General features: G+C 41.0%; 2 pseudogenes; both read left to right on the plus strand.

The window, feature by feature from the left end:
- The first annotated feature begins 23378 nt into the window (after positions 1–23378).
- LOC133101994 (small ribosomal subunit protein uS5-like) lies at positions 23379–25224 on the plus strand (annotated as a pseudogene).
- A 21986-nt stretch (positions 25225–47210) lies between these two features.
- On the plus strand, positions 47211–47330 carry LOC133102714 (U6 spliceosomal RNA; annotated as a pseudogene).
- Positions 47331–51285: the final 3955 nt, after the last annotated feature.

The raw sequence follows: 51285 nt of genomic DNA on the forward strand, positions 1-51285 counted from the left end.
TCTGGGAGGACATGCAAATTAAAGTAAGCACACATTTTATTTTACAGACTTTTTGGCCAGATGACTCTGATACTTAGAGAATAGCTCCTTATTCAAGAACGTTGGGCTTTCCCTGGTGGCGCAGTGGTTAAGAATCCGCCTGCCAATGCAGGGGACACGGGTTCGGGCCCTGGTCCAGGAAGATCCCACATGCCACAGAGCAACTAAGCCCGTGCGCCACAACTACTGAGTCCGCATGCTACAACTACTGAAGCCTGGGTGCCTAGAGCCCGTGCTCCGCAAAAAGAGAAGCCACCGCAGTGAGAAGCCCGTGCACCGCAACGAAGAGAGTAGCCCCCGCTTGCTGCAACTAGAGAAAGCCCGCGCGCAGCAACGAAGACCCAACGCAGCCAAAAATAAATAAATAAAATAAATAAATTTATATAAAAAAAGAAACTTAAAAGCTTAAAAAAAAAAGAATGTTAAAACCACTAAAAAATAATATATGTATATCCTTTCTTGATCATTCCTGATATTTCTTGGTAAGAGCACTCTCTTATATCCTAAGACGTTGCTGGAGTGTTTTGTTGGCGACAGCCTTCAGGAAAAATTGATCTGCTCGGAGCTTGGTGCCAGTGAGGCTGCTATTTTTTCCCTTTGGCACTTCTAACCGTACTTTACTACCTCAGGAAATCCAGAAGGACTAAGCATCTCACACCCACCTTCTTAGATCCTTCCACTTAAATTTTTAGGCTCTCAGGACCACAAATTCAGATTCCTGTTAGGCTGGAAGAGGAGGTCTCTTCAGCTTTGTTCTCTTGAAAAATTCCTTCAGAGCTTCTCATATACTAGCTCAGGACTTTTAGCTACAGAAATTAATATACAGACGGTGAGGATAACAGTCATGATGATTGCAATGACCAGGTCCATATTCCTTTGAAAGCACTAGTTTCTCTCGTTCACTTAAAAGAAAACACACATTCAGTAGAAAATGCACTTCACATCTTGAATTTTGATCTTTTCCTGGACCGGTGATGTGAGGTACCATCCTCTCTCGAGATGCTGGGCAGAGGCAGTGCATCTCAGCTCCCAGCCAGCCACGCGATCACCAGGGTAAACAACTGAAACACTTACAACCATCCTGTGCCCATACAGCCATCCTGTTTTTCACTTTCAGTACAGTTTTCAATAGATTACATGATATATTCAATGCCGTGTCATAAAATAGACTTTGCGTTAGATGATTTGCCCAACTGTAGGCTAACGTAAGTGTTCTGAGCACATTTAAGGTAGGCTAGGCTAAGCTATGATGTTTGCTAGGTTAGGTGTATTAAATGTATTTTTGACTCACGATATTTTCTTTTTTTTCTTTTTTTAAAACTTTTTTGGCCGTGCGGCCTGCGGGATCTTAGTTCCCTAACAAGGGATCGAACCCTGGCCCTAAGGGATCGAACCTGGGCCCTACAGGATGGAACTCGCGTGGAGTTCTAACCACTGGACTGCCAGGGAATTCCCTCAACTTAGGATATTTTCAACTTATGATGGGTTTATCCGGACATAACCCCATAAGTTGAGGGAGCTCTGTATACAATTTCAATAGTCATTGCCTTCAATTTTCTTATAGTCTACCTGAGGAAAACACAGGAGAATAACAACAATACAAGTGAATAAGTGTAGAGAAATAAATGAATGGGTAAAAAAGAAAGCTGTGGGAATTCCTACTAGAAAAAAGTTGCTACAGGCTGGGGGAAAGTAAGAGTTAATCTATGGATTTAGAGATAAGTTAACTGTTGACAGATAAGGGTGGGCATATCGGCATGTGTGTGGCGTAGTGTGTACAAAGGCATGGGATGGTCATGAGGCAGGAATAAAGTGAGAACTGGGGAGAGAGGCTTGCAAAAATAGGTTCGGAGCAGACTGTCGAAAGCATTGGACTTTGGACTCAGGATATAGAACTTTAGTTTCTAGAAAATGGAGAGTCATGATTAAAAAACTTTTTTTCTTTTAATATGGAGAGTGTCATAAACCTCGTGGCATTATAGTGACACCAGTCTGCCAGCCAACTGCTAGGTTCTTTGGAGAGGGAGGGACCTGGAAGTGAGGATGCTTTCACGGTAGGCCAGTAGCATGTGTGGAGAGTGGAGGCAGCTAAAGAGGCTGCGATGAGAAAAGGGGGTGCAAATCTGGAGCTGCTAAATCAGTGATAATGATAATGGTCAACATCCTTTAGCTCATACAGTGTGCCAAGCACTGTTATAAGCATTATATAAATGATGCTTAAATCATTTAATTCTCACAACAATCTTTGAGGTAGGTATTGTTATTACCTGTGTTTCAAAGACTGAAAAACAGAAATGAGGGTAACTTGCCCCAGGTCTTACAGCTAGTAAGATTTGGAGTGCTCTCCAGTGACTGCCATGGGATGGAAATGGAGGTCAGCAGAATCCAGACTGTCTGATGAGCCTCTCTACTGGCTGCAGAGGGGACGCTGAGCTTATTTGGGGTGAAATATCCCTTTGGGAAGCTGGGACGTGGACTTCCTTCATCCTCAAGTGTCAGTGCTGCCCTGTGGGACCCAGGGACTAAAGGGGCAGGGCCAGCAAGGTAAATCATAACCCGGACACCTTCTCTGAGACTGATTTCTTTAACTAGGACGTCCTGAAATCTCAGTTAAATGTGCTTATAGAAAAGGAAGAGCATGTGCTTTGGTGCAGAGATGCGTCTGAGCCAGGAACTGCCATTTCCTAGCTGTGTATCCTTGTGCGAGTTACTTAACCTTGCTGAGGCTTCATTGCCATACTTGCAAAGTGGAGATGATAATAATTCCTTCCTCATCGTGTTGTTTTGAGTATTAAAGGGAACGAGGAGGTAAATTGCTCAGCACCTGGCATGTAATAAAAGCTTATTAAGTGTCAGCTATTTTTTTTATTGCCCAGCACCATCAGCTATTTTATTATTGCCCAACTACATTTTGTTAAACATGTATTAGGTAAAGCAGTACAATAAAAGGAAACTGAACATTGGAAAAATGTTAGTATAGCTACAAAAGAAAATGCTAGAGCCAGTCAAGACACACTTGATTCCCATCTTCCCTTTGTCAAAGGACCTTTCGGCACAGGCTCTATAGATAATGAAAAGCTCATTATTCTTTCCTCTTCTGGTTTGCAACCCTTCCTTTAAGGAGTCTGACAAAGGGGGAAAGTGCAAGTTGCCTTATCTAAAGCAGTGCAATAATCGGTTGTTTGAATGGCATTTTGTATTTGATTTTCCCAAGGGGATAGTCGCTGGAGCCACACAGACTGTCTGGGCCCCAAGGGCAGTCCCTGGCCTTCTCTGTAGGAATGTGTTTAACGTGTACTCCTAAGATGCACACCTCCACACAGTGTACACATGCAAAATGTAGCTGCAGAAGAGGTCTCTGTGTAACTAGAAAAACTGATTAAAAAAAAAAACAAAATAAACCTCTGTGCATTAGTGTAAGCTACCAATCTCACCCTCAGCCAAAGGAGATTGCACATTATCGATCTCTGAAAACTTGCTTCAGTAGCGTCTTTCCTAGCTGGCTGGTTTTGTTTTGTGTTGTTTTGTTTTCAGTTGCAGAGATGCTTTCTTTCTTTCTAAAGATGGCCACTTCCTTTCCTTCGGTGTTTGTGCGTCTTTATGCGTCAATACAAGAGAGAATATATTTTAAATGTTTTGTTCATATGTCTGAAAACCAGTCAGTGGTTGCCTGCTTTTTATTTACTTGCTCCCTACAGTTCCAAGACGATTGTGTGGACTTGGAGCGCCACCCAGTGGCAATGTGTAGCCAAAACCTTAAAAAAAAAATAAAAGAATTTGGAGCTGGAAGAAAATATCAGAAGCCATTGATTAGTTTTCTTTGAAATGAACTAGAGGAATGGGTGTTTCAAAAGCAGGAATATGACCAGGTCATTGCAATCACTATGACTGTTATCCTGACCTTTTCTTTCTTCTTGCTTTTGTTCCTTTGGTTATTTCATGCCATTTTAACATATCACTGCTGCCATGTGTTTGAAAAATTTTTTGTGTGTGTGATGGTTTGTAGTACCTCTTCCTGAAACAGAGCAGGACCCTATGGGGCCTTCCCAGGACAGATCCCACCCCCCATCATGTCCTCTGCCTGCCTTTTGCCTGTAGAAAAACTGTAGTCAAGGAATAAACTTAATCAGAGAAATGAGAAAATGCGGAAGCAAAGGAAAGCAGTCAAACAGGACAAAGTAATAATAGTGTAGTCATTAAGCAAAGTCAAGGACATTTAGTTCCTCCTCAAGGGCTATAGAGAACATTCTGAGCCATGTCCTTTGAGCTGTTTTGTAGATACTGAAACCCACACCAGGTGGAGGAAGTTAACTACATGATGGCCTGACTGTAGCCATGACATAAGCTGTGACAATTTCGAGAACTGGCCTCAAAGAAATGGGAACAAACTGATCCTGGAACTGAAGACTAACTGTAGTCAAAATAATCAAGATGATGCTGATCACACCACCACATGACCAATTTTAAGAGACTGTCAGAGCTGACTGTGCTGTTCTGCATGTAGCCCCCTCCTTTTACCTATGCACCCCTGAAACTCCCGTGTAAAAGCTCTTGTCCACTGATCAACAGGAGAGAGTTTGCTTTTGGACATGAGTCCACCTTCTCCTCTGGTTGCCAACCTTCTGAATAAAGCAAATTTTCCTTTCTGCCAACACTTGCCTCTCCAGTGTTGGCTTCTGAGTGGCAAGCAGCCGGACCTGAGTTCAGGAACATTCCCTGAGGCTGTTATGGAAATAGAGATTTTAGTAGTTTAAAAATTGCATTGAGATCAATTAAATCCACATCTGCACATTCCCACCACCACTTCCTGAGGGCCTTTGAGATGGTAATGAGACTCTAATGAGGAGAGAACTAGCTGCCTTTCCTGCCTACTGCAGCTGGGGCCTGCCATGTCATTCTTCTCCGCTGCTTTTTGTCAAGTCACCTGAATTCCCATTGGTGATAGGGCTCTCATGCACTGTTAGCTCATATCAAACTCAAAGCCACTTGGGTCATTTAGACACGGCTCACTGCTCATGGACTATCAACTCCAAATGTCAGGAAGATCAAGCCTGGACCTTTCTTTAAGTCACATCAAATTTCCTCTTGTTGGTTTTGGTCCCAGTGTTGTTGGGGTCCACTGAAGTGTTTTAGTCATCTGGTCTAGTTTTGTGCCATGTAGTCATTTCATCTATGTCTCAAGCTATTGATAAACATGGTGAATAGGACAGGGCCAACAAAGGCCATGGCAGCACTCCAGGATCCTTCATCAACATTTTGGGGGTTGGTTTCAGGAATTTAGCTGGCTATCGTGAAATTAAGAAAATAATCATAACTACACCATTTTGGACCATCTTTTATATCTAGGCCTTGAGCTAGGCCATTGACGTGTGTTGTTTTGAAGTTTCATGACGTTTCTGCAAAGTAGGCATTATTATCCTCATTTTTTAAGATATCAAACAGAAGAATGAAGGGATTAAGCAATATGCCTGAGGTCATACCCAACTTGGAAGCGATTGAGTTGGATTTGAACATACACCTGAGTGACTTCAAGCTCTACACTCTTTTCACTATACAGCTGGCCTCAATGTCTCATCTCCTGAAGGCATGGATCTCTAAAAGGTGACCCGTGATCAAAAGAAGCAGAGAAACAGAATTGCAAGTCCATGAAATTTAGTTCAAAACAATTGGTAGTGGTGGCACAGTTAATTCATTATTAAGAGAAGTTGGGACTGCATATTCGTAATTGTTCCTGGGAATATGACTAAGTCACACTGTAATGAGAATGTCAGTCTAGCTCTTGTCAATAGGATACATGGAGTAAGTACCAACTACTCATTAGTGAGTTAAATAATTTCAAATTCATAAAACAAGTATGCCTCTCATACAGGATGAAGACTAGCAATGACAGTGCATCCTTGACTCCTCCTGACACTAATGGGGATGCTTTTAATGCTCTGCTCTTATTTTAATTTAAATTTTTAAATTTTTTTTTTTTTTTATTCTTTGGCCAAAACCACACAGCATGTGGGATCGAACCCACGCCCCCTGCATTGGAAAGGCGGAGTCTCAACCACTGGACTGCCAGGGAAGTCCCTCTACTCTTACTTGTGATGCTTCATGCAGGTTTCTGTTTGATAGCTTTCACTGAGATGAAGAAGTTTCTTTCTACATCTAGCTTGCTGAAAGGACTTTTTAAAAAGCAAATATTTTTTACATATCTAATGAAAGAGTCATATTAAACATTAAATTGTAAAATATATCATACATTTGGGAAAAGTCTATAAAACATATATGTGCCGTCCAAAGAACAATATTAAAATAAATACCCTTGCATGAACCCATTTGTCAGGTAAAGAAATACAGTGTTGTCAGTCCCTTAGAAGCCCACTGAGATTCCTCTTCCTTCTCCCCAGAGGTAAATATTATCCTTACACTTGTGTTAATGGTTGCTTTTCTTTACGGTTTCACCATCCATGTACATATCATTAAGAATATTTCATTTAATTTTACTTGAACTTGATAAATAGAAATACTGTATTCCATTTTTCCTCTGACTTCTTTTTGGTCCAACATGGTTTGTGAGATGCATCCTTGTGGATGCCCTGTAGCTGCAGTCCACTCATGGCTGAAGAGTGTTCCACTGTATGCCTGCGACACTGTGTATTCATCCACCCTCCTGTTGATGGACATCTGAGTTGTTTCCATTTTGGGGTTATTATAAATACTGCGCTACAAATATTCTTGTACTTATCTCTTAGAACACATACGCCGTCTCTTCTCCATGGAGGCCGTGGAAGTGCTCTGCTCAGAAGTCCTTCAAGAGAATTTGCCTGGACGAGTGTGGCTGATTGACAGTCCCCATGATTACACCTTTGGGTCAACCACACCAGGCCATGCCTCCTCCACCCAGTGGCCCCAGTCAATGACTGAGTGCAGTGTAGGAATCATAACTGTCCCACAAAGAAATGCTCTGAGGAAGAATTTCAGCTCAGGGCCTTACCATCAGCCTGGCTGAGATTTCTCAGAATTGCATTGCAGTCCAAGGCTCTTCCTATCCAATCTTCCCCACCTCTGCCACCCTGCCCCCAATTAGAACCTTGGCGAGTAAGTTAAGAGATATCACGGGAAAGGCAGAGGGAAGCATCTGGAACTGCTCCCCTGCCTCACTCCGGCCACTAGTCAAGATAGTAAGACAAAAATCATATTGAATCCCAGGGTCTGGAACCATCGGTATAGAAAGGATCCAGGGATGGTGGTCCCTATGTCCATTTGATTTGCGGTGTTTTTACACGTGTGCAAGCCAAAAACAGACGACAGCGGCGTTAGGGATGGCCTTGAAAAATTTTCCAAATGGGCACTTCTTTCCTTTTGCATCTTAGATCTTTCATCTGAGGTAGTTTTCCTTCTCAGTAAAGTACAAACTTTAGAATTTTCTTTAATGAGCATCTGTTGGTGGCAGTTTCTCAGTTTTTGTTTGTCTGAAATGTCTTATTTTGCCCTAATTCTTAGAAGTTTTTCCTTTCTTCTCCCTCTCCCCTCCCTCCCTCCCTCCCTTCTTTCCTTCTTTCCCTCCTTCCTTTTATTCTTGGATTGGATATTCTAGGTTACTTCTCAGTTTTGATCTACATATTTCACTGATTCTTAGCTTCCACGGTTGTGTTGAGAAGTCAGTTTTTAAAATTCTAGCTCCTTAGGTTGCTTTTAAGATCTGTAATTTCAGTGTGGTACATCCATGTGTAGTTTTTATTTATTTTTTAAATTCTTGGGATTTGCTGGTTTCTTAAATTTGTGGATTGCTGTATTCCATCAGTTCTGAAATCTTCTTAGCGATTAATCTCTTCAAATATTACTTGTGCTCCATATGTTTTTCCTTTTGACAACTTGGGGGAATAAATCAGCATAGACAACCAGTGTTCAGATTTGAGAGAACTGACTTCTCTAAGAAATATTTTTATTTTGATGGAAATATGAATAAATTGTTAAATGTATCTCTCAGTTTTTAAATACAAGACGTGGACCACCATGTAACCATTACTTGCAGTGGGGAGCAGGAGCTGGCTTTTAAAGACTTAGGAGAGCTGAAGTCTGTTAAATATTCAGAAATTTTGCAAGCTGATTGTTAAACTAGTAGTAGCTTGAAATCAGCCATTTACACTAGGATTCAGCAAATGCTAAAAATGAAAGTTTATTGTTTTGGGTTGGTTTGGGTTTTTAAAAAATTTTTTAAAAATTTATTCTAGAAAAACAAATATTTTTTATTTCTAGCTTATTTATTTATTTAAAAAATTAATTAGTTAATTAATTTTTGGCTGAGTTGGGTCTTTGTTGCTGCGCACGGGCTTTCTCTAGTTGCGGCGAGAGGGGTCTACTCTTCATTGTGGTGTGCGAGCTTCTCATTGCAGTGGCTTCTCTTGTTGTGGAGCACGGGCTCTAGGCGTGTGGGCTTCAGTAGTTGAGGCATGCAGGCTCAGTAGTTGTGGCTCGCGGGCTCTAGAGCACAGGCTCAGTAGTCGTGGCGCACGGGCTTAGTTGCTCCGCATCATGTGGGATCTTCCCAGACCAGGGCTCGAACCCGCGTCCCCTGCATTGGCAGGTGGATTCTTAACCACTGCGCCACCAGGGAAGCCCTCTAGCTTCTTTGAATTCCACACAAATGTATTCTTTTGCCAAAGAGGATGATTTTCCACATCAAAGGCTAAGACTCTGTGTGTGTGTCTGTATACATAGTATGTATCCCTTATCTTGTGACTGACTGGATGCTTCTTTGTTTTTTGAGAACCAGTTTACCAGCACCCCACTGGCTATCATGCTTTTAGTACATCCTCCACACTGAATGATCTTTCTTTAAGGATCAATCTGTTGGGTTGTTTCTCTTCCATGACTCTCCTTTACCCCTAGGTGGGGCTCTACATTTTTTAGCCTGACGTGGCAGCACCAGGAGTGGCTTTTGGCAGGGCCTTACCTCTTCTAGAATCTCTGTCAGTCTTTCTTCATTATTTGAGTCTGAAAATTGATATTTTCTCATTGATACACAAAGCCACTCTACTCCCCTTATAACCAGATGGCCAGATGGTTTTTCCTGACTCAAGTCCCTCCCTCCTCCCTTCCCACCTTCCACAGATATAATACATTGTATTCCTCCAATTCTGAACTTTTTACGTCACACAAACTTTTTATGCTGTCATACAGCATGCTACATAATTTGCTGGACTCAGTATAAAATGAAAATGTGGGACGCTTATTTTCAAAAAGCAGAAAAAAAAATAAAGCATTTCTCTTTCTCCCAGTCTCTCTCTCCAGTTGTTATAGTAGCTGTTTTTTTTTTTAATTTGCTACTTAATGTCATTCTAAGTAAAGAAAAATTAAAAATTTAAATCATCATGGATGTTATTGTTCATCTTTATATTGTGCGATGTCAGTTTTTAAATATGAGAGCATTTATTTTGTGTGCTGAATCACTGAAATTACACAATTTGTATTTCAGAGCTTGTACATCCATATGTATTTGTTTCTCTTCAGTACAGTGGAAAACATTTCACAAAACTAACTCAACTGTTTCTCTTTCACTTTTTGATACACTCACATTCTACCAACAATTACTCATCAGTAAGGAACGACTGAAACAAAAAAGAACTAAGAGTTATTCTTTTTTTCCCCCCCTTTCTTTCTAAGTTATCATTTCCAGTGTAAGTGGTTGACTAACACAGAGTAGCAACAATAAGAAAATATATCATAGGGGTCTCTGGTCATGCTGTTTCTCAGAACACTATCGCCTCCTTTCTGTGTTTGAAGTAAGTTCTGGTTGGAATAGAAAATGAAGTGTCTTGGGGCTGTCAGAGCATGTTGATCTCACTCAATCAAAGATGCAATGTGCTTATTTTGTACTTCTTTTGCATCTCCCTGAACTTTCACATATGGTGGATCAGCTGGAATTCTGTGTGTCAGATGAATGCTATAGGCAAAGAGAGCAGCTAGGGGTGGTGGCGGTATGGGTTGTGAGTATCTCCTCTGCTCACACACGTGCTCCACTGTCCTATTGGACTTCACTTACAAAAACACAGGTACAAAGATAAAATCATTTGGAATTTCAAGACAATGAGAGCAGAATATTATACAAGTCTGGTGTGTGTGTGGGGTAGCTTCTGAGCATAGGGACCTGTGGACAGGTCGCATGCCCACAAAGCTGGCCCTGGGCTATTATTTAACTCTGGACCTTTGCACATACGATTCTCGATGCTTGGAATATTCTCCCTCAAGCCTCCACTTTCCCTGCTAACTCCTACTTATCCCTCAGGCCCTGGTGTAGACCCCAGTTTCTCTGGAAAGCTTCTCGTGAGCTTCCTCTACTAGGTTCTGTGCCCTTCCTCTGTGACGCTATAGCATTCTTTGCCTTTATCATTCTATTGCAATCAACTGTATTGTATTAAAATGCTATGTGTCCTCATTTAGATGAAACCTTCCTGATGAAGGAACTTTGTCTCATTCATGGCTGTGTCTCAAACAACTAGCCCACCTCCTAACACATACTAGATGCTGAATGACTATTCTTGAGTATATAAATGAATAAATTAAGGAATTCTTCTTTGTCCTAATTTAATGATGTCATAGGGGCTATTGAGATGTGCAAGTTTTCTGCCTTTAGAGTAAATGTTTTCAGACAACTGTGCTTCTGATTTTTATGCTTCTCCTCACGATATCAATCTGCTGACTGCTATTCTTGTGGAATTTAGTGTGTCAGCCTTTCTCCTGCTTCTAACCTGTTGAGGGCTTAAGAATGTAGATCTTACACTTGCTAGAGTCCTGCATGAGAGTAAGTGGATCCAGAAAAGAGCAGGGGTCTCTTCTCTGAGAAGGTGCATAAGCTATAGCAGACGATCGATGATATATGGATATTGGCTGCTCAGTCACTTTTTTGTTTATTTCCTAGTTCTTAGCTATGTGTGGAGTATGTGATGTATTACTCTGTCCTGAATTGCTGTTTTCAGTTCCGCTGTTCATGTTCAGCCCAGCCTGGAAAAGTGTCACTACAGGTTGAACCTGTCATTCCCTCTGCTGTAGGACACTAACTTCCACAAGGAACAGCAGACAACAGTTTGACATCATGGGGAGAAACATACAAATCGGAAGCCCGCTGTCTGAAAACAGTAAGGTGCTCTGTCAATAGCCAGGGCATTCAACTCAGCCTGCCGCGTTCTGACACTTACAGTCACCTAGTCACGTGCTTGCTGTAATCCCAGAGAGGCCTGGCAAATATGAGCCCGCTGGCCTGTGAACCATATACAAGTTACGTTTTACTGAGATAAACCCAAAAGATACACTTCACGCAAACGACACCAGTGGACATCAGGGACAGTCAGTGAGTCTTTTTAGTCAGGGTTAATATCAAAAACATTTCATGATAGAAAAGGCACAGGCACCAGCCCGTTGGGGCGTCTTCTAGATGTGCTGTGCCAGCTGTGAATTCTTCCGTTTTTAGGTTTTGAGGTGATGGGAGGGGGATCAGATGAAAGGGCTAGGGCAACGGCTACTTATGAAAAGACGTTATCAGCTCTGCTTTTAGTTACCTCAGTGAGAAAACTACCAGATTCACAGCAGCAAGGATTGTACAGGGTATGCACAAGGGATGGGCGAGAAGGGCAGGGCCAGGGGTCTTGCTGGCCATCCCAGAATCGTGCCTACCCCACCGCTAGACTTGTTTTGAGGATGTGCTGAGTCATGAGTATAAAGTACTTGGCACAGTGCCTGAAACAAATGTTATCTATTGTTATTTTATTAAGCTACTAATTTCTTTGAGCCTTAATTGTCTCATCTGTGAAATGGAGATAAAAATAAGAGATATTATAAGAATTAAATGTAATAATGTAGGTGAATGTACTTTTTAAAGAGTAAAGAGTTTGGAAATTTTGTAAAGAGTTTGCATAATTGTAAAGAGTTATGCAAATTTAATTATATTAATCTTCATGCAGGGAGGAGGATGAGTGGAGGGGGAGACACAAGGCCTTCAAGGACTTTTAGGGGAACTGATATTTCTAGACAATATGAGTTTAACTTGCACTGAGTGGGTCCAGGTTAGGCAGAAGGGATGGGGGGAAGGGTTAGAAATGCCTCAGCTCACCTTCGAACCTACTGGGTGCCAAGTACTAAATTTCAAAAGAGTGATTCTGGTACCCGGAGTCAAAGGGATGAGAATTAAAATTTATTCAGGGATGACTCAGTGCCAGGTATTGTGTTAATAATAATCATAACAATTATTATAGTAATAATAATAGTATCAAAAAATAAAGATAACTTATATTGAGTGCTTTGTCTGTAGCAGATATTTCATATATATCACGCATTATAATTTTCTCAAAATCCCTCTGGAGAAACAGAAAACCTCACTTTGTTGTAGAGGAAACTAAGACTAAGATGGTTGTAGAATCTAGGTCTGTTTTCCTTTTCATTTGTTTCTGTATTTAGTGCTTCTTATCCTCAGCACACAGCCAGACAGCAAACCCAACCTCAAAAGTTCAGGAAGCTTTTGTTTTTTGTTTTTGTTTAGTAAAATCTAGAAGTTGCAAACAAGCCAATTCACCCTGAATTCAGTCACATTGCTAGTAAATATCTCTTTCTCTACACAATGTTTCCATTTAACTTCAATAGGACAGCAGCTTCCTGCAAGTGCTTCCTCACCACTAAAAACTTGATACGTTTATTTATTTACTGGCATTAATAGGAGTCAAAAATTAAAAAAAAAACCTAATAGGAATCACCAAAGATAGTCATACATTGAGACACAAGCAATAAGCAATACAAATTTCAACTCTCCTCAGTCAAAGAGGATCAGCTTAGAAGTACTGGCAACGTGAATTTCATTTAGACAGACTGCTAGCTATGATAGCAAGAAAAGAATAGCACTGGCATGAGCAATCATGCCCAGCAAGGCCTGAATGCTGCCTGCCACTTTCTTGTGCTCCCTGAAAATTTTAGATAAGATAGATCTGGACAATTATTTTTTTTTTCAATGGCGGGTCTTTGGTAAACAGTTTGGAATTATGAACAGGCTGTATTCATTAATTTCCACTCAGTCTCATTTTAGGGAAATGCTTTTTGTTTATTTTTATTTATAAAAATAGTTCTTTTTAGGATAATACATTTTGAATGAAGTGGATGAATTAGATGCCATCCAGTATGTATGCATGCTCTCTTTTCTAAAAGTGACCTGAGTGTCTCAGACTCAATTTCTTTGTGATAGTATCTCAGTGGTGATGACAGATTGATGTTTTTCAGCCTCATTCCCTTTTTAGCTTATGGTCACCATCAGCATGCTTGTGCAAGATACTCGGCTGGCAATGCGGTCCATGTGATGACAAAAGGTCAGAGATGTAGAAAAGTATAGCTGGAAAACATTTTAGATATTATCTGTTCAGGGTTTCTCAAACTGTATTAAAGCACAGGCCTCCTTTAGAGGCAAAATTCTTTGGGCTTTCAGTGTTGACTTAAACTGTATTATGGTAATAGTTAAATACATTTATAAAACCAAGGCAAGGACTAATTATCAATTTAGTATGACATGCTATTTTGCTAAAACGAAATTTATAACACTGAATTTAATAAAAAATACAATAAATGTTTGGGTTTTATATATCAGCTGTAGATTGGATTCTTTTGATCTTCAACATAGTGGATCATCATTGGGGGTCCTTGTTATTATTGATATTGATTTTGCCTTTTAGAAAATGAATTCAGGAAATTCCCTGATCCAGTGGTTAGGACTCGCGCTTTCACTGCTGGGGGCCTGGGTTCAATCCCTGGTCAGGGAACTAAGATCCTGCAAGCCACAAGGCACGGCCGAAAAAAAAAAAAAAAAGAATTCATATGAAAGCACCAATCTATTGAATAGACCTGTAAATTTATGGTATATTCCAATATCGGAGATTTAGAAAGTTTCTTTCTACCAAAAAACTTCTCTGAGTTTTGGTTGCTGCATTTATCCTAACGGTTGATACATGTAAGCAATATGTTTGTTAGCAAAGTGCGTTTGACTCTGACTGCCACGATATTATTTATTTCTTTTTTGTTGTTGTTTCTTTGTTTTGTTTTTAGTTCAGTGTGTTCAATCTGCTTTGTGATACTTGAACTCTAGCACCTCTAGTCTCTATTCAGACCACTCTAAACCCTTCATTTCCCAGTGCCACTGGGGTACCATGTAACTTACCTTGGTATAAGTTGAATCATTTACTATTACTTTTATATCTATTTTATTCTCATTAGCCTGTGGCAAGGAACACATCATTCTGCTTTACTACATTGTTTTTATAATATTAAATCAATTTCAATTTAATAAGTAAATTAAGGAAATAAAGTCTTATTTTATAAAAATGTCTTTAAATTGTAAAGGAGAAAAATATTTTTATCTACCACTGGTAAACAAAAGCAAATGTAGTCATTTTTATGTTAGAATATGCCAACAGAACGGTGGTCACACTTGTTATCCAACATATGCATTAGATAAATATCATGATTACAGGTGATCGTTGGGCATCACAGGATGGTAAGGGCAAACACAAATGCAAGTTAAATTATAGGGCAGTCTTGGTAATGAGGTAGTTATCCAGATAACTCAGAATATACTTTTTAAAAACGATCATCACTAAAACTGAAAGACAATGTTAACTTTTTCATAGTGAAACGGAGCAGGACCCTATGGCCCTTCCCCCTACCCCACCATGTCCTCCGCCTGCCTTTTGTCTGCAGAAAAATTTTAGCCAAAGAATATGTTTAATCAGAGAAGTGAGAAAATGCAGAAGCAAAGGAAAGCAGTCAAACAGGACAAAATAATAATACTTCAGTCATTACGCAAAGTCAAGGATCTTTGGTTCCTCCTCAAGGACTATAGAGAATATTCTGAGCTGTGTCCTTTGAGCTGTCTTGTAGATACTGAAACCCCACCAGGTGGAAGAACTATTGATACATGATGACCAGCCTGTAGCCGTGACATAAGCTGCCACAATTCTGAGAACTGGCCTTAAAGAAATGGGAAAGGACCCTGGAATTGAAGATTAACTGTACTTAAAACAAGATGATGCCATCAGACCACCACATGATCAATTTCAAGATGACTGTCAGAGATGACTGTCAGAGCCGACTGTGCTGTTTCTGCATGTAGCCCCTCCCTCCGCCGATAAAGGCTCTTGCCCACTGATTGTCAGTGGGGGGAAGTCAGCCTTTGGACAGGAGTCAAAGAAAGTCAGCCTTTGGACAGCCCTCCCCCCTCCCCGCACAGCCCCGGTTGCCAGCATCCAAAATAAAGCAAACTTTCCTTTCCACCAACTTACTTCTTTACTGGCTTTAGAGCAGCGAGCATCCGGACCTCCACTTTCAGTAACAACAGAACTTGTGTATTCCCTTGAGAATACATCTGTAAATTCCAGTTTGAGAAACACTGACTCAGTCCAGCCTATATGCTGTAATTCTGGAACAATGTCTGTTTCTATATGGAATGAGGAATATTAGCCTTGGCTTGGTGTGTTAAACTTATCATTATTATCATTAGTTGTTTGAGAGACATTTTTAACAACACCTATCTGATACATTAGCTGAAAAACTGAGTAGAATAACATATCAATAGTTTAACCTGTTATTTTTAATGTCAATTTTCTTCTAAGATTCAAAGACATCCAGTGCCTGGATAACAGTAGCCTATATTTTTAGTTACTTGATTCACAGAAAATCAAAGCAAATGATTCACAGTTTTATAAATGATATCTGTTTTTTCATCCTCATTTATCATATTTCTTCATTTCCTTAAGGATAAAGGCACCACCTTGACTGTATTCCTCACCTTAGTCATTAGAATATTCTCTCCTCATACACACTTTACTATGTGAGTTTCAAGCTAATGTTTTGCATGTGAAATTTCATTCTGATGTGTTTTTTTCTAAGTGGGTGAGAATGTTTACCCTGAATTTTAATTATTATTTATTTATTTATTTATTTTTGGCTGTGTTGGGTCTTCGTTTCTGTGCGAGGGCTTTCTCCAGTTGCGGCAAGTGGGGGCCACTCTTCATCGCGGTGCGCGGGCTTCTCACTATCGTGGCCTCTCTTGTTGCGGAGCACAGCTCCAGACGTGCAGGCTCAGTAGTTGTGGCTCACGGGCCTAGTTGCTCCGCGGCATGTGGGATCTTCCCAGACCAGGGCTCGAACCCGTGTCCCCTGCATCGGCAGGCAGATTCTCAACCACTGTGCCACCAGGGAAGCCCTACCCTGAATTTTAGAAGTGTTTAAATCTGTAATCAAGGAACTGTATGTGAGGCAAGATTGGTGAAGCTTTGAGAATCTAACTTAATTCTCCTTTTTGCAAAAGGAGTCGTGCAAGTCCTTCACAATGGCTTGAGGCATGAGATGCTTCAAGAGAATTCACAATTGTTTCTTTTTCATTTTTTTAACATCTTTATTGGAGTGTAATTGCTTTACAACGGTGTGTTAGTTTCTGCTGTATAACAAAGTGAATCAGCTACATGCATACGTATACCCCATATCCCCTCCCTCCTGTGTCTCCCTCCCACCCTCCTTATCCCAGCCTTCTAGGTGGTCGCAGAGCACAGAGCTGATCTCCCTGTGCTATGTGGCTGCTTCCCACTAGCTATCTGTTTTACATTTGGTAGTGTATATATGTAAATGTTACTCTATCACTTCATCCCAGCTTACCCTTCCCCCTCCCCTTGTCCTCAACTCCATTCTCTACGTCTGTGTCTTTATTCCTGTCCTGCCCCTAGGTTCTTCAGAACCATTGATTTTTTTTTTAGATTCCATATATATGTGTTCACATATGGTATTTGTTTTTCTCTTTCTGACTTACTTCACTCTGTATGATAGACTCTAGGTCCATCCACCTCACTACAAATCACTCAATTTCGTTTCTTTTTATGGCTGAGTAATATTCCATTGTATAAATGTGCCACATCTTCTTTATCCATTCACCTGTTGATGGACACATAGGTTGCTTCCATGTCCTGGCTATTGTAAATAGTGCTGAAATGAACATTGTAGTGCATGTCTCTTTTTGAATTATAGTTTTCTCAGGGTATATGCCCAGTAATGGGATTCCTGGGTCACATGGTAGTTCTATTTTTAGTTTTTTAAGGAAGCTCCATAGTGTTCTCCATAGTGGCTGTATCAATTTACATTCCCACCAACAGTGCAAGAGGGTTCCCTTTTCTCCACACTCTCTCCAGCATTTATTGTTTGTAGATTTTTTGATTATGGCCATTCTGACCGGTGTGAGGTGATACCTCATTGCAGTTTTGATTTGCATTTCTCTAATGATTAGTCATGTTGAGCATATTTTCATGTGTTTGTTGGCAATCTGTAAATCTTCTTTGGAGAAATGTCTATTTAGGTCTTCTACCCATTTTTGGATTGGGTTGTTTGTTTTTTTGATTTTGAGCTGCATGAGTGGCTTGTATATTTTGGAGATTAATCCTCTGTCAGTTGCTTCGTTTGCAAATATTTTCTCCCGTTGGTTGTCTTTTCATCTTGTTTATGGTTTCCTTTGCTGTGCAAAAGCTTTTAAGTTTCATTAGGTCCCATTTGTTTATTTTATTTTATTATTTTTTTAACGTTATCTGCTGCAGTTTCTTTTTTTTTTTTTTTAAAGATTGATTGATTGATTGCTATGTTGGGTCTTCGTTTCTGTGCTAGGGCTTTCTCTAGTTGCGGCAAGCAGGGGTCACTCTTCATCGCGGTGCGCGGGCCTCTCACTATCGTGGCCTCTCTTGTTGCGGAGCACAGGCTCCAGACGCGCAGGCTCAGTAGTTGTGGCTCACGGGCCTAGTTGCTCTGCGGCACGTGGGATCTTCCCAGATGAGGGCTCGAACCCATGTCCCCTGCATTAGCAGGCAGATTCTCAACCACTGCACCACCAGGGAAGCCCCTTTATTTTTGTTTTTATTTCCATTCCTCTAGGAGGTGGGTCAGAAAGGATCTTGCGTGATTTATGTCATAGAGTGTTCTGCCTATGTTTTCCTCTAAGAGTTTGATAGTGTCTGGCTTTACATTTAGGTCTTTAATCCATTTTGAGCTTATTTTTGTGTATGGTGTTAGGGAGTGTTCTAATTTCCTTCTTTTACATGTAGCTGTCCAGTTTTCCCAGCACCACTTATTGAAGAGGCTGTCTTTTCTCCATTGTATATTCTTGCCTCCTTTATCAAAGATAAGGTGACCATAGGTGCATGGGTTTATCTCTGGGCTTTCTATCCTATTCCACTGATCTGTTTTTGTGCCAGTACCATACTGTCTTGATTAATGTAGCTTTGTAGTATAGTCTGAAGTCAGGGAGCCTTATTCCTCCAGCTACGTTTTTCTTTCTCAAGATTGCTTTGGCTATTCGGGGTCTTTTGTGTTTCCATACAAATTGTGAAATTTTTTGTTCTAGTTCTGTGGAAAATGCCATTGGTAGTTTGATAGGGATTACACTGAATCTGTAGATTGCTTTGGGTAGTATAGACATTTTCACAATGTTGATTCTTCCAATCCAAGAACATGGTATATCTCTCCATCTGTTTGTATAATCTTTAATTTCTTTCATCAATGTCTTACAGTTTTCTGCATACAGGTCTTCTGTCTCCTTTGGTAGGTTTTATGCCTAGGTATTTTACACTTTTTGTTGCAGTGGTAAATGGGAGTGTTTCCTTAATTTCTCTTTCAGATTTTTCATCATTAGTGCATAGGAATGCCAGAGATTTCTGTGCATTAATTTTGTATTCTGCTACTCTACCAAATTCATTGATTAGCTCTAGTAGTTCTCTGGTAACATCTTTAGGATTCACTATGTATAGTATCATGTCATCTGCAAACACTGACAGTTTTACTTCTTCTTTTCCGACTTGGATGCCTTTTATTTCTTTTTCTTCTCTGATTGCTGTGGCTAAAACTTCCAAAACTAGGTTGAATAACAGTGGTGAGAGTGGGCAACCTTGTCTTGTTCCTGATCTTAGAAGAAATGGTTTCAGTTTTTCACTGTTGAGAATGATATTGGCTGTGGGTTTGTCATATGTGGTCTTTATTACGTTGAGGTAGGTTCCCTCTATGCCTACTTTCTGGAGAGTTTTTATCATAAATGGGTGTTGAATTCTGTCAAAAGCTTTTTCTGCATCTACTGAGATTATCATACAGTTTTTTTTTTTTAATAAATTTATTTATTTTATTTATCTATTCTTGGCTGCTTTGGGTCTTCATTGCTGCACGTGGGCTCTCTCCAGTTGTGGTGAGCGGGGGCCACTCCCTGCCGTGGTGCACGGGCTTCTCACTGCGGTGGCCTCTCCCGTTGCAGAGCACGGACTCCAGGCACGCGGGCTCAGCAGTTGTGGCTCGCGGGCTCCAGAGCACAGGCTCAGCCGCCGTGGCGCACAGGCCCAGTTGCTCCACGGCATGTGGGATCCTCCCGGACCAGGGCTCGAACCCGAGTCCCCTGCATTGGCAGGCGGACTCCCAACCACTGCGCCACCAGGGAAGCCCCTATCATACGGTTTTTAACCTTCAATTTGTTAATATGGTGTATCACATTGATTGATTTGCGTATACTGAAAAATCCTTGCATTCCTGGGATAAACCCCATTTGATCATGGTGTAGGATCCTTTTAATGTGCTGTTGGATTCTGTTTGCTAGCATTTTGTTGAGGGTTTTTGCTTCTATGTTCATCAGAGATATTGGGCTGCAGTTTTCTTTTTTTGTGACATCTTTGTCTGGTTTTGGTATCAGCGTGATGGTGGCCTTGTAGAATGTGTTTGGGAGTGTTCCTCCCTCTGCTATATTTTGGAAGAGTTTGAGAAGGATAGGTGTTAGCTCTTCTCTAAATGTTTGATAGACTTCGCCTGTGAAGCCATCTGGTCCTGGGCTTTTGTTTGTTGGAAGATTTCTAATCACAGTTTCAATTTCAGTGCTTGTGATAGGTCTGCTCATATTTTCTATTTCTTCCTGGTTCAGTCTTGGAAGGTTATACCTTTTTAAGAATTTGTCCATTTCTTCCAGGTTGTCCATTTTATTGGCATAGAGTTGCTTGTAGTAGTCTCTTAGGATGCTTTGTATTTCTGCAGTGTCTGTTGTAACTTCTCCTCTTTCATTTCTAATTTTATTGATTTGAGTCCTCTCCCACTTTTTCTTGATGAGTCTGGCTAAAGGTTTATCAATTTTGTTTATCCTCTGAAAGAACCAGCTTTTAGTTTTATTGATCTTTGGTATTGTTTTCTTCATTCCTTTTTCATTTATTTCTGATCTGATCTTTATGATTTCTTTCCTTTTGCTACCTTGGGATTTTTTTGTTCTTCTTTCTCTAATAGCTTTAGGTGTAAGGTTAGGTTGTTTATTTGAGATGTTTCTTGTTTCTTGAGGTAGGATTGTATTGCTATAAACTTTCCTCTTACAACTGCTTTTGCTGCATCCCATAGGCTTTGGGTCATCGTGTTTTCATTGTTATTTACTTCTAGGTATTTATGAGTTCCTCTTTGATTTCTTCAGTGATCTCTTGGTTATTCAGTAGCGTATTGTTTAGCCTCCATGTGTTTGTATTTTTTACAGTTTTTTTCCTGTAATTGATACCTAGTCTCATAGTGTTGCGCTCAGAAAAGATACTTGATATGATTTCAATTTTCTTAAATTTACCAAGGTTTGATTTGTGACCCAAGATATGGTCTATCCTGGAGAATTTTCCAAGAGCACTTGAGAAGAAAGTGTATTCTGTTGTTTTTGGATGGAATGTCCTATAAATATCAATTAAGTCCGTCTTGTTTAATGTGTCATTTAAAGCCTGTGTTCCCTTATTTATTTTCATTTTGGATGATCTGTCCATTGGTGAAAGTGGGGTGTTAAAGTCCTCTACTATTATTCTGTCACTGTCGATTTCCCCTTTTATGGCTGTTAGCATTTGCCTTATGTATTGAGGTGCTCCTTTGTTGGGTGTATAAATATTTACAATTGTTATATCTTCTTCTTGGATTGATCCTTTGATCATTATGTAGTTTCCTTCTTTGTCCCTTGTAATAGTCTTTATTTTAAAGTCTACTTTGTCTGATATGAGAATTGCTACTCCAGCTTTCTTTTGATTTCCATTTGCATGTAATATCTTTTTCCATCCCCTCACTTTCACTCTGTATGTGTCCCTAGGTCTGAAGTGGATGTCTTGGAGACAGCATATATACAGTTCTTGTTTTTGTATCCATTCAGCCAGTCTATGTCTTTTGGTTGGAGCATTTAATCCATTTACATTTAAGGTAATTATCAATATGTATGTTCCTATTACCATATTCTTAATTGTCTTGGGCTTGTTTTTGTAGGTCTTTTCCTTCTCTTGTGTTTCCTGCCTAGAGAAGTTCCTTTAGCATTTGTTGTAAAGCTGGTTTGGTGGTCAATTCTCTTAGCTTTTGTTTATCTGGAAAGGTTTTAATTTCTCCATCGAATCTGAATGAGATCCTTGCTGGGTAGAGTAATCTTGGTTGTAGGTTTTTCTCTTTCATCACTTTAAATATGTCCTGCCACTCCCTTCTGACTTGCAGAGTTTCTGCTGAAAAATCAGCTGTTAACCTTATGGGGATTCCCTTGTATGTTATTTCTTGCTTTTCCCTTGCTGCTTTTAATATTTTTTCTTTGTATTTAATTGTTGATAGTTTGATTAATATGTGTCTTGGCATGTTTCAGTTTGGGTTTATCCTGTATGGTACTCTCTGTGCTTCTTGGACTTGACTATTTTCTTTCCCATGTTAGGGAAGTTTGCAACTATAATCTCTTCAAATATTTTCTCAGTCGCTTTCTTTTTCTCTTCTTCTTCTGGGACCCCTATAATTCGAATGTTGGTGCATTTAATGTTGTCCCAGAGGTCTCTGAAACTGTCCTCAATTCTCTTATTCCTTTTTCTTTATTCTGCTCCCTGGCAGTTATTTCCACCATTTTATCTTCAAGCTCACTTATTTGTTCTTCTGCCTCAGTTATTCTGGTATTGACTCCTTCTAGAGTGTTTTTAATTACAATAATTGTGTTGTTCATCACTGTTTGTTTGCTCCTTAGTTCTTCTAGATCCTTGTTAAATGTTTCCTGTATTTTCTCCGCTCTGTTTCCAAGATTTGGGATCATCTTTACTATCATTACTCTGAGTTCTTTTTCAGGGAGGTTGCCTATTTCATCTTCATTTATTTGGTCTTGTAGGTTTTTACCTTGCTCCTTCGTCTGTAACACATTTTTTGTCGTTTCATTGTTTTGTTTTTTTTTTTGATGGGTGGTTCTGTATTCCTGTCTTGCTGGTTGTTTGGCATGAGATGTCCAGCACTGGTGTTTGCAGGCAGTCGGATAGAGCCAGGTCTTGGTGCTGAGATGAGGACCTCCAGGAGGCCTCACTCCAATTAATATTCCCTGGGGTCTGAGGTTCTCTTTTAGTCCAGCGGTTTGGACTTGGAGCTCCCACCACAGGAGCTTGGGCTGACCTCTGGCCTGGGAACCAAGATCCCGCAAGCTTTGTGGAGCAGTGAAAAAAAAAAAGAAAGAAAGAAAAAAAGGAGCAGTACAATATCAAAGAATAAAAAACAAAATAAAATTAGAAAGACAAAAAATAGGGGCTTCCCTGGTGGCGCACTGGTTGAGAATCTGCCTGCTAATGCAGGGGACACGGGTTCGAGCCCTGGTCTGGGAAGATCCCACATGCCACGGAGCAACTAGGCCCGTGAGCCACAACTACAGAACCTGCGCGTCTGGAGCCTGTGCTCCGCAACAAGAGAGGCCGCAATAGTGAGAGGCCCGTGCACCGCGATGAAGAGTGGCCCCCGCTTGCCGCAACTAGAGAAAGCCCTCACACAGAAACGAAGACCCAACACAGCCAAAAATAAATAAATAAATTAATTAATTAAAAAAAAAGAAAAATAAAAAATATATTAGGAAAAATAAAACTATAATTGAAAGAACTACAACAAAGTAAAATAAAACCACAACAGAAAAAAGAAAAGAAAAAAAAAGGGCGGGGGGGGGAACAAGCCAAAAGGACAGAACAAGAACAAAGTACAAAGAATAAAATAAAATTAGAAAAATAAAAGATTTATTAGGAAAAATAAAAATATAAAAGAATCAACAACAATGAATAAACAAGGCAAAACAGAACCCCAATCTAAAAGAGGAAAAAAGAAAAAAATAGGCTTGGCTATGGGGGAGGAGTTTAGGCGGGGGGTGGAACTTAGGCAGGGGCAGGGTTTAGGGTGGGGCGGGACCTAGGCAGGTGGGGGGGTGACGTTTGAGCATGGGGCGGGGCCTAGGCAGGGCGATGTTCAAGCATGGGCAGGGCCTCTGCTTAGGACCTGCATAGAAGGGGCGAGGCAGCACTCGAAAGGAGGGCCTCTGGAGTGTGGAGTTCTGGAGTTTGGAGGTAACGCCCTGAGTGAGGGTGTGTGGGTGATGTTTAGGCCCAGCGCATTGGAGGGGGTCTCCAAGTGTAGGGGTGTGGCCCTGGGTGGGAGTGCAGGGGCGGGCCTTGGGCTCTGTGCAGCAGGAGGGAGGCTCGGAGGGCAGAGGATTAGGCCCGGGAGCCCAACAGGCTCCCCCATGCCTAAGTGGACAGGGAAAGCACTGGCCTCATTCCTTTCCATTCCTTCACGCTCCTCCCCACCGTGTCCCCCAGGGTCTCCCCCATCGCCGCTGGATCCCTAACCATGGGTGGGTCCCGCTGGGTGTAGGAACTCCTCCCCTCCCTCAGGCATCCCTCAGGGGTGCCGGTCCCGGAGGTCCGGCCTTTACTTTTGCTCCCCCTTCCCTCCCTCCCCACTCCCTCAGGACCTGCGTGGCTGGAGGGTGCCTCAGTGGGCAGAGGATCAGGCCTGGGATCTCAGCTGGTTCCCGGGGGCCCAAGTGAGCAGGGGAAACCTGGCCACGCTCCCTTTTGATCCTCTGCCCTCCCAATGGTCCCTCAATTTCCCCCTTCGGGCGTGGGATCCCTTCCCCTCCCCCAGCCGTCCCTCAGGGGCGCCAGTCCCGTCCCACCCCCACTTCTCCTCCCCCCTCACTCCCCTCATGCCCCACGCCCTACCCAGTCACTGGGGGTTCCTCCCGTCCCCTTAGGTGTCTGTGGTCCCCCACCGGTGCCTGGTAGGTGCCCTCGTTGTGAGGAGATGTGAATTCCATGTCCTGCTAGTCCGCCATCTTGACTCCACCCCCACAGTTGTTTCTTTATTGACCAAGTCCACTGAAGTGGAACTATGAATATTATCTCTTACAATATTTTCTTCTGCCTCTTTTTCTTTAATGTTTGATCTCCATCTAATATGCAATTCTCACATGAAGACACTTTTTACCAAAACCTTTTCTGTAAAAACACCAAATGGCAGATGACGCCAGTGCTGTGGGAGGGCCCAGAGGCCCCGGGGGCCCTGGAATGGGAGGCCGCGGTGGCTTCCACTGAGGCTTTGGCAGCGGTGTCTGGGGCCAGGGCCAGGGTTGTGGTCGGGGCCGAGGCCATGGAGCTCACGGAGGCAAGGCCAAGGCCAAGGAGTGGCTCCCTGTCACCAAGCTAGGCCGCCTGGTCAAGGACATGAAGATCAAATCCCTGGAGGAGATCTATCTCTTCTCTCTGCCCATCAAGGGATCTGAGATCATTGACATTTTCTTGGGGGCATCCCTCAAGGATGAGATTTTGAAGATCATGTCTGTGCAAAAGCAGACACGTGCTGGCCAGCGGACCAGGTTCAAGGCATTTGTCACCATCAGGGATTACAACGGACATGTTGGTTTGGCTGTCAAGTGTTCTAAGGAGGTAGCCATTGCTATCTGTGGGGCCATCATTCTGGCCAAGCTCTCCATCGTCCCTGTGCGGCAAGTATACTGGGGGAACAAGATCGGCAAGCCCCATACCGTCCCTTGCAAGGTGACTGGCCACTGGCTCTATGCTGGTGTGCCTCATCCCTGCCCCCAGGGGCACTGGAATCATCTCAGTCCCTGTGCCCAAGAAGCTACTCACAATGGCTGGAATTGACAACTGCTACACCTCTGCCAGGGGCTGCACTGACACCCTGGGCAACTTCGCCAAGACCACTTTTGGTGCCATTTCCAAGACCTAGAGTTATCTCACTCCTGATCTCTGGAAAGAGACGGTGTTCACCAAGTCTCTGTATCAGGAATTCATCGACCATCTTGTAAAGACCCACACCAGAGTTTCCGTGCAGGGGACCCAGACTCCAGCTATAACCACCACATAGTTTTCTATGAGAAAAATAAAGTGAATGAAGCCAGTTAAAAAAAAAAAATGGATTGCATTGTTTCCCTGGGCTAGTATTTCTCCTGCTACTGATCTTTTAAATATATAGATCAATTTTGAAAACCAAACTTTAAAGGACAGTTGGTTCTTTGATTAAATGGCATATAGTAGAGCCATCTGTTATAGGTGACATTTTTTTTCCCCTTCGCTGCCTAAGTAGGAACTTTCAAATATTATTTAAGTGGGGTTAGGACTCTGGACTAGAATTATTGTTATTTCACTTTACCATTTAGCACAGCCATCAACTGAGATCTTGTAGGTACTGTTGTAAAAGAATACTTTTTTCATTTAAGGAGACCATTGGTGGTCTTGACTCCTGTCATTCTGTTAGTATGTTGACTCAATGAGGGTATCCCTTGCTAGTTAGTGTTAGAATGAGAAATGCATACCTACTTATTCAACAAACACCTACTGAGAACCACAAAGTGTTCAATATGAGATGAAGATGCCTTTTATCTCTTGCTAATTGACAATGAAAAAAATTGAGATAAAGAAATAAAATGATCTCTTGCTAATTGACAATGAAAAAATAGATGTAAACAAATAAAATTATAGTTAACAATCCAAGTGTAAATATAATGCCAATTTTAATAAATTTATCACTTCCTTTTTTAGATGCTATCCAAAAGTTTGTGCTATTTAAATTTTTAAACCTTCTTTTACGTCATCCACGTGACAAAAGCTTCTCTTCTTCTTTTTTTTTTTTTTTAACTTTCGGTTTATTTATTTATTTATTTATCTATTCATTCATTTATGGCTGTGTTGGGTCTTGGTCTCTGTGCGAGGGCTTTCCCCATTTGCGGCAAGTGGGGGCCACTCTTCATCGCGGTGCGAGGGCCTCTCACCATCGCGGCCTCTCTTGTTGCGGAGCACAGGCTCCAGACGCGCAGGCTCAGCAATTGTGGCTCACGGGCATAGTTGCTCCGCGGCATGTGGGATCTTCCCAGACCAAGGCTCGAACCCGTGTCCCCTGCATTGGCAGGCAGACTCTCAACCACTGCGCCACCAGGGAAGCCCAGCTTCTCTTCTTGAGGTCAGCAATGACCTCCACATGTTGCTTACTTCACTGGGCAGTTCTATTGATAAACCTTCATCTTGTCTCATCAGCAGCATTTGGCAGAGTTGATTATCCCCTATTCTAGAAATACTTTCTTCATTTGGCTTACAAGATACCACATTCTCCTGGTTTTCTTCCTACCTCACTAGCCATTTTTTCTCAGTTTTCTTTTGCTGGCTCCTCCTATCTTCATTTTTTCACTTTGGTAAAATCCTTGGGTTTCTTCTTTTCATTATCTCTTCATTGATAATGTTATCCAGGTACATACTTTTAAATACCAATCATACATTAACGCCTCCTAAATGTAGATCTCCAGTCTGGCTCTCTCTCCTGAATACCAATCTGGTGCATCCAACTCTATCTCAGCTACTTGGAAGTCTAATAGCCATGTCAAAAATCAAACTCCTGGGCTTCCCTGGTGGCGCAGTGGTTGAGAATCTGCCTGCCAATGCAGGGGACACGGGTTCGAGCCCTGGTCTGGGAAGATCCCACATGCCGCGGAGCAACTAGGCCCATGAGCCACAACTACTGAGCCTGTGTGTCTGGAGCCTGTGCTCCGCAACAAGAGAGGCCGCGATAGTGAGAGGCCCGCGCACTGCGATGAAGAGTGGCCCCCACTTGCCACAACTAGAGAAAGCCCTCGTACAGAAACGAAGACCCAACACAGCAATAAATAAATAAAAATTAAAAAAAAGAAAGAAAGAATCACAGATTCATGCAGAAAATCTTCCTTTAAAAAAAAAAAAAAATCAAACTCCTGATTCACTACCTCTACTCCCCACCCCACCTGGTTCCTCTGGTGGTATTCTGTCTCAGTTAATGCAATTCCATCTTTCCAGTTGCTCAGGCAAAAATCCTTAGAGTTATCCTTGACCTCTTTCTTTCTCATACACCCCACATCTAATCCCTCAGCAACTCCTATTGGCTCTACTATCTTAAAAATATAACCTTTTTTGACCACTTGTCACCACTAGTCCCCTGGTCCATAAGACTATTATTTCTTGCTTAGATTATTCCTATAGTTTCCTAACTCATCTTGTTCTATTCCACTTTACTCTTAACAAAGCAGTCAGACTGATCATTCTGTTGATGCATTAACTCAGAACATGGTGCTCTTTTTAAGAACTGTCCAAGGGTTTATTCCATTTCTCTGAGAGTGAAAGTTGAAGTCTTTTTTTTCAAATGGGTTTTCTTTTTTTTTAAATTTATTTTATTGAAGTATAGTTGATTTACAATGTTGTGTTCATTTCTACTGTACAGCAAAGTGATTCAGTTATATATATATATATATTCTTTTTTTAAATTGGAGTATAGTTTCTTTACACTGCTGTGTCAGTTTCTGCTGTACAGCAAAGTGAATCAGCCATATGTATACATATATTCCCTCTTTTTTGGATTTCCTTCCCATTTAGGTCACCACAGATCACTGAGTAGAGTTCCCTGTGCTATACAGTAGGTTCTCATTAGTTATCCATTTTATACATAGTAGTGTATATATGTCAATCCCAATCCCCCAATTCATCTCATCCTCCCACCCCTTCCCCCTTGGTATCCATACGTTTGTTCTCTATGTCTGTGTCTCTATTTCTGCTTTGCAAATAAGATCATCTACACCATTTTTCTAGATTCCACATATATACATTCTTTTTATATTCTTTTCCATTATGATTTATCACAGTATATTGAATATATTTCCCTGTGCTATATAGTAGGACCTTATTGTTTAGCCATCCTATATATAATAGTTTGCATCTGCTAATCTGAAACTCCCAATTCATCCTCCCCCAGCCCCCTCTCCCTTGGCAACCACAAATATGTTCTCTATGTCTGTGAGTCTGTTTCTGTTTCGTAGATAAGTTCATTTGTGTCATATTTTAGATTCCACATATAAGTGATATCATATGGTATTTGTTTTTTTCTGTCTGACTTACTTCACTTAATATGGTAGTCTCTAGGTCCATCCATGTTGCTGCAAATGGCAATACTTCATTCTTCTTTATGGTTGAGTAACACTGCTCAGCCATAAACAAGTTGAAGTCTTTGTAATAGGCAGCAAGGCCCTATGTGACCTAACTCCTGTAATCTCTAAGACCTCATCTCCTAATATTCTGACTGCCCCACCCCTCTATTCCATCTCCATCACTCTCGTCTCTCTGTTGTTCCTGAATAGGTTGGGCATGATCCCTCCTCAGTGCATTCTTATTTGTTCCTCTGCCTGGATTGGTTTTCTTCAGACATCCACGTGGCTCTCTCTCTCACATCTTTCAAGTTTTTTCTCCAGTGCCACATTCTCCTTCAGGCCTTCCCTGATGACACTATTTAACATTTTAATGCACTCTCTGCTCAGTGCTGTGACCTTCCATCCTACATTCATGCTCTGGTTTTCTCCATAGCATTTATCACCTATTAAAAGTGTTAAATACTATGCTGTATAGTATATAACTTACTCATTTATTTTGTCTAGTATCTGTCTCCCCATACATAAGTTCTGACAGCAGAGCTTTGTGGGTTTTTTGGCTTGATATACCCCTAGTGCCTCAAACTGTGCATAGCATAGGTTCTCAGTAAATGTTTAGTTGAATGTATGAATGAATACGGCAAGGTAAGTGCTAATAATAGTCTAAAAATAAAAATTTTTTTTTTTTTAGAAAAATTAAAACATATTCCAAGGTGTCATCTAGGGTTGAGGATGAACTGAAGGAGGAAGCAAAAGTATTTTAAAGGTCTCATCTTATTGGCAGAAGTCAGGGATCAGGGAGTTAAATAACGTTGGAAAAAATGGAAATGAATACCTTTTTATTGGCTTGAAAAACAATATCAGAAAATATCAATTCTCACAAAATTAATAAATGCATTTGATGCAATCCTAAATAGAATTCCAAAGGAATTTTATGGTAAGAGAGAATTGGAAAATTGAATAAAATGATTTAAACATTTTAATGAAAGAATAAATGCTCCAAATCAAAAAAATACATATTTTGGAAAAAAAAGAGAGACTAGTAAGGGAGGACTTGACCTAATAGATATCAAATGCTATTGATCTAGAGAAACACAAATAGACTCATGGGACAGAATAGAGCAGAACAGAATCTAAAAATATATATCTCGGCAGAGTCAAGATGGTGGTGTGGGAAGATGTGGAGTTAGCGTCTCCCCACAACTAGGGCACCTGCCTGCCACTGGTGGGGGACTCTGATGCCCAAGGAGACGGGAGGAACCCCAAAGTGAACCAGTAGGATGTAGGGGGACTGAGCGGGGAGGAGAAGTGGAGGCCAGACAGGATTGGTGCTCCTGAGGCCGGGGAGATCAGGAGAGGCAGGCAGGAGGGACCATCCAGGAGGAGCAGGAGAGGAGTGGAGGGTGATTGTCCTGCCCACTCAGGCACAGGGAGCCTGCTGAGCTCCCAGGCTGGTCCTCTGTCCACCAAGGCCCACCCCTCCCCGCCGGCCGCATTGGTCCTGGGGGCATAGGAAGGAGGTCAGGGAGATGAGGAAAGGCAGGTGGGAGGGGCTCTCCCAGACCACAGACTGTAGGAGCAGGAGAGGAGAGGAGGGTGTTTGCCCTGCCCACTCAAGCCCTGGAAGCCTGCTGGGCTCCCAGGTGAGGTCCCCTGCCCTCTGAGACCAGGGGTGGGGGTCACGCCTGGGCCCGTTATGTTCCTTGAGCCTAAGCCCCACCTCCCACAGCCCCCAGGGCCTTTTCCAGCCCTGTGGGTCCTGAGCATTGGTCCTGCCCACTGCCCAAACCTCGCCCTTGCTTAGGTCCTGCCCTCCACAGCCATGGCCTCCCCCACCCCTGTTTTTTCTTTTTCCTCCTCCTTTTTTTTACTATTGTGGTACTGATGTACCTTACAGTTGTTGATTCATCTATATTTTTATTTTTACATTCTTTCTAACATACCTGCTAGTTTCCTAGTCTAATTTTATTTTTTACTTTGCTTTGTTCTTTTTTTTTTTTTTTTTGCCACCCTACATGGCTTGCAGGATCTGGGTTCGTGAGCCCGGGGTCAGGCTGAAGGTCCTGCGGTGGGAGCTCTGAGTCCAAACCACTGGACTAACAGAGAACCTCAGACCCCAGGGAATATTCATCAGAGTGAAGTCTCATGGAGATCCTCATCTCAGCACCAAGACCCAGCTCTACCCAATAGCCTACAGACTCCAGTGCTGGAAGCCTCAAGCCAAACAACCAGTAAAACAGGAACACAATCCCACTCATAAAAAAAAAAAAAATGAAATGGCAAGAATATATGTTACAGATGAAGGAGCAAGGTAAAAACCTAAAAGACCAAATAAATGAAGAGGAAATAGGCAATCTACCTGAAAGACAATTCAGAGTAATGATAATAAAGATGATCCAGAATCTCGGAAATAGAATGGAAGCACAGATTCAGAAAATACAAGAAATGTTTAACAAAGATCTAGAAGAACTAAAGAACAAACAAACAGAGAGGAACAACACAATAACTGAAATGAAAAATACACCAGAAGGAATCAATAACAGAATAACTGAGGCAGAAGAACGAATAAGTGAGCTGGAAGACAATATGGTAGAAATAACTGCCAAGGAGCAGAATAAAGAAAAAAGAATGAAGAGAATTGAAGACAATCTCAGAGACCTCTGGGACAACACTAAACGCACCAACATTTGAATCACAGGGGTCCCAGAAGAAGCAGAGAAAAAGAAAGGGTCTGAGAAAATATTTGAAGAGATTATAGTGGAAAACTTCCCTAACATGGGAAAGGAAATAGTCACCCAAGTCCAGGAAGCACAGAGAGTCCCATACAGGATAAACCCTAGGAAAAACACACAAAGACACATATTAATCAAACTAACAAAAATTAAATTCAAAGAAAAAATATTAAAAGCAGCCAGGGAAAAACAAAAAATAACATACAAAGGAATCCCCATAAGGTTATCAGGTGATTTTTCAGTGGAAACTCTGCAGGCCAAAAGGGAGTGGCAGGACATATTTAAAGTGATGAAAGAGAAAAACCTACAACCAAGATTACTCTACCCAGCAAGGATCTCATTCAGATTCGATGGAGAAGTCAAAAGCTTTTCAGACAAGCAAAAGCTAAGAGAATTCAGCACCACCAAACCAGCTTTACAAATGCTAAAGAAACTTCTCTAAGCGGGAAACACAAGAGAAGAAAAAGACCCACAAAAACAAAATCAAAACAATTAAAAAAATGGTAATAGGAACATACATATCGATAATAACCTTGACTGTAAATGGATTAAATGTCACAACCAAAAGACACAGACTAGCTGAATGGATACAAAAACAAGACCCATATATATGCTGTCTACAAGAGACCCACTTCAGACCTAGAGACACATACAGACTGAAAGTGAAGGGATGGAAAAAGATATTCCATGAAAATGGAAATCAAAAGAAAGCTGGAGTAGCAATACTCATATCAGATAAAATAGACGTTAAAATAAAGACTGCTACAAGAGATAAGGAGGGACACTACATAATGATCAAAAGGTCAACCCAAGAAGAAGATATAACAATTATAAATGTTTATGCACCCAACATAGGAGCACCTCAATACATAAGGCAAATGCTAACAGCCATAAAAGGGGAAATCAACAGTAACACAATCATAGTAGGGGACTTTAACACCCCACTTTCACCAATGGACAGATCATCGAAACAGAAAATAAATAAGAAAACACAAGCTTTAAATGACACAATAGATCAGATAAATTTAATTGATATTTATAGAACATTCCACCCAAAATTGGCAGAATACACTTTCTTCTCAAGTGCACATGCAGCATTCTCCAGGATAGATCACATCTTGGGTCACAAATCAAGCCTTGGAAAACTTAAGAAAATTGAAATCATATTAAGGATCTTTTCCGACCATGATGTTATGAGATTGGAAATCAATTACAGGAAAAAAACTGTAAATAACACAAATACACGGAGGCTAAACAGTGTGCTACTAAATAACCAAGAGATCACTGAAGAAAGAAATTTAAAAATACATAGAAACAAATGACAACGAAAACACGACAACCCAAAACCTATGGGACACAGCAAAAGCAGTTCTAAGAGGGAAGTTTATAGCAATTCAATCTCACCTCAAGAAACAAGAAAAATCTCAAATAAACAATTTAAGCCTACACTTAAAACAACTAGAGAAAGAAGAACAAAGAAAACCCAAAGTCAGTAGAAGGAAAGAAATCATAAAGATCAGAGCAGAAATAAATGAAATAGAAACAAAGAAACAGTAGCAAAGATCAATAAAACTAAAAGCTGGTTCTTTGAGAAGATAAACAAAATTGATAAACCCTTAGCCAGACTCACCAAGAAAAAAAAGGGAGAGGAGGCAAATCAAAAAAATTAGAAACGAAAAAGGAGAAATCACATCTGACACTGCAGAAATACAAAGGATTATAAGAGACTACTACAAACAACTACATGCCAATAAAATGGACAACCACGAAGAAATGGACAAATTCTTGGAAAGGTACAATTTTCCAATACTGAACCAGGAAGAATTAGAAAATATAAACAGACCTATCACAAGTAATGAAATTGAAACCATAATTAAAAATCTTCCAACAAACAAAAGTCCAGGACCAGATGCCTTCACAGGTGAATTATATCAAACATTTAGAGAAGAACTAACACCAATCCTTCTCAAACTCTTCCAAAATATTGCAGAGGGAGAAACAATCCCAAATTCATTCTACGAAGCCACCATCACCTGATACCAAAACCAGAAAAAGATATCACAACAAAAAGACATAGACCAATATCACTGATGAACATAGATGCAAAAATCCTGAATAAAATACTAGCAGACAGAAACCAACAGCACATTAAAAGGATCATACACCATGATCAAGTGGGATTTATCCCAGGGATGCAAGGATTCTTCAATATACACAAATCAATCAATGTGATACACCATACTAACTAATTGAAGAATAAAAACCATATGATCATCTCAGTAGATGCAGAAAAAGCTTTTGACAAGATTCAACACCGATTTATGACAAAAAACTCTCCAGAAAATGGGCATAGAGGGAACCTACCTCAACATAATAAAGGCCATATATAACAAACCCACAGCAAGCATCATACTCAATGGTGAAAAACTGAAAGCATTTCCACTAAGATCAGGAATAAGACAAGGATGTCCACTCTCACCACTCTTATTCAACATAGTTTTGGAAGTCCTAGCCACAGCAATCAGAAGAGAAAAAGAAATAAAAGGAATACAAATTGGAAAAGAAGAAGTAAAACTGTCACTGTTTGCAGATGACATGATACTATACATAGAAAATCCTAAAGATGCCACCAGAAAGCTACTAGAACTAATCAATGAATTTGGTAAAGTAGCAGGATACAAAATTAATGCACAGAAATCTCTGGCATTCCTATACACCAACAACGAAAAATCAGAAAGAGAAATTAAGGAAACAATCCCATTTACCATCACAACAAAAAGAATAAAATACCTAGGAATAAACCTGCCTAAGGAGGCAAAAGACTTGTACTCAGAAAACTATAAAACACTGATGAAAGAAATCGAAGATGACATAAACAGATGGAGAAATATACCATGTTCTTGGATTGGAAGAAACAATATTGTGAAAATGACTATACTACCCAAAGCAATCTACAGATTCAATGCAATCCCTATCAAATTACCAATGGCATTCTTCACAGAATTAGAACAAAAAATTTTACAATTTGTTTGGAAACACAAAAGACCCCAAATAGCCAAAGCAATCTTGAGAAAGAAAAACAGAGTTGGAGGAATCAGGCTCCCCGACTTCAAACTATACCACAAACCTACAGTAATCAAGACAGTATGGTACTGGCACAAAAACAGAAACACAGATCAATGTTATAGGATACAATGCCCAGAGATAAACCCACACACATATGGGCACTTAATTAATGACAAAGGAGGCAAGAACATACAATGGAGAAAAGACAGCCTCTTCAATAAGTGGTGCTGGGAAAACTGGACAGCTACATGTAAAAGAATGCAATTAGAACACTACCTAATGGGAGGAGCTTCAAGATGGCGGAAGAGTAAGACTCGGAGATCACCTTCCTCCCCACAAATACATCAGAAATACATCTACATGTGGAACAACTCCTACAGAACACCTACTGAACGCTGGCAGAAGACCTCAGACCTCTCCAAAAGCAAGAAACTCCCCACGTACCTGGGTAGGGCAAAAGAAGAAAGAAAAAACAGAGACAAAAGAATAGGGACGGGATCTGCACCAGTGGGAGGGAGCTATGAAGGAGGAAAGGTTTCCACACACTGGAAGCCCCTTTGTGGGTGGAGACTACTGGTGGCGGAGGGGGGAAGCTTCGGAGCCACGAGGAGAGCGCAGCAACAGGGGTGCAGAGGGCAAAGCGGAGAGATTCCCGCACAGAGGATAGGCACCGACCAGCACTCACCAGCCTGAGAGGCTTGTCTGCTCATCCTCCGGGACGGGTTGGGGCTGGGAGCTGAGGCTCGGGCTTCGGAGGTCAGATCCCAGGGAGAGGACTGGGGTTGGCTGCGTGAACACAGGCTGAAGGGGCTAGTGCACCACGGCTAGCTGGGAGGGAGTCCGGGAAAAAGTCTGGAGGTGCCGAAGAGATAAGAGACTTTTTCTTGTCTCTTTGTTTCCTGGTGCGCGAGGAGAGGGGATTAAGAGCGCCACTTAAAGGAGCTCCAGAGACGGGCGCGAGCCGCGGCTATCAGCGCAGACCCCAGAGACGGGCATGGGACGCTAAGGCTGCTGCTGCAGCCACCAAGAAGCCTGTGTGCAAGCACAGGTCACTATCCACACCGCCCCTCCCGGGAGCCTGTGCAGCCCGCCACAGCCAGGGTCTCGTGATCCAGGGACAACTCCCCTGGGAGAATGCACGGCATGCCTCAGGCTGGTGCAACGTCACGCTGGCCTCTGCCGCCGCAGGCTCGCCCCGCATCCGTACCCTACCCCCCGCCCCGGCCTGAGTGAGCCAGAGCCCCCGAAGCAGCTGCTCCTTTAACCCCGTCCTGTCTGGGCGGCAACAGATGCCCTCAGGCGACCTACATGCAGAGGCGAGGCCAAATCCAAAGCTGAACCCCAGGAGCTGTGCGAACAAAGAAGAGAAAGGGAAATCTCTCCCAGCAGCCTCAGGAGCAGCGGATTGAATCTCCACAGTCAACTTGATGTACCCTGCATCTGTGGAATACCTGAATAGACAATGAATCATCCCAAATTGAGGAGGTAGACTTTGGGAGCAACGATATATATATATATTTTTCCCCTTTTTCTCTTTTTGTGAGTGTGTATGTTTATGCTTCTGTGTGTGATTTTGTCTGTATAGCTTTGCTTTTACCATTTGTCCTAGGGTTCTGTCTATCCGTTTTATTTTTATTACTTAAAAAATTTTTTTTCTTAATTAGTTTTTATTTTTTATTTTAATAACTTTATTTTATTTTATTTTATCCTCTTCTTTCTTTCTTTTTTTTCTCCCTTTTATTCTGAGCCCTGTGGAGGACAGGCTCTTGGTGCTCCAGCCAGGCATCAGGGCTGTGCCACTGAGGTGGGAGAGCCAAGTTCAGGACACTGGTCCACAAGAGACCTCCCAGCTCCACGTAATATCAAATGGAGAAAATCTCCCAGAGATCTCCATCTCACTGCCAAGACCCAGCTCCACTCAATGACCAGCAAGCTACAGTGCAGGACACCCTATACCAAACAACTAGCAAGACAGGAAAAAAAACCCATCCATTAGCACAGAGGCTGCCTAAAATCATAATAAGGCCACAGACACCCCAAAACACACCACCAGACGTAGACCTGCCCACCAGAAAGACAAGATCCAGCCTCATCCACCAGAACACAGGCACTAGTCCCCTCCACCAGGAAGCCTACACAACCCACTGAACCAACCTTAGCCACTGGGGACAGACACCAAAAACAACAGGAACTACGAACCTGCAGCCTGCGAAAAGGAGACTCCAAACACAGTAAGTTAAGCAAAATGAGAAGACAGAGAAACACACAGCAGATGAAGGAGCAAGGCAAAAACCCACCAGACCTAACAAATGAAGAGGAAATAGGCAGTCTACCTGAAAAAGAATTCAGAGTAATGATAGTAAAGATGAACCAGAATCTTGGAAATAGAATGGAGAAAATACAAGAAACGTTTAACAAGGACCTAGAAGAACTAAAGAACAAACAAACAGAGATGAACAACACAATAAATGAAATTAAAAATTCTCTAGAAGGGATCAATAGCAGAATAACTGAGGCAAAAGAACGGATAAGTGACCTGGAAGATAAAATAGTGGAAATAACTACTGCAGAGCAGAATAAAGAAAAAAGAATGAAAAGAACTGAGGACAGTCTCAGAGACCTCTGGGACAACATTAAACACACCAACGTTGGAATTATAGGGGTCCCAGAAGAAGAAGGGAAAAAGAAAGGGACTGAGAAAACATTTGAAGAGATTATAGTTGAAAACTTCCCTAATATGGGAAAGGAAATAGTTAATCAAGTCCAGGAAGCACAGAGAGTCCCATACAGGATAAATCCAAGGAGAAACACGCCAAGACACATATTAATCAAACTATCAAAAATTAAATACAAAGAACAAATATTAAAAGCAGCAAGGGAAAAACAACAAGTAACACATAAGGGAATCCCCATAAGGTTAACAGCAGATCTTTCAGCAGAAACTCTGCAAGCCAGAAGGGAGTGACAGGACATATTTAAAGTGATGAAAGAGAAAAACCTACAACCAAGATTACTCTACCCAGCAAGGATCTCATTCAGATTTGACAGAGAAATTAAAAGCTTTACAGACAAGCAAAAGCTAAGAGAATTCAGCATCACCAAACCAGCTTTACAACAAATGCTAAAGGAACTTCTCTAGGCAGGAAACACAAGAGAAGGAAAAGACCTACAATAATAAACCCAAAACAATTAAGAAAATGGTAATAGGAACATACATATCGATAATTACCTTAAATGTAAATGGATTAAATGCTCCAACCAAAAGACACAGACTGGCTGAATGGACACAAAAACAAGACCTGTATATATGCTGTCTACAAGAGACCCACTTCAGACCTAGGGACACATACAGACTGAAAGTCAGGGGATGGAAAAAGATATTACATGCAAATGGAAATCAAAAGAAAGCTGGAGTAGCAATTCTCATATCAGACAAAATAGACTTTAAAACAAAGACTATTACAAAAGACAAAGAAGGACACTACATAATGATCAAGGGATCAATCCAAGAAGAAGATATAACAATTGTAAATATTTATGCACCCAACATAGGAGCACCTCAATACATAAGGCAAATACTAACAGCCATAAAAGCGGAAATCGACAGTAACACAATCATAGTAGGGGACTTTAACACCCCACTTTCACCAATGGACAGATCATCCAAAATTAAAATAAATAAGGAAACACAAGCTTTAAATGATACACTAAACAAGATGGACTTAATTGATATTTATAGGATATTCCATCCAAAAACAACAGAATACACATTCTTCTCAAGTGCTCATGGAACATTCTCCAGGATAGATCATATCTTGGGTCACAAATCAAGCCTTGGTAAATTTAAGAAAATTGAAATTGTATCAAGTATCTTTTCTGACCACAATGCTATGAGACTAGATATCAATTACAGGAAAACATCTGTAAGAAATACAAACACATGGAGGCTAAACAACACAGCATTTAATAACCAAGAGATCACTGAAGGAATCAAAGAGGAAATCAAAAAATACCTAGAAGCAAATGACAATGAAAACACAACGACCTAAAACCTATGGGATGCAGCAAAAGCAGTTCTAAGAGGGAAGTTTATAGCTATACAAGCCTACCTTAAGAAACAAGAAACATCTCAAATAAACAACCTAACCTTAAACCTAAAGCAATTAGAGAAAGAAGAACAAAAAAACTCCAAAGTTAGCAGAAGGAAAGAAATCATAAAGATCAGATCAGAAATAAATGAAAAAGAAATGAAGGAAATGATAGCAAAGATCAATAAAACTAAAAGCTAGTTCTTTGAGAAGATAAACAAAATTGATAAACCATTAGCCAGACTTATCAAGGAAAAAAGGGAGAAGACTCAAATCAACAGAATTAGAAATGAAAAAGGAGAAGTAACAACTGACACTGCAGAAATACAAAGGATAATGAGAGATTACTACAAGCAACTATAGGCCAATAAAATGGACAATCTGGAAGAAATGAACAAATTCTTAGAAATTCACAACCTTCCGAGACTGAACCAGGAAGAAATAGAAAATATGAACAGACCAATCACAAGCACTGAAATTGAAACTGTGATTAAAAATCTTCCAAGAAACAAAAGTCCAGGACCAGATGGCTTCACAGGCGAATTCTGTGAAATATTTAGAGAAGAGCTAACACCTATCCTTCTCAAACTCTTCCAAAATATAGCAGAGGGAGGAACACTCCCAAACTCATTCTATGAGGCCACCATCACTCTGATATCAAAACCAGACAAAGATGTCACAAAGAAAGAAAACTACAGGCCAATATCACTGATGAACATAGATGCAAGAATCCTCAACAACATACTAGCAAACAGAATCCAACAGCACATTAAAAGGATCATACATTTTGATCAAGTGGGGTTTATTCCAGGAATGCAAGGATTCTTCAATATATGCAAATCAATCAACGTGATACACCATATTAACAAATTGAAGGAGAAAAACCATACAATCATCTCAATAGATGCAGAGAAAGCTTTCGACAAAATCAACACTCATTTATGACAAAAACTCTCCAGAAAGTAGGCATAGAGGGAACTTTCCTCAACATAATAAAGGTCATATATGACAAACCCACAGCCAACATCGTCCTCAAGGGTGAAAAACTGAAACCATTTCCACTAAGATCAGGAACAAGACAAGGTTGCCCACTCTCACCACTATTATTCAACATAGTTTTGGAAGTTTTAGCCACAGCAATCAGAGAAGAAAAAGAAATAAAAGGAATCCAAATTGGAAAAGAAGAAGTAAAACTGTCACTGTTTGCGGATGACATGATGCTATACATAGAGAATCCTAAAGATGCCACCAGAAAACTACTAGAGCTAATCAATGAATTTGGTAAAGTAGCAGGATACAAAATTAATGCACAGAAATCTCTTGCATTCCTATACACTAATGATGAAAAATCTGAAAGTGAAATTAAGGACATATTCTCATTTACCATTGCAACCAAAAGAATAATATATCTAGGAATAAACCTACCTAAGGAGACAAAAGACCTGTATGCAGAAAATTATAAGACACTGATGAAAGAAATTAAAGATGATACAAACAGATGGAGAGATATACCATGTTCTTGGATTGGAAGAATCAACATTGTGAAAATGACTCTACTACCCAAAGCAATCTACAGATTCAATGCAACCCCTATCAAACTACCAGTGGCATTTTTCACAGAACTAGAACAAAAAATTTCACAATTTGTATGGAAACACAAAAGACCCTGAATAGCCAAAGCAATCTTGAGAAAGAAAAATGGAGCTGGAGGAATCAGGCTCCCTGACTTCAGACTATACTAAAAAGCTACAGTAATCAAGACAGTATGGCACTGGCACAAAAACAGAAATATAGATCAATGAAACAGGATAGAAAGCCCAGAGATAAACCCACGCATATACTGTCACCTTATCTTTGATAAAGGAGGCAAGAGTATACAATGGAGAAAAGACAGCCTCTTCAATAAGTAGTGCTAGGAAAACTGGACAGCTACATGTAAAAGACACCATACACAAAAATAAACTCAAAATGGATTAAAGACCTAAATGTAAGGCCAGACACCATCAAACTCTTAGAGGAAACATAGGCAGAACACTCTATGACATAAATCACAGCAAGATCCTTTTTGACCCACCTCCTAGAGAAACGGAAATAAAAACAAAAATAAACAAATGAGACCTAATGAAACTTAAAAGCTTTTGCACAGCAAAGGAAACCATAAACAAGACGAAAAGACAACCCTCAGAATGGGAGAAAATATTTGCAAATGAAGCAACTGACAAAGGATTAATCTCCAAAACACACAAGCAACTCATGCAGCTCAATATCAAGAAAACAAACCCAATCCAAAAATGGGCATAAGACCTAAATAGACATCTCTCCAAAGAAGACACACAGATTGCCAACAAACACATGAAAGGATGCTCAACATCATTAATCATTAGAGAAATGCAAATCAAAACTACAATGAGATATCATCTCACACCGGTCAGAATGGGCATCATCAAAAAATCTACAAACAATAAATGCTGGAGAGGGTGTGGAGAAAAGGGAACCCTCTTGCACTGTTGGTGGGAATGTAAATTGATACAGCCACTATGGAGAACAGTATGGAGGTTCCTTAAAAAACTAAAAATAGAACTACCATACGACCCAGCAATCCCACTACTGGGCATATACCCTGAGAAAACCATAATTCAAAAAGAGTCATGTACCAAAATGCTCAATGCAGCTTTACTTACAATAGCCAGGACATGGAAGCAACCTAAGTGTCCATCAACAGATGAATGGATAAAGAAGATGTGGCACATATATACAATGGAATATTACTCAGCCATAAAAAGGAACGAAACTGAGTTATTTGTAGTGAGGTGGATGAACCTAGAGTCTGTCATACAGAGTGAAGTAAGTCAGAAAGAGAAAAACAAATATCGTATGCTAACACATATATATGGAATCAAAAAAAAAAAAAAAAAAAGAAAATGGTCAGAAGAACCTAGGGGCAAGGCAGGAACAAAGATGCAGACCTACTACAGAATGCACTTGAGGATACAGGGAGGGAGAAGGGTAAGCTGGGACAAAGTGAGAGAGTGGCATGGACATATATACATTACCAAAGGTAAAATAGATAGCTAGTGGGAAGCAGCCGCATAGCACAGGGAGATCAGCTCGGTACTTTGTGACCACCTAGAGGGGTGGGATAGGGAGGGTGGGAGGGAGGGAGACGCGGGAGGGAGGAGATGTGGGGACATGTGTCTGTGTGTGGCTGATTCACTTTGTTATAGAGCAGAGGCTGAAACACCATTGTGGAGCAATTATACTCTCATAAAGATGTTAAAAAAAAAAAAATAAATAAATATATTTTTTTTAAAAAGTGTTAACATGGTGTAAATTGCACCCAGAAGTACATTAAATAATTTATGCCAAGCAAACATGAGAGAGAAAAAAAAAAAGAATACTACTTAACACCATACACAAAAATAAACTCCAAATGGATTAAAGACCTAAATGTAATACCAAACACTATAAAACTTTTAGAGGAAAACATAGGAAAAACACTCTTTGACATAAACCTCAGGAAGATCTTTTTTGACCCACCTCCTAGAGCAACAGAAATAAAAACAAAAATAAACAAATGGGACTTAATTAAACTTAAAAGCTTTTGCACAGCAAAGGAAACCATAAACAAGACAAAAAGACAACCCTCAGAATGGGAGAAAGTATTCGCAAATGAAAAAACAGACAAAGGATTAATCTCCAAAATATACAAAGTGCTTATGGAGCTCAATATCAAAAATACAAACAATCCAGTTAAAAAATGGGTGGAAAACCTACATAGACATTTCACCAAGGAAGACATACAGATGGCCAAGAGGCACATGAAAAGATGCTCAACATCACTAATTATTAGAGAAATGCAAATCAAAACTACAATGAGATATCACCTCACGCTGGTCAGAATGGCCATTATCAAAAAATCTAGAAACAAGAAATGCTGGAGAGGGTGTGGAGAAAAGGGAACCATCTTGTACTGTTGGTGGGAATGTAAATTGATACAACCACTATGGAAAACAGTATGGAGGTTCCTTAAAAAACTAAAAATAGAACTACCATATGACCCAGCAATCCCACTACTGGGCATGTACCCTGAGAAAACCATAATTCAAAAAGAGACATGCACCAAAATGTTCATTTCAGCACTGTTTATAATAGCCAGGACATGGAAGCAACCTAAGTGTCCATCGACAGGTGAATGGATAAAGATGTGGCACATATATACAATGGAATATTACTCAGCCATAAAAAGAAACGAAATTGAGTTTTTTGTAGTGAGGTGGATGGACCTAGAGTCTGTCATACAGAGTGAAGTAAGTCAGAAAGAGAAAAACAAATACTGTATGCTAACGCATATATATGGAATCTAAAAAAAAAAATAATGGTACTGATGAGCCTATTTGCAGGGCAGGAATAAAAGAGGTAGACATAGAGAATGGACTTGATGACATGGGGTGGGAGGGCGAAGCTGGGGCAAATGAGAGTAGCATTGACATATATACACTAACTAATGTAAAATAGTTGGCTGGTGGGAAGCAGCAGCATAGCACAGGGAGATCGCCTCGGTGCTTTGTGATGACCTAGAGGGCTGGGATAGGGAGGATGGGAGGGAGGCTCAAGAGGGAGGGGATATGGGGACATGTGTATGCATATGGCTGATTTGCCTTGTTGTGCAACAGAAACTAGCATAGTATTGTGAAGCAATTATACTCCAATAAAGATCTATTAAAAAAATAGTAAAAAAAAAAAAATTCTGTGTAGCATATTTGAAGGTTGCTAAGAGAGGAGATCCTAATAGTCCTCATGTGAAGAAAAAAAATTTTAGCTATGTGTAGTGACAGATGTTGACTACACTTATGGTGATCATTTTGAAATATATACAGATATTATATCATTGTGTTGTACATCTGAAATTAATATAATGTTTTATGTCAATTTACCTCAATAAATTTTTTAAGATAATAACTTAAAAAAAATAAAAATATATATCCCATTATATGTGAGAACTAATAAATGCAAAACTGGCAGATACCTCAATTCAGTGAGAAAGGATGAATTATTTACAAAATGTTGCTGGCACAACTGTCTATTAATATAAAGAATAAGCTTGTGGGACTTCCCTCGTGGTCCAGTGGTTAAGACTCTGCGCTCCTGATGCAGGGGACCAGGGTTCGATCCCTGGTTAGGGAACTAGATCCCGCATGATGCAGCTAAGAGCCCACATGCCACAACTAAAAGAGCTCGCATGCTGCAACTAAAGATCCCGCGTGACACAACTAAGACTCAGGGCAGCCAAATAAATAAATATTAAAAATAAACTTGTACTCCTACCTTTATCTGCATCTTAAATCAAAAGAAAAAAATTTCAAATGGGTTAAAATTTTAATGTAAAAATATTAATATATTATAACAAAATCTAGGTGTCTATATGGAATATCTAGGGGCTGGAGACACCTTACCCATGACTGCAAATCTAGAAACTGTTAAAGAAAAGTTTGATTATGTACATATAGCAAAAAATATTATAAACTAAGTCAAAATGCAAATGAAAGCCATGGGAAAATATATGCAATACAGAGAACAGACAAACGTTTAATATTTATAATATTCAAAGACCTCTTGCAAATTGAGACAAGTTGCCAAAAGACTCCAGTAGAGATATAATCAAAAAGCATGAACAAACAATTCACAGAAGAGAAAATTCAGATAGGTAGCAAACATATGAATATTCTCAAACTCACTAGTGATCTGGAGATGCAAATTTAAGTAACCCCAAGATGTCATTTTATAACTCTCAGACAGATGGAAATTGAAAAGCCCAACAATACCAATTGCTGGTGGGAATGCAGGGCAAAGGGTTCCCTCATTTACTGCAGGTGAAAATATGCGTTGCTATAGCCTTTTGGTAATATAACATCTGGCAACAGTATTAAAATTATAAATACAAATACACTCTGACCCAGAAATTTCACTCCCAGGAATCTATCCTGTATAAATAAGATGGGGGAATTTTATGCAGCCAGTACAAAGAATCTACCTACTAGGACCTACCTATTCCAGTTGATTTGGAGGGATTATCAAGAGGTAACATGATTGAGAAAAGAGTGCATAAAATAATCCAGTTTTTATAAAACAAACAATTACAAACTCCTACATGTGTATATGATTAATAGATTTCTCATATGCTTGTGTGAGAAGGAAGAAAATTATGGTAGACTGTTAACATGGGCTAAGGCGAAAAAGGGGGAAGGTGAGGGAGGGGGAGCTAGCAAAGAAGAAAAAGAAGAAAAACATGAATATACAATAAAAGTATGTCGATACAGTCACATTTATGCATTTAAGCACATTTCTATATATTTATTTTTAAAGGTGAGATAAAATGAAATCAAATATGATGAATAAAATAAGATGAAATGTATGGAATTATCCCTCCCACACCCTTCCCCCTTCTCCCACCAATTATCTTCATTTTGATTTGCTTATGTAAGTAACGATTCTATTTCATAGCTTGGTAGTTGCCCAGCCCGGAAATGGGAGTGGTAGTTGTGATGCTGGGCGTGGGGCTGGGGGAATTCATCTGTCACATATGATTGAGACCAGCGTTACGAATAAAGCATAGTCTGTGCTGGTTTAGACTAGGGCCATGTGGTAGGTTTTCCTCAGTGGTCCTATAATCTGGTCTGAATAATGAGTAAAAATTAGCCTAAATCGTGCCCTTATTAAACCGGTGCCTTTTTTTCTGAATCCTATTAGAGAATTTCTATCCCACCACACTACATGGAACTTTCAATATGTACTCACATTTCACTCAGCAAGTCGATACATATTTCCTTAGCCCCTACTCCATCAAACACTGGGCTAGGCACTATGATTTGTATAAAGATAAATGATGCCTGCTGGCAGTTCTCAAAGCGATTGTGGTTTGTGGTGAGAGACGAACATTTAACATTTAAGATTAAATGAGTAAGTGCTAAAACAGAGGTATCAACAAAGTGGTGGGAAGTGGAGGAGAGAGAGAGATCAGGGAACACTTTCAGAACAAGGGCAGCTGAGGGAACAACACGAGCAAGGCTTGGAGTCATCACAGTACCTCATGGCTTTGGGATACTGGGAGCTGTCTAACGTGTCTGGGTACAGAGCATGTGGACAGGTAAGGATTGCAGAATGGTTTGAGATCAGGTCATGGACAGTCTTCAATTCCATGCTAAGGATTTAGAACAGGGCATGATATGATCTGACATGGCATTTTAGGAAGAATAGAGGCTGGAGGCAAGTGAGGCTTGAACTTATGCAGCAGTCTCTGTGAAGGGCAGGAGAGGTGATGAGACCCTGGACCAGGGCTGGGGAAATAGAAATGGAATAGGTAGTAAGAGGTGGGTAAGTGGGATTTCAAGATGACTTAAAATAATTTGACATGTTACTGAACAAAGGGATAAAGAGAGGTATTGTTGAAAGTGATTGAGATTTTTGGTCTGAGTGAGTGGAAGGAGGCTGATGTTACTATTTATGGGAAGGAAGAGGAGCAGATTTACAAAAAAGAAGGAGTTTTACGTGAGGTGCCAGTGGGGTAATCATTCATTCATTCTTTCATTCATTCCATTCAACAGGTAATATTGGGTGCCTACTTTGCACCACTGTTGTAAGCACCAGGGATGTAGAATTGAACACATTAGACAAAAAAATTCCTGCCCTCGGAAGCTAGCATGGAGAGATAGACAATAGACAAATAAGCAACACATAAATTTTAGAAGTGCTAATTGCTATGGAGAAGAGTAAGGCAGGGAGAGGGAACAGGGAATACAGGGGTCTAGCATAGTTTGTGTTGCAGTTTTAAAGAGGGTGGTCAGGAAGCTCTCATTGACACTAGATAAAGACATGAAGGAGGCAAGGGAGCAAGCCATGCATATGCAGGGGAACAGTGTTCCAGCCAGAGGAAATGGCGGATGCAAAGGCCTGCAGGTGGGAATGTGCCTGGCATACTCAAAGGACAACGACGAGACTAGTCTAGGCCATTCTAATGACTTTGAAAAGAAACTAGTAAACACATTGATAAATGAAGATGTCAGACACAGTGATGGAAAAAACTGCCTAGAATTCGAGCGAAATGTGAGCTGGTAATACAGATGAGGGATCAAATCCATAGACATGATGGCTGAAGCCAAGAGAATAGGGAGAGAGAAAAAGAAAGGTGAGTGAAGGACAAATACTTCAGAGGTCCCAATTGTAAGACGTGAGCAGAGGCAGAGGAACCAGTGAAGAATGCTGAGAAGGAATAGAGATATTGGGATATTGCCATGAAGACTTTGTATGAAATTCTACGAGCAGAACACATATAAATTTCTTTACTTAATGAATTCATAAGCAATGATTATTAACAATAATAGTGTATTCAAAATTATCCTGGAAAATATCCTATCCTATAGATTAAAATGTCCTATCCTATCCTAATTAGAGAAAGCTTTGCCAGAATACTAAGTCCAGCCTTGGCAAAGATTCCACCTCCCTGTAATTTCTTTAGATTCCCTATGTTTTCCTTTTGTGTCTCATATTACTAGCTTTGAAAACAAGAGAATTAAGTTATTCTGAGCAGTTACCAGGTAAGCGTTACTAGGTTTTGTGTGGTTGCTGGGTGGCAAGCTCTGTGGCACAGATTTCTACTCATAAACTAAGTTTGTCAAAAGCATGGAGAATATCCACCTCTTTACAGGAGCTCTATTTCACCAACCTGTTCTTCTTTTCTCTTGCTCACTTAACTACATCAAAGCACCTGAGTGAACTCTCATGTATCATGATCAATAATCTCTTACTTGCTCCTGGGAACAACATATTATTTTATGTTTGTTCCTGGGCATTTTTCATATGCAATAAACCCAGCTGACATACGTATCCATTGATTAAGAGTGTTGAAGCTTAATGACTGAAGGCAGGTAAAGAAAATATTGCTAGGGGTCAGGTCTAATATATTGCATGGGTTTATTTGTAGTGCCAATCAACCGTTTTTGGTCTCTCTTTATCGGCCAAGTGTGAATTACAGTGCTCACTTCTGTAGCACGTACACTAAAATTGAAACGATACAGAGAAGATTAGCATGGCCCCTGACCATACGCAATGCACTCCACGAATATGCAAATTCGTGAAGTGTTCCATATTTTTTAAAAAAGTGAGTTACAGCCACAAAACCTAGGATCTTCTAGTTTCCTCATTGCTACTTCTTTTGTTAAGAGGAAGGTACTGGCTAAAAATGAAGTCACTGGCAAAACCCTTCTTTGGTCCAAATCCTGTCTTCATTATTTATAAACTACACAATCACAGGCAAGTTATCTTTTCTCCTTAACTTCATTTTTTATTTTTATTTTTTTGGCTGCATCGGGTCTTCATTGTGGCATGCAGGATCTTTGTCGCGGCGTGTGGGCTCTTCGTTGCAGCGCGTGGGCTTCTCTCTAGTTGCGGCGTGTGGGTTTTTTCTCTCTAGTTGTGGTGCGCAGGCTCCAGGGTGCATGGGCTCTGTAGTTTGCAGCACGCGGGCTCTCTAGTTGAGGCACGCGGGCTCAGTAATTGTGGTGCGAGGTCTTAGTTGCCCCGTGGTATGTGGCATCTTAGTTCCCTGTCCTGGGATTGAACCTACGTCCCCTGCATTGGAAGGCTGATTGTTTACCACTGGACCACTGGGAAGTCCCTCCTTAACTTCAATTTTCTCATCTATCTTGCACAGTTGTTTGTGAAGATTAAGTTAGGTAAGGCATGTGGAATATATAATACAGGGTCAATAGCGATTCAAAGTTTGGAAAAGGTTATACTTGCTGTCATAAACTCACACCCACCAAAAAGAAAGCCCCACAGAGTTGCTTTACTGTCAACCTAGTTACTGGATTCTGAATAAAGGGGTTATAATTACTTATTACTTGTTAAGTGTCCTGAGGGATTGTGTTTGCATATGTATGATGTAAACCACAGAAACCCCAGGCTGCACAGACTAAGCCTTCTCTTTTTCCTCTAGCTCTGAAAGATTTTCTCTCAGGAAGGAGGTTCATTGGATTATTTATTTTTATCATGTGAACCCAAGCCTGTGATCATGCAAGGCCCAGTTCACTATCTAAATGACAGGAAGTTATAGTGTTTCAACCGTAGAAAAGCTAGAGCATAATTTTCAACAAACTTGCTCTTGCAAGTCTCGGTATTGGTTTCTTATAATCATGAAATTAATCTTAGTCTGTTCTCTCCCAGGATCTAATAAGCTATTAAATAATATCTAATCATTAGATGATGGGGTGAACATTTTTATTAAGCACATGCCCTTCAATATTCCCTCTATTTTTTCCTCAATGACCTTTCATCATCCAGCACACAAGCAAGATAATTACTGTTTTAATATAAAGATTTGAGTCTGTTCAACTTGAGAATGTTAATTCTGTATTTACTCCACCAAGCTTCTCGTTTTCAAAAAAAACAAATGACTGGCTTGTAGTCAGAAACTTCTTATATCTAAGTGACCTGCCTATCAGACACCTGCTTTTTAAAGGGAGTGTTTCTTACTTCAGTTCATTTTGGCATTACATGAACAGTTTCTGAAACCCTGGTGGAAATATATCCTTCAGAGGAGAGGTCCAGTATTTCACTCCAGATTCCACTGAGAATATTAATTTTTTTTTTTTCAGCTGAACAAAGTATCTTTTATTTGTGACATACAAGTACAACCAATGAGGAAATTCCTGGCAATCCAGTGGTTAGGACTCCACGCTCTCACTGCTGAGAGCTCGGGTTCAATCCCTGGTCAGGGAACTAACTAAAATCCCACAAGCCACACGGGGCAGCCAAAACAAACAAACAAACAAAGAAAAAACAAACAAAAAAAAACCAGGAAAACAAAAACGAAAAACCCCAAAAACCAAATACAGGACTTCCCTAGTGGCGCAGTGGTTACAAATCCGCCTACCAATGCAGGGGACACGGGTTCAAGGCCTGGTCCGGGAAGATCCCACATGCCGCGGAGCAACTAAGCCCGTGAGCCACAACTACTGAGCCTGCGCTCTAGAGCCCGTGCTCCGCAACAATAGAAGCCACTGCAATGAGAAGCCCGCGCACCGCACAGAAGAGTAGCCCCTGCTCACCGCAACTAGAGAAAGCCCGCAAGCAGCAACGAAGACCCAATGCCGTCAAAAATAAATAAATAAATAGATGAAAACAAACAAACAAATATAACCAATGCAAAAAGAGGTCACTTTTCCCCTTTGCTTCCAGTGATAACAAGTTGCTAAAGAAAAAAAAATATATATCAAGGAGTTTATCTTCAAAGTTTCCTCTAAAAAAAACAAACCAGGAAGGGTTAAAAAAAGAACCATAAACATGTCATACACACATCTATCTGACATCAACGAAAATAACCTGAAATACGGTAGATACAACTAAAAAAAAATCTCAAAATTAATATTTTAACATCCCTCAAAGAAACAAACAAAAAAGCCTGGTACAAAAGGCCTGCTATGTTTCTCAAAACCAAGACATTGGGGAAATGGAGAAAGATTGATAGTTGAGAACTGAATGGGCTCAAAACCAACAACAGGGTGACCCGCAGGTCTCAGGCAGCCCCTCCCCAGACAGCAGCCCTTGGAGGCAGCTGGACCAGCAGGGCCCAGCACAAAGCGCCCATCTACCAGCGGGCTCGCTGCCAGGTATCCAGGGAGCAGAAAGAGAGAACGTACACTGAACTCACCTTATGTGGGATTTACGCTGGGGTCCCTTTTGGACACCTTTAGTGGGAGGCATCAGAAATCCATGATCTCTAAAAAAAAAAAAGTTTACTTTAATAAACTTGTTTTGGTTTTTAAAGGAAAAAAAAAAGAAATCCATGATCTAATACAGTAAATATTTATCATCCTGTGTCCTTTGAGAGACAGCAGGGATCAGAAGAAAATCTTTTCCTAAATATGTTTCTGTCGCCCCATGATTCTTGGAATGAGCCCTCCCATCCCCTCCCAGCCATTAAAACTCTCCCCCTTGGGTAAAATACCCTGGGAGCCAGCAGGGTAGGGGCAAAGGTGGGCTTATTCCTGTGTAAAGCTACAAGGCCACGTCCACTGCCGGCTAATCAAGAGCAACGCACAGCGCAGGGCTGGGCCGGGGGAAGGAGGCCGTGTGTACAGGCCCCCCTGCACAGGCGGGAACGGGGGTAGGTGTGGAGGAGGCGAGGCGGGGGGGGGTGTACGGAGGCGGGGAGAAGCAGGAACAGCTCCCGGGAGATCTGCCAGCACGGGCGGCCCGAGTCAGGGCAGAAGGTGGGACGTGAGCAGACAGCGGTCAGAAGGACGGACAGTCCTCCTCGCGAGCAACCTCACGAAGGCAGAACCTTTGGGACGCTCCCTAAAGCAGAGCTCAAGGTTGTCCAAGGGAAGGCGTTAGGTGCTTCTTCCTGGATAAGGATTTGGTCATTTTCTTCCCTGGAAGGGGAACAAGGGACGAGATCGCCCTAGAAATCAGGGCGAGTTTGAACTCTATCCCACGAGAGGAGAGGAAGACCTTCTCCTGGCTGCCACCTGCTGCCACAGGTGATACCGGAGAGAAAAGCAGCTGTTTGGCCACTGAGAGGCGTTCCCGCTGCAGCCTGCGCTGCCGGCCAGGGCAATGGCACTGGTGGCTCTGTGTGGCAGCGAGGGGCCAGGCTGGGGAGTGCGGGCAGAGGGGCCCGCTCCTGGCTGGGGGCTCTCTAAGCAGGCGGGGGGATGGCCGGGGCGGTGGGGAGGGATACCCACCTTCAGAGAGCTATCAGCGCCAAGATAGGAGAGGAAACGGCACTAAATATGCCAGGAAAGAGGGGCCATTTTGGGGGAAGACGAGGGGCTCCCTGATGTTATTCTCCCCTTGAGAGTAAGAACTTGGGTATCTGGGGTGGCGTGAGAGGCAGGAGCAGAAACAGTGGTGAGAGGTGACGGAGAAGAGCAGGCAGAGCCTCCGGCTTTTTTCTATGAAAGAAAAACTTGAGTCACTGCCATGAGATCAAGAGATTAAGGTCAGGATGTAGCCAAGTCCAAAAGCCCGGAGAAGCCATAGTCCCCGTGGTAGGCCCCATTCACACCTGTTCCTGGTCCTCTCAGCCCCTCACTGGCAGCAATGG

Source organism: Eubalaena glacialis, chromosome 12 (genome assembly GCF_028564815.1).
Source record: "Eubalaena glacialis isolate mEubGla1 chromosome 12, mEubGla1.1.hap2.+ XY, whole genome shotgun sequence".
NCBI classification, from domain to species: Eukaryota; Metazoa; Chordata; class Mammalia; order Artiodactyla; family Balaenidae; genus Eubalaena; species Eubalaena glacialis.